At 48.2% G+C, this 71,833-nt stretch overlaps 1 protein-coding gene, 1 long non-coding RNA gene and 1 pseudogene across 9 annotated transcripts; 2 read left to right on the forward strand and 1 right to left on the reverse strand.

Moving 5' to 3' along the window:
* Positions 1–2,869: 2,869 nt before the first annotated feature.
* On the forward strand, positions 2,870–43,966 carry TWIST2 (twist family bHLH transcription factor 2). The gene is made up of 2 exons (XM_080933502.1): positions 2,870–3,514; positions 43,309–43,966. Exon 1 carries the CDS (start codon positions 2,997–2,999, stop codon positions 3,477–3,479), a length of 483 nt encoding a protein of 160 aa, XP_080789628.1. The 5' UTR covers positions 2,870–2,996; the 3' UTR covers positions 3,480–3,514; positions 43,309–43,966.
* LOC308433413 lies at positions 17,381–31,345 on the reverse strand. Of its 7 annotated transcripts, none has more exons than XR_013975440.1 (7): positions 31,178–31,345; positions 30,511–30,670; positions 29,703–29,851; positions 28,655–29,395; positions 25,305–25,507; positions 20,588–22,834; positions 17,381–20,105 (listed from the first exon to the last, which is right to left on the reverse strand). It is a non-coding gene; the product is annotated as an uncharacterized lncRNA (long non-coding RNA). The 7 variants fall into 7 exon arrangements; XR_013975442.1 differs by having other exon boundaries at positions 20,588–22,422; positions 22,609–22,834; positions 25,305–29,395; XR_013975443.1 differs by having other exon boundaries at positions 20,588–20,730; positions 21,586–22,834; positions 25,305–29,395.
* A 15,299-nt stretch (positions 43,967–59,265) lies between the features above and the next one.
* LOC308433254 (cellular tumor antigen p53-like) lies at positions 59,266–59,995 on the forward strand (annotated as a pseudogene). The gene is made up of 2 exons: positions 59,266–59,278; positions 59,342–59,995. The product of its transcript is annotated as a cellular tumor antigen p53-like (transcript).
* Positions 59,996–71,833: the final 11,838 nt, after the last annotated feature.

Consider the following 71,833-nt stretch of genomic DNA (forward strand, 5'->3'; position numbering starts at 1 on the left):
CATGATTTTCCACATCGATAATGAATAAATATACCAAGAGCTGCATGTGTGCCCATGGACCGTTATTGCGTGATATTTCACACGCGTCTGGGTGAGCCTGGGTGGTCTGGTGGATACCCACACACAAACACATTTTGTTCCTGTGTTATTAATACTTTGGTTTTATTAGCCTTATTAATGACTTGGTTTTTTAAAAGAAAAAAAAAAGTCAGGCGATATCAATAACCAGAGTATTATTTCCCAAACTGGCTCATTTTTCATCTGAAGAGAGAAGGCTGCTTGTCACCTTCCCACTGTCCCATTCCTGGCAAGGGAGAGATTCTGGTGTGTGTCTGTGCTTTTTTTTTTTTTTTTTTTTTTTTAAGTTTGAACTAAGGCAATGCCTGAGAGAGAAAGGTGTTCCAAATTCCACCAGCAAAAGTTGTTCTCAGGCCCCTCACACTCCTGATTTGTTAAAAATGTTTAAAATAGAAAGAGCAACACTGAAGACAGGCAAAGACCTAAGTGAGCTGCTGGCTGGGAATTTAGCATTGGCCCGCCACTCCGACCTCAGGTGAAATTTTCACCACTGGCTCCTAGATTGCTGGCTCTCGACCTGTGGGTCTTGTCCCCTTTGGGGGTCCACATATCCTATATATCCTGTATACCAGATACTTTTATATTATCATTCATAACAGTAGCAAAACTACAGTTATGAAGTAGCAACGAAATAATTGTACGGTTGGGGTGAGGGTGGGGTCACCACAACATAAGGAACTGTATTAAAGGGTCGAAGCATTAGGAAGGCTGAGAACCACTGTCCTGTGTAAAGGAAAGCCACCATCCTAAGTGGAAGCTACATGTTCCATGCAATGTTCCCCACCCCCATCCTCAGGCTGAATTGAGCCCCAGCAGCTTGAGAGCTACCAGGCTTCTTGGCTGGGCTGTTTTCCTTTCCTTCTCAACTATGACCTCTGCCTGGTGGAGGAAGGGAGGAGGGGAGAAGAGAAGACAGCGAGAAAGAGAAACACAGACTCAAGAAGGAGGAAGGGGGCTGGGCTGGGTACCAGAAGGCTTCTGTTGGAAAAACATCCTTTGGTTATAGAGAGAGGACAGTATCACCTGATTTATTTATTTAAGCCGGACTTTAAAGGAGGTCCAGGTCAGGAGACTCCTCACCCTAGTGATACAGGGTGATAAAAATGACCCAGCATGCCTGCACCCTATGCCTTCCACCCGGAAGTCCCAGGAAAGGCCATCCCAGGCAGGCAGGAAGCTGAGATCTGGGTGCTTTCTTTTGCTCCTTAGAGTAAGTTTGCATTTTTAAAAGATGAAGGAAAGCTACTTTGGGGCACTGGATAAAACGTGGCCTTCCAAGAAGGCAAGTCAGCCTGGTGCTGAACACTGACTGAAGGAGACCTTTGACTAACCTTCTGAAGACTGGGCATGTTTAAGAAGCTACATGCAGTACTGTGACAATCCTCTGCGAGTGGGCCTGCTCTCCACAGAGCATTGTGGTGGGAGTTGGATATCCCCAGGCCTTTGGCTAGGGGGTAAGAAGTGGCATACACAGACCTTGCAGCTCCCTAGACAGTGGTCTCAACCCCCGGGGCCCCACCTCGTGGCCCCTCCCCACTGCCCCCAGGAGCGGCTGAAGCTGAGCAGTCTCTGGCCTCAGGTTCAACTTCAATAAGACCTAGTCAGCCCTTGATCACAGGGCTTCTCTGACAGCCTCGCTCAAGCCTGGCCTAGTTGAGCCCGGGTCACCTGGGAATAGGTTCAAAGGCAAGGAAGCTGTAAACCACCTCCAGGCCCCAGCTAGAGCAGCCTGGCGAACAAAGAGATCCCAAGCACTTCAAACGAGCTGGCGCTTGGCTCTCTGAGTCCAGATGGCAAAGGGCCGGGGGTCCGTGATGTCTGTTCGCTAAGGCCTGGCTCAATGGTCTGCAATCTTGAGCCCTCCTGCCCTGCCCATCAATGCCCAGGGCAGGGGACTTCAGGCAGGTTCAGGCTCTCCCTAGTTTCAGTGTTCTGGGCCCACCACCCGCCTGCAAAGGAAGCGGAGTACAGAGGCTGAGACTGAATTCCTAGCCAGAATCCAGCACGCAGGGCAAGGTCAGGTAGGCAAGCATGGCAGACACATGGGCGCTCCCGCAGAGGCTCGCTGTGGTACCTAAGCTATAAAACATTTAGGGGGCAGGTTCTGAAAAAATGTCCACGTTGAAGTACCCCCAGAAAATTGGGATTGAAAAGGATCCCCAACTCGCAATCTGGCCAAAGCGGGTGCGGCGTCTCTATGATTTGAGGCGAGGTCCTGGGGGAGTCGGGGGGGGGGCTCTCTGCCAACAGGCGAGTGTCTGCCCTGCCCCGGGTCGTGGCACTCTGCCTGCACAGCTCCACTCACTGCGGGCAGGATCGCGTTGCAGACGCCGAGGTCTCAGTGCGCACCCCAAGAGGCTCTCAGCTGCGTCCTTGGTCCGCGGAGCACATCTGGGCTTGGACTGGCCTCCTCCAACCCTCGCAGAGACCCTGAACCCTGGCAGGGCCAAATCTGCTCCAGGAGAGTCAGACAAAGCCAGGCACCGTTGAGCCTAGGGGTCAGCACCGCTGATTAGCAGCCCGCGCCTGGGGTAGGGAGCGCAGGCTGCGCGCGCGGACCTGGCCTCCGAGATGCCGGCCACAGTCAGGGCCGAAAAAAGAGGAGACAAAACTGAAAGTGCCGCCCCCCCGGGGGGGCGGGGGCGGCCGGCGAAGGCCCCAGAACTTGTCCTGCCCCTGGCCACGGTGGCCAATCAGCGCGCCGCCCTCGCTCCTGACAGCTATTTAGCAACCCAGCCGGGATAGAGTTTCCAAAAAAGTTAGAATAACTTCCTCTCCCGGAGACCTCGGTTTTGCACAAGCCGGCCTCGAAATCAGAGCCTTTGCGAGCGACCCGGGAGCCTGTGCTCCGCGGCCGCGGGTTTGGCCAGTGGCGTGCGCTTGGCGCCCCCCAGCCCCACGCGCGCCGGGCGGGCGCCATGGAGGAGGGCTCCAGCTCGCCGGTGTCCCCCGTGGACAGTCTGGGCACCAGCGAGGAAGAGCTGGAGCGGCAGCCCAAGCGCTTCGGCCGGAAGCGGCGCTACAGCAAGAAATCGAGCGAAGATGGCAGCCCGACCCCGGGCAAGCGCGGCAAGAAGGGGAGCCCGAGCGCGCAGTCCTTCGAGGAGCTGCAGAGCCAGCGCATCCTGGCCAACGTGCGCGAGCGCCAGCGCACCCAGTCGCTCAATGAGGCCTTCGCCGCGCTGCGCAAGATCATCCCCACGCTCCCCTCTGACAAGCTCAGCAAGATCCAGACGCTCAAGCTGGCCGCCAGGTACATAGACTTCCTCTACCAGGTTCTGCAGAGCGACGAGATGGACAATAAGATGACCAGCTGCAGCTACGTGGCTCACGAGCGTCTCAGCTACGCCTTCTCCGTGTGGCGCATGGAGGGCGCGTGGTCCATGTCCGCCTCCCACTAGCGCCGCGCCACCCACCTCCGGAGCCGCACGCCAGGGTAGGTGCTGTGCGTGATGGGCATCCACGACGCACGGGTGGGTGGGCGGACGGGCCAGGGCTTCTCTTCTTGTGGAGGTCCCTCAGACAACCGCACAGGGATGGGATAAAGTTCCTCAGCCTGCAGGGAATGGCGGGACATGGGAAAAGTCTCTTATCCCAGGGGCACGCCCGAGGCCTTTTGGGTATCAGTTCTGAACCCACCCGCCAGTGGCTCCCCAGCAGGGTCCAAATACACATATTGGACAAATGGTCACACTTTCTATTCTTGGTGGATGGGTGTCTGTGGGTGACCCTGTGGGGAGCGGTTGTCAAAACATCTTAGGCCAGCGGAGGCCAGGAGATGCGATGCCCGCCGCGTTGTGGCCAACCTGTTGCTTCGCGCTCATTCTGTGGAGCCGCGGAGCCCACGCGTGGTGCAGACAATCGGCTCTTTCTGGCTGCAGTTCCAACCCGCGCCTTGGATGCTAGGGCGTTTGAACCCGCTCAGTAGGTACAATGATGCCGCCCGGTAGCACTGCAGAAAAGTTTTTGTTCAGTGCTGGGGCTTCAGGTTCACAGCTGTGAGGAGTAGATCGCTGGGCAGCAGGAGTGCAGTAGACCCTGTCGCCCAAAAGTATGGAACCTCCAAGCGCCCAGGCCTGGGTGGATGTAGCGGCTTGGAGTATCCCGCTGCCAGTAAGCAGGTGGATCGTATTTAGAGTTGTGTGCCTAGTGTACCACTATCCTTGAACTTGGAAAGACACAGAGGCAAGCAAGGCCAGGAAGGGCTCCAGGCGGGGTGACAAGTCTGAGTGTGGGGTGGGTGTTAATGAAGAATCAGTGTGAGCAGCCTTGCCTGGGAAGGAGGCACCTCGGCACAGCTGAGCACTGGATGGGTGTTTGTCTCTAGCAGAGCATTTAGGATGTCCTGCACCCGCTGCTTAGCAGACACCTTCCAGATCCCCAGGCAGTCCCGCCGGGCAGTATCCTCTAGGCGAGGCTGCAGCCTCTGCTCTGAGGCCTTGCTTCAATCTTCGAGGAGAGTGTGGTGTAGAAAATTCTTCCCACGTAATTTCCCTTAGTTTTCTAGGCATCGTGTAAGTATCTTTTTTAAAGAAAGTCTCTACTTTACATAGAATTTAGATTAATCAAGATCAGCATGACTATCCGTTGTCCCAAACATCGGTTTACGATTTTAGTATTTATAATACAATATCTTGAAGGTTGCTGCCGTGGCTACGAAATGTTGGTCTCATACAGAGGGTTTGTTTTCTTTCTTCCTTCCCTTTCTTTTCCCTCTTCTTCCTTTCCTTCCTTTTAAAATCTTTTATTTCTGCCGTCGAAAACTGTTTTGACGAAACCACCCCGGGATAACGACTATTTTATAGTTTTAAAGAAGAGCTTTTAACAGAGTCACTTGTGGGAATCTCCCCCTGTGTTTGTCAAAAACAGATGGGAATTGTCTCAATCACGTATTTCTCTAGGAAAGAAAGTTTGGGTTGGCAAAGCCCTTGAAGCTACAGAGGGATAATACATTAATTCTGTTTTTTTGCTGCCTAAATGATGAGTGTCCATTAGTTAAGTTCCACTCATCCCTCACACCATCCTGGTTTACAACACGTCTGAGGGGGCCGAGGCAGATGAAATGCACCATCTTTTTTTATACATGCATGTAGAGTTTGTTTAAGGAAAATGTCAACAGAGCTATGGTTAAGATGGTCCTTCTGAAAATTACTGAAAGCCAACACCAGGAGATTCCCTCTCTGATGCAAGAGTTTAGCAGGGGCATTTAAAACTCATTTACAGATAATTGCTCTCTTCAACGGCGTCGAGTCAATCACAGTTTGCAATCAAATATGTTTTAAAATCCAAAATGCAATATCTGTAATAAACAAATGAAAAAATGTTAAGAGCTTATTTGGACAAAAAGGCATTAAACTATCAGATAACACATTGGGTTGGAAAGCAAAATGCAGGCCTGTTTACTTTCAAATAATCAAGTACAATGGCTAGTGCGGTTAACTGGTGTCTGGCCGCACAGGGGACTCTTTCCCAAAGAATGTGCCCACGTTTGATGCACTTGCTGATGCCCAACCTGCCTTGGTCTGATTTATTGGGGTTGCGTTAACAAACACCTTCATGTTCTTATTCTTAACCGAGCCCTCTCAAGGAGCATAAATACACTTGTAATTACGTTAATCTCCTAGAAATGCTGCTAATTGTAATTGGTTATTTCTCTGTAACATTCCCAAGGAATATTAATTATAGACCTGGAGGGAGAGGAACCTAGACATTTCAGTGAACTGTGTATACTTTTAATATCTATTGTGACATATTTTTACTAATGACACAAAGCTTAAATCATCCTTGACTGTGGAGAGAAACAGGGCCTGGCCCATGAAGTCCAGCTTAGATTAAAGTTTATCCTGTCCTTCCTTGGCCGGGTGTTCAAAAACTCAATTAAACTAGGTATCAGGGGTTTTCCCAGTCAGCAGAATTCAAATATCCTTGAGAAATTGCAGCATGTTTGTAAGACGTGGGAACCCTCTGAGCAGGGTGGCTGTCACCTGGTCCAGAACAGAGAAAGGCAACCATTTCTCATCCATTATTGACTCTGCCGTCTTGGTCATGGTTGAAGGCGGCACCGTTTCCCATTGTGCTGACTCTGCACGGCTTTTCAGCAGGTTTTCATCTCCACCGACTGTACTTTTCTTTCCTTCTGAGCACTTTTGGTTCCTTTGGACAGAGTATGTGTCTCCTTCACCTTCCGCTCCCCTGGCATCGTGCTTCATGGAGGTGTTTCCTGCATCGGGGTGTTAGCTAGTCTCAAAATAAAACTCGCCTGGGGAGGAAGGGAAATGCACAATCCCGGTGGAGCTTTTGTTTGCTGACTAGACTAGAATGAAAAGCTGAGGTACGTGAGGTACAAAGGAGACGGTCTTACAGAACTCCCTACAGTAGGAGTTACGGATGGAGCCATCCTCCTAAAGATCAGCAGTGTTGTCTTGCCTCCTGTCTGGCTGGTGAGACTGGAGGGGCTTTCTGAGGTCATTTGAAATGTCCTTTACTGAGGTCGTCCGAAAGTGCCTCTCTTTCAAGCAGGTTGTAAGCCTGGAAGCAATGAGTTTCCACCGGCCTCACTCACCCTGACCTGACCAGAAGGCACAGATGTGGGGCTAATTTTGCCTGGCAAAGAAACCGTGAGGTCCACTCTTTGTGCACGGGGTACTGTAACTCATAACTGGAGTTTAACTACGGACTTAAAAATATTTTAATAAGCCAAGTTTAAAGGCAGTTCTGGGGCAGTTTTCAGGTTAGTTTGTGCATCCCTCCAGTCTCCTTGGTGTCTTTTAGAGCCTTGTGAATGGGGCAGGAATGTCTGTGTATGTTTTTCGTCTTTTCTTGGGAAGGCAGAAGTGTGCTACAGAGAGCAAAGTGACTGCAAAACTCTCTACCAGCAGTGAGTTCACGGAGGAGGCTGTAAAACTCAAAGAGGTGGGTAAGTTACTGTAGCCACGAAGCGGTGCCTCAATTGCAGAAGGAGCAGGATCTAAGACTCACAGATGGCTGTTTTCCAAAGCTCAGATGAAACTTAAACAGTCAGAAACTGTTTCAAATGGTATTGTTCCTGGTCACCTGAGACTACACATGTAAAACTAAAACACACGGAACACACACACACACACACACACACACACACACACACACACACCACATGCATATGCAGGAATAAAACGCTAATACTTGAAGATAGTCTAGGGGTTAAAAAAATTTTAGAGTCCGGGAAGATGCCATCCTTAGGAAAAATGAGTAAAAATGCAGAACCTCCTTGAAAAATTAAAATTATCTCAATGTTAAAAACTTTGAAGTATTTATTAGCATGTAATCATCTTCCTTACATTGGAAAATGTTCTACGAAGACACTTTCTTTCAAGCATACCATATACTTTGATCTTATCCGTTCCCATCCCCTCCCCTTTTCAGTAAAAAAATAAATAAACATATTCTATAAGAATTAGTCTGTATTTAAATGGGGGGACTTCAGAAGGACCGTTTCATCTGCATAATAAACTAAAAAAACAATCTATGTAACACTCTACATTTTCCCTCATTTGCATTGTTGGATTCTGTTTAGAATGTGAGGTCTCCATATAGACAGAATTAATTAGCAGTTGCTGAACAGAGGTGCCTCAGAAAGTCGGGAGTGAGCATTAATTCCAACGGGAGTTGACCTCCAGACTAATAGAGAAAAAAACTTTGCAAATGGATTTGCAGACATTCTTGTCTGGAAGGGGCATACGTCTGCTCTTGAGGATGTCAGTACTATATTGGCTTTTCTCAGTTCTAAAGGATGATTTAGAGGAATATAAATATTGAAGTTTCAGAGTTTATGTGTGTGTGAGAGAGAGACAGAGATATGGGACCAGATCTCAAATCATGAACTTTGTCTTCAGAATACATTCTGTGACTCGGTTCTGCAGCAAGCCTTCCTGTGTGATTTAGTTTTGTTAAACTACGCCTTAATTGAGTGTTTATTTGGGAGGAGAATGTGATGCTAAGGCTGTAATTTTCATGCTGATGTAAACTGAGGCACAGTGGAATTTTTTTCCTCCCCCAGTCAGTGATTACCAACGGTTGTCACATCAAAGGGATCCTTGAATCTGAAGCTGGAGAGGCTGACATGTGACTTTACCTCAACATGAAGGAAATCTTCAGCGCTCCTTGAACACAGTTATTTTGAACAGCTTTGAGTAACTTGGAATGTTTTGTTATTGTCCCTCACTCTTGCTCAGAATCTTGTCAAGGTCCTGTGATTATGAATGAGACAGGGCTGCGATCCCTGGCTACTCTGTCTAAGGAGCTTCTCAGGGCCCAGCTTCAGCTCCACCATTGCTTCCCTTTATCATGTTACCCAGCAGAGATGGGGGCAACCCAGCCTCGGTCTATTTAGAACTGTGACTTCATTTCTGGGGTCTCAGTAAAAGTGTCTTTGACCTGATTAAGCCTCAAATTCTGTGGCTCAGTTTTCTGCCACTTTGATGAAGGACGGGGTTGAACTCTGAGCATTTCGTAGGCACAGGCAGTGGCTCTGAATTCTCCTTTCTAGCTCACTTTCTGCCTGAAGAGTGTGTTCATTGACGGCACATTTGGTGGTGGGGGTGGGGAGGGTGCTCTGGAGTTTATCTGCGTTTCTGCTTATCTGGGGTGTGACTGGGAGAGGGTGGATTTGAAGGAAACCTTGACTTTTAGTAACCCTTTGTGACCAAACAGCCCCTGGTTGAGTTTGGGGGTGTGACTGAAAGCAGGGGTTCAGGAGGGTCAGTGAGAGCAGCTCTAGTCAGCTGCTAGAGAGAGGGCGGGGCTCCATCCCTCTGATGACCTCCTGGCTCAGAAAAAAAGGCAGGCTCACACTTAAAGTGTGAACCATTTCCCATTGCTGCACAGACAAGTGCCGCCCAGCCTTCCTGCCTTTTAAATTAATTTTATTCTTATTTTCTGTGTGTAGGAAACTTGCTAACATGTATGTCACAGTACTGTGTGTGCTCCTGATGCCTATGGAGTCCAAAAGAGGGCATCAGAACCCCTGGAACTAGAGTTACAAATGGTTGTGAACCACCATGTGTGTGCAAGAAATCAAACCCAGGTCCTCTGGATAAGCAGCCAGTGCTCTTAATCCCAGAGTCATCTTTCCAGCACCCCAAACACAGCCTCTCTGGGACCCCTGTTCAGAAGGTCCCTGAGAGTCTTCATTGCTTGAACAGCAGGAAAGAGCTGCCTTGTAAAATAAACAGACTCAGACTCCTTAGAAATAGTCTGCAGCTGACGCTGATGCTTGGCTGCCTTGTGGGCTTCTTTGTGTGATCCCCACGCAAAAATGCCAGAAGCCACTATTTTCTTTCCATCTTATCTAGAGACAGACGGACGGACGTTCCCATTGTCCCTCTCAGGCATGTAGGCTGACTAAATCAGAAAGATCAGGACTCAACAACTGGTTGCCTCCCCAGGAGTGTAAGAGTCAACGGTCTTTCTCAGACTTTCACCCCAAGGGTTGAGAGGGGAGGGTGCCCCTATGGCAGGCCTGGCAAACTCTACTATGACTGCCTCAGTTTCCAGAAACTTGCACAAACTTTAAATATTATTCTTAAAGGGATCGCTTGCCTTGATAAATAAAAACGGCGTTACCGTTTCTGTGAACAATGCCCAATGTCTGCAAAGTGGGAGGGAAAGGAGGGGGAAGGTATGGTTTCCTGTTTGGTTGCTTTGGTTTTGGTTTGAACTTGAGCATCGGGCATGCCTCTATTGCTATGCTTCAGTTGATATGTGAATGGATTCTTCATTGGGGGTTGATTGCTTTTCCTGAAATCAATTAGTTCTGAATCACAAACTTGGACATACACTGACTTCTAACTATTGCAATCCATTAGCCCAGCCCCAGTCGCCAGGAGTCTCTTCTTCAAGTGCATCTGCTTATGTTGCTCCACGTATCTAGGAACGATCGGCTCAGACTCTTCCTGCTGTGACCATTCCTACCTCTGGAAATTCTTCCTTCCTCCTTGGACCCGGTGCACCTGTTGACTTATTCATTAGCTATGGTGTCATCTTTGTAAAAAATGATTTCCACAAGTCCTAGTGAGGTTTCCCATACAAAGACAATAGAAGGAGATCCCGAAGGTTGGCCTTGTGTTCACTGGGGTGACAAGGCCATGTTTAAGGGGTAAACACACCTTCATTTCAGAGCCCTATGAGTTCTGTGTTCTGTGAACTGCTCACCCAGACCCACATGTGTATTTAGAGACCCCCCTCCTCAGTTGGCTGCTGCTTTTGTTGTTGCTTCTGCTGTTGTTGTTGTTATTATTATTATCATCATTATTATTACTACTGTGACTATTAACACTAGTAGTCAAATAAAACAGCTCCAATCAGATATCAGGGTCTGTTTCCTAAAAGCCTAGAAATATCCTATTTTGTGGATTGGTCTCTTCCAAACAGCTTATATCCCCAAACTGCAACAAGAGACTAGCCGTGGCCCTTCCTGAGGATGTGGCAGAGCAGGTGACTCCTTTGGTGGAGCTGAGAGAGTTATGGGGTTGCTGACTTCTGTGTGCACAACCAAGGACCTGTCTGTGCCATGTAAGGATCTGCACTATGGTGGTAGCATGGGCTTTGGGGTGTTTCTCCAGACGACAAATTACTGAAGATATCAGGGCTCCCCTCTGAACCGTCTTCTGAGGGTGGAACATGTTCTCTAAAGAGCTGGTGGAACCTGGTCCTTTTGGTGACTCCTCGGCTTGTCTCACGTACTCTCTCTGGGCACTGTACTTAAAAAGTGAGCAGTTCTGCGTCATTTCGATACGGGACAATTTCACTTCATTACGTGCCTCTAGTGCATGTGTCCTGGACGTTCCTGTGCCACTATTGACGGACAAAGTAGGAGAGAAAATTGAAATAGATGCAGGAAAAGTGCTCGGAGTTTACTGAGGACACAGAAGGGACTTGCGACTTGCGATTCATAACCGTAGCAAGCTTCAGTTATGAAACAGCAATGACATAATATTATGGTGGGGGCTCAGCACAGCTCAAGGAATGGCATTAAAGGGTCTCAGCATTCGGAAGGTTGAGAACCAGGTGAGATCCAGAAGAGTTCTGTGAGAACAAGCCTGGCGCACCCGCCTTCACAGATACAAAGCCTCATCACAAGCCCAGGCTGGCCCAGGACAAACCACTCTGCAAGGCTGGGGACCTCGGGGACCTTGGCATCCTGTCAGCTCTCAGGCTTCAACACTGTTCTGGGAAGGGAATCAGAAAATCTGCAGCAGTGGTCCTGCTTCTGACCACATCAGGACCAGGGGAGAGGCCTTGGATGCCAGGGAAAGCAGAGGGCCTCAGGGCAGGCGTTGAGACTTTGAGAAGAAGGCTCCACTGGCCCAGGACAGGGCATCAGTGGCACTTTCCAGACAGTGAAGGCAGCATTAGAAAGGACCCCATGGGTTGTGTGCAAAGAGCTATCCCACTATCCTGGCGTCTCTATGGCCCCACAGCCTTGAGCAGAAACCAGTCCCTCCTTGGGTGTGAACTCAGGACCACTCGACCTCAACGGGAGGAAGTGAAGTCGAGACTCAGTTCACTGTTCTTTCCCGGACTTAGTAACTAACTGTAAGTACAGTTCCATTGTCGCCGTTGCTCCAAAAGCCACTGTGCCACCGAGACTCAGAAAATGGACTCAACCCTCTCTTCGAAGGGAGGCCAGACCACCCAGCGGTGCAGTCCTCCTTGTGAGTGGCAGGACTTTGGTTGATGATAGAACGTGCCACCCTGAGGCTTTTCTGTAGCCGGCTCCTGGTCTGGTGGCCCGTGCCGAGCATCTCTCTACAATTGTTAACGCCAATTATGCTGATCACTTTTTCTGCCCAGAGAGAGGGAAAGGGCAAGTAAAAGACAAAGCAAAGCTCCCTGCATGTCTGTCCCCGGGTGCCACTTGCGTTCCTCCTGCCTGATGCTTTCCCCCGAGCGCAGCAGTCAGTGCTGGCTCCTGGGGACAACTAAATGCTTGTGGCTGCCTGTGAGCAGGACTCCACACAATGGATTTTGCAATGAATTTAAGTCACTGTTTCCAGAATAAATCATGTGTGAGTCTTTTTCCCCTCAGAAACTTCTGACGTGGTATTTTTCTAATTTGGGAAAGTTTAATTAGACAGAAACCAACGGCTTTCTTTGGTTGCCTTTGTAGGAAGCAGGCTGGTTCTCCAGGGGCCTTCAACAAAAGCCAGTTCTTTGTGTCTATCAGATCTGAATGAGACACCCCAAGTCAGGCACGGGGTAAGGGACACTCTCCTGCTTCCAGCTCTTAAGTTCTGAGGTGGTGGTGGGGTGCTCTCTGGGCCTCAGTTTCCCCATTTGTATAATGGTGAGTTTCTGATATCCCTCCAGTTACAAAATCTCTTCAGTGCTGCTCTGGCCCAGCAACTCCGTCACAGATATATAACCCAAAGCCACGAAAGTATGTGTGGGCACAGAAACCTGTGTATGGACAGAGACGTTCACGGCAGCTGGAGGGAGGGTTCCAACGGCTCAGGAAGAGGCAGGTAACATGAGTTCCACCTACATACATGAAGACCACAGCTACACACTGCCAGGGCTAATCCTGAAAACCTGTGAAGCTCAAGCAGTGCTTGAAAAGGGGACACGGCTTATGTGACTGTTTATACAAAATGTCTATATAGGCGGAACGCTGACTGGAGGCCGCCAGAGACTGGAGACAGTGAAGCGAAGGGACCTGCTTACAGGTGTGGGATTTCTGTATGGAGGGAAAAAAATGTTCTGGAATGTTCTAGTGCTACTGTTTCCACAACTGGAATGCATTTGATCCTACAGTTAAGGAATACTTTTTTTTAAAAAGTTTCCAATCGCAGACCTTGTCTTCTGTGTATTTCCCTATGTCCCCGACTCCTGCTTCAGAATGATGGTAGCACATGCTCTTCTGTTGCCTCTGACTGAAGTCTGCTCAGTTCTCACGGCTCTCAAAGCTTGGCTGAGTTCTTGAGCTCCAAGGGATGGGATAGAGAAGAGTAAGTGTGTGGGCTGCCCACTGACAAGGGTGAGGAACATTTTGCACATTGGCAATGGGGCATGGAGAACTCTCGTTGCCCACCTCGGTGAGGGGCAGTCTCCCCTGGAGTAGTCTGTCTACCTGCAGAGAAAGCCATCTCAAGCTAGGGTCTAGACCCAGAGATCTCCAAGCACTGGTACCAACAGCAAGGTTATAAGATCCTTGCTTGTCTTCTTTGTAGATGCTAACCCCAGGAGGGACACTGGGAAGGTGGCATCATGTCATTCGAGGCCATTAGGTTGTCTTGCTTTCACACCTCTTTTCCCCTTTTCTTCCAGATGCGTTAACTCTGCTGTGTTCCACAAGTGTCCTTGAGACATTATCACAGCCACCTAGGGACTGGTAGAGGACTCCATTTTGTAGACAGGGTTCTTTTTTAAAAAATATTACATTTAGAATTTATCTATCTACCTGTCTGTCTCATCTGTCTTTCTGTCTGTTGGTTTGTTGTGAGAGTGTGTCACAGCCTATGTGTGGAGGTCAGAAAACAACTTGTAAGCCTTCGCTCTCTCCTCTCATCATGTGGGCTCTGGGGACAGAACTCAGGTTCTAGCTCCTTGTGGAAAGTGCCTTTACCCACTGGGCCATCCATCTCACAGAGCCTCAGTCCTGTTTCTTTACAAAAGCCATTGCTTTGGTGGCACCGTGTGTGCACTCTGGTACTGAGATGTCTGTGGAAACTCAGTCACTTGCTGGCCCTAGTGTCAGCTGGATTTTGAGAATTCCTGCCCATCCTCAGGAAGCTGCCAGCAGACAAAAGCCACTTATCTTGGTACTATCCCTCATTCCTCTCTGCTCCACCCCAAGAAAGGGGAACAGAGAGAGGCCTCAGCAGTGTAGGTGGAAACAGAAGGACCAGCCTGAGGTTATGCTGCTGGCTTGACAAGGGAACGAAATCGTTCTACAGTATGAACACCGTGTGGTCTTGTAGCCCCTTTGCTCCCACTCAGAGTGGCTCCCCTGCATCTGTGGAGCTCTCAACTGCTGACAGATGCGAGTTTGCTCACCACACACTGCTCACGGACACAGGCCGCACACGTGTTCTCTTAGGAACGATGCTGGTTCCTCCCTTTATAAAATCAGGAGTGACTCTCCCATACCAGTCCCTGCTGACAGGCTTCTGTGTACTGTCCCTTTTCTCCTGTGACTTCCAAGTGGCTTTCAGAGATGCCCTGCAGGTGACATGGGCCAGGTCAGTACATTTGGGTTTGTAGTGATCCCTCCTGCTGTGTCCCTGCCACTGCCCCCAAAGAAGAGGGCCAGATGGGGAAGCATGCACTTCTCCCTCAGCTACCTATTCCCAGAGAACTGAGAGCAAAGTCAGTCTTATGGGTGAGTTCCCAAGAGGAACATGGATTTTGTTCCTTTGGGGTCCCATGTTATGTCCAGTAGGGATAGTTATCTGTCACATCATAGACAAACACAACCAGGACGTTGAAGCCATTGTCCCCCAAGACCCCCACAGTGATTATTCATGGCCTCTCTGGCTTCCAGTTTCTCTAGCTGTTCATTCTAAGTGCCACAGGACAGGTCCCACAGAGTGACTTTCACCCAATAAAGCTTAGCCTTCTATAATAGGCCAGAAACTATGCCAATCAGAGGTTTGAAACAAACGGGGAAGAAAGTCCTATCCGGCTATTCATATCCACTAAGACCTTCAAACAGCTGTGAGGAAAAGCTTCCGGAAAGACAGAGCCATTTCCATCTCCGTCCAACAACATCCCCTCTGGCCTACTTTACTGGACAAATCACACAATAATCATTATCTACAATCAAATCGGTCCATAATCATAGTAGATGGTGATATAGGCACTAGAACATGTTAGCAAAACTACACATTCGCCACAGAAAAGAAAAACCAAAGACAGTGTGAGATTTCAATGATAGGACAAGAAATTCTAAATTGTGGCAGATGTCATGGTTCATTAAGACGAAGACATGGAATCTTCAGAATTGAGGAAGGTGGAGAGTGAGCCTTGTCTCCAGCCTGGAAGAAAATTCAAGCAGTTTGCCCAAGAAGAGTCAGTCTGAGTTTCTAAAGTTGGAAATATCCCTTTTCAGAGCACTTTCTAGATTATCCGAGCTACTGATTTTCACAGGGCTCTGTGGTGCTGGGGATGGTGTCAGGAGTGCTAGGTGGGTGCTCTGCCCCTGAGCTTCATCCCAGCTGAAATACCCCTTGGACCAGCAAAGCTGGCTCTAGAGATCCTTCTAAATCAGTGATTGTAACTTCTTCTCAACCTGTGGGTGCCACTCCCTCGAGGTTCCCAGATGAGACTTCCTGCATATCGGATATTTACAGCTCATAAACAGCCCCGAGACTGCAGCTAAGAGGTAGCCATGAAAATGATAGCTCAATAGCGTTTAACCATAAATTAGACACAGTGTGAAGATAACAATAATCAATTTCTAAAACAGAATGGTTGCAACCACCCAGTACAAAGTCATGCAGCACCCCCTACTCCCATATTGTCATTTCACTGTACTACACAAAGGAGAAAACCCCTCAGAGTGCAATTCACTGAAGTAGCCTGGGTCAGGGACAAGCATGTTTTCTAAATAGCCCACAGAAGCCTTGAATCGCCTTTGCTCTCTGGGAACATGGATGGACACAGAGTAGACTCTAAAAGACAAGGATGCCCACCCACATCCTAGGATGGGGTGTGCTTGCTAGGCTGCCTTCGGCTTCCCTTGACCACAGGTTCTGAGGCTATATCTTGGGCTCCATCTGCCAGGGCTACCTGCCCTGAGGTCGCTGGCCGGTTGGTTGGTTGCTCTGCTTTAGGGCAGAGATCCCCACATTTCTTGTCTTCCCGCTGGCAGACCCACTGCAAGACTCTGTGGTCTCTGCTCCTCTGGGGTGTCGTTTGGGAGGACAGTAATCACCGGTGGAAGCAAGCAGAAAACAAACATAGAAGCAAAAACATCTAAATACACTCACTGACTCCTCCCCTGGGCCATGCTGAGAAGAGCCAGTTAAAGCCACCACAGTTCTAGGAGCAGGAAGGAAGCCACTCGCCTGAAGGTTTTTGTATTAGCTTCTGTAGGATAAAAAGTTACACACACAGTGATGCTGTGCAGGTTACATGCTTAGGACCTGGGAGGTTGGGGACTCCTAAGTCCCCTGCACATCCTGAGACCTGCTCTCTGCAGTCCCTTCATAGAATGTGCCACTAGCTGAACCTCCCAGGGGCTGGAGAGCAACCAGGCTCTGAATCTTGTGTCTCCGTTTGGAGTCCTTAGCCGTAATCTATTTTCTGTTATTCTTGTTTTCTTTCACACATTTGACGCATACTTCTGGCAAATCCTAGGACCACACTTGCCAGATGACCAAATCTTTTTCAGAGTAATGACTGACATTTTTGTGAGTTTCCATCAGTTAGGCAGGCGGGAAGTGGCCAGAGGTGAGGGGAAAGCTCTACCCCTCCCAGGTTTCCTCTGTAGTGCTCACCAGCATAAACATGTCACACTCTCACAGGCCTTGGCACCTTAATTCATGATTCAAAACTATGGATTCCTTTTGTAGGGATCTCAAGGAAGCAAGAAGTTAATGGCTGGGGTCAGTCCCCTGCAGGGCCTCCTTCGTGAATCAGAGCCCTGGGAGCAGGGTGACTCAGAGCCTAGCTTGTGTCTCCTGGCTCTGTGAATAAACAAAGCAGGAAAGTCTGACTGATCCCTAGGGTGCAGGGTGGGAGGTGACTCCCAGCTTTAAGGACACCCCACCCAGCCCAAGAGTCAGGTCGGCCTGAGGAAGGGAAGATCAGGGGGAGAAGGCTGGACCTCACTGAAACAAAAGCTGAACAATGTAGAAATAGACCAGTGGGTACTCAGGGAGCTGCTGTCCTGGTGGGTTGAGGTCTCGTGGAGGCGGGGCTTAGAGTACTCTAAGGATAAACTAGCACAGACAACTGCTCTAGGATTGCCCATGACTGGGTTACTTAAACACACAAACCCCCACCATCTCCCCACTCCACCCCTTACATATCTTCCCAGGCTTTGTACCTTGACCCTGGGTAATACTGATCGTCCATCCCCTTTCCTGAGCACCCAATACGAGAGTACCATGGAAGTGGAATCCTCTCTTCCTGTCTTCTCCCTCTACAGGATCCTGAATATGGGATTTGGGGCGGGGTTGGCCTTTGGTTCCTGGATCAGAGGTTTCTGGATTCTCTGCAGATGCTAGGTTCAGAGGATCTGGCTGGAAGGTGGATGAGAGTTCTTTCTCTTCTGTTGTTCCTGGGGACACAGACATTGTTGCCCTGAAAGACAGGTGGCAGAGGGTGTGCAGTAGGGTCAGATGGTTCCTACCATTCCATCACATTTATCCTCAAAAAGGCCCAGGAAAAATGGGGCTTCCTCCCTTTCACAGGTAGAGAAACTGAGGTCCCCAGAAACTAGATAGCAATGGGCACAGGCTAGGAAGTGAACCCAGGTAGTTTGCTCTTAGGAGATTGCCTAAAAATTCCATTTCCCCTCATGAAATATGTCCCAGTTCCTAGTGAAATATGTTTCTGCAAATGTGAGGCTGCCACCCATCCCAGCTGCTTTGTGCACTCCCTAAGGGTGACAGCCCACCTGTGTCATAGACAGGCACTTGGTATCTTCTATGCTCTGGTTAACTGCTCTCAGGTGGCCCAGTGTGTTCACTGGTAGGATTTAGAGCGTGTGTGTCGGAACTGGTGTCAGCGACCTGGAAAATCTACCCCCAAGACTGCAGATTGGGCCTCTACACTCAGTGAGGGTCAAGGAAGAGCTGAGTACCCAGTGTATGCTGTTTGGGGGCTTGTCTTCCTACTGTGGCATGAGAAATCAGCTCTCTCTTCTTCCGGAAGACTCAATGATACCTTCGGTGGCAAACCCCCTTCCATGTATATAAGAATAAGTAACCAGTCACGTGTGTCCTTGACTGGAACCACTTCCCGCTGCTGTCCAGTGTTGAATCTGTTTCTCACTGTGTTGACAAACTGCCTGACAGAAGCTGCTTCAGGAAGGGTTTCTTTTGACCGCCGAGGGCTGCAGACCATCATGGAGGGGAAGGCATGGCAGTGGGAGCAGGAGGCAGCTGGCCACACAGTATCCATAGTTAGGAAGCACAGAGATGAATGTTGACATCCAGCTCCCCTTCTTCCTATCCAGTCTGGGACTCCCTCCCCATCCAAAGAATACTGCCACCCACTCTTAGGAGATGTCCTCAATGCTCAGTTAAAACTTCCTGGAGAAATCCTCCCAAACAAAGAGGTACATCTCCTAGGTGATTCTAAATCCGATCAAATCAACAAGAAAGATGTCAAATGTGATCAAAATGCCCCTGCCAGTTATGGACCATTTGCAGTTCCCCTATCTCGTGGTGCTCAGTGAGGACTGGTGGTCTTCTTCCTGACCCTCCCAGCTCTTACTCACATGGTCTACCTGTCCACAAGTTGATCTGACTCAGTATTACTGGGGTAACAGAAACTGTCCAACTGAGCATTTGGTGTTACCTTCCAAGTGTTGAACCCTTTACCCTGATTCCCACCAGCAGTTCGATCAACCTGAGCAGCTTTGCCCCATCTTGCTTCTGCTCTGAGCATGCCTTCTTCATACTGTGCCCAGTGCCCATGAGAACAGAGTGTCAGGGATCCAGATGTTGGTCCCTAAAACATGGCATTCCCATGGCCTGTGACTTTGCTCTGCTGTACTTAACTAGAACACCCCTCTGGCCCTCTTTAGCAGCTGCTTCCAGTGTCCACCCTTGGGGGAGCTCTGATCATCCTTGTTCGCACCTACTATAACCACCTAAGTTCCCTGGCTCCAGAACGCCCCCTAGTGATGGTCCTTAGCTATGAGATCCCATGTGTCTCCATTAGAGTCATTTGTGAGCCCACATCTGGCTGCCTTTCCCAGACTGCAGAAGGTCTGGCACCAAGTGATACCTGAACAGGAGAGCACCTGAGACATCACTCCATGCACAGATGGGTGGCTAAGTCCCACACATGGCCAGATGTGTGTGTGTGTGTGCTTCCTGCACCTAGTTCTTGGTGCCTTGGGGGAATGGCTCTGGGACGCCATCAACTATAACAGTCTAAGACAGAGATCAGGCAGGAATTGATATTCAAGGCCCCAAGCGTCTACCTGCTCTCCCAAGAGTTGCTGTCCTACAGTGATACACACTGGGCTTCATCCACAGTCAGGCAGTATTTGAAAAGGAAAGCCCCCGAGTCCAGAAGCAGGATGGGGAGTTGCTGCAGGGCAACAGGTTCTGCCTACTACACTTAGGGTTCTAAGACGACTACAGTCACACCAGACACTGGTCCCCTCAAAGCTAAATCCCAAGTGACATTTTCTGGGGCTTGAAGGAAAAGAGTGGGCATCCAGGCAACTCCAGGGGATGGCATCTGTGACAAGCTACATTCTCAGCACAGCCTTTGCTGATGCCATGCCCTAGGACAGTCTATGATAAAGTGAGTTTCAATATGCAAAAGGCAGGTCTCAAAGGGGTCAGTGGACACTGAGTGTCCAGGCCACAAACAAGGAGAGAATCCATCATTTTGTGTCCCCTAGGGTGGTGGCAAGGCTGGTGTTACCATAGTGTTTGGGGACATATATAGGACGAAGTAGAGGGAGTTTGGTGGCTTAGCCTGGCGGTGAAAGAAATGACCAAGCAAACCCATAAGATGCTCCAACCATGGCTGATCTTCAGAGATGAGCAAATGTCAACCACCGTGAGATCCCACCTCACCTCCCAGGAGGAAGCTTCTAGCAAAGGCAAACAGAATCAAACAATAGCAAGCATTTGAGAGATGGCTTGGTCGTGGAGGAGTCTCTTCAGTTACACAGAAATGGAGCATCCTGCCAAGCCAGTCTCTGTAGACAGACACCTGCTGGCAGGTGGGATGGACGGGTGGGTACAGCATCTAGGGGAAGGTCATCCAACTATGGCAGGAATGGCTCTGAAGCTTTCAGTCACAGATGCCCAGACATAAGGCAACGCAGTCTCTGACACGTTCTTCCTTGGTGTTTTCTGCTGTTATAAGATAACAGGACAGATTAACTTGGGCATTTCAATATCCAACAATGTGGAAGTTAGGAGGAATGACACGCATGACATTCAGATGACCACAACCAGTGTAGAGTGTGCCGCTGACATGGTTCTGAGACGGCATATAGTAGTGAACCTGTCCCCAGGCTGTTGCTGGGGACAGCAACATGAAATGAACATCACAGGTCTCAGCTTCCCTGGGGGAGCTGGGAGCCATGCCTTTCCAGGCCTCTGTCTCTGACATCAGGCTTAAGCACCATTTCAGTTAGCACATGCCTTAAGGTTCGCCCAGGTCCTGGCTATGCGGGGATTTCATTTATTAAGACTACGTTGCATTTCATGTTGTACAGCATCATATACAGTCACTAGTCTGTGAATGGACACTGCCTGCTTCCCACTTTACAAATCTCTCAGAGTCATCAGGGCCCAGAGCCTGAGGCTCCATCAGTAAGACCAGCCATTCTAACCTGTCTCCAGTGTGTACTCAGGCCATGAAGATTTCTGTAGATGGAGCCAGAATTGGTCACCTGTCCAGCTCACTGTCCAATCATTGGAAGTGGGGCATTTGCTGAGACCCCTTGTCTGCTCCCCAGGTATGTCTGACTTCTTCCTTCACAGTAGATAGATGTCAGATTTCAGTGCATAGCACACACAGCCCCTGGTTGGTGCAAAGACTCAGCCTTCTCTCTTAAAAATTAGTAGCTCTGCTTCAGGTTAGAAAGTGCTAGAAGACATGGCATGCACAGGGCCACTGTCCTGTCCTGACCCACCTAACCTAGCCAGATCTTACCTAGAACCCCGTTTCCCTGGGCTAAAGTTCAGAGGTCTAAAGAAATGACCTTCACTTGGGCTAATCTTGTCGCTCAAGGGCACAAAGTTGACCCTGATAACCCTGAACACCCACAACTGACCCAGGAACTCTGATTGGAGACTCTTGTAAGGATGTTAGAGAGGACGTGAAGATGGTTAAGGCCTGTTGCTGAGACCCTGACCATGAGAAATGGCAGAGACACTTCTGTGTTTATGATTATAAAACACAAAGTTTGCCACCTTACAGTGTTTAGGTGTGTGGTTCAGCGACACTGACTACACTCATGCTGGTTTTGAGGTGTGTGCTTCTTGGCACTGACCTCGCTTGCACTGTTTGCTAGGTGAGTAATTCCAATCGCACACTATTAGAGCCATCAGAACCATCAGAACCACCCGCCTCTGCATCCTCATCTCCAAGGTTGAACTTAATGCTCATTAAGTGCTAACTCCCCGTCTCCTGCCCTGGCTCTTGGTACCATTCTAGTTCCTGCCTCTGGGGACCTCATATGACAGGAATCCCATAGTATTTCTTGTTAGTGATGCCTCACAGTCCACCCAGGTTATGGCTGTGCCAATATTTCACTTTTTAAGGCTGAATGATATTTCATGTTCTACAGCATCATGTGTATTCACTGGTCTCTGAACGAACACTTGCCAGCGTCCCGCTGTTGATTTTATCGCGAACACTGCGGCTGTAAGCACAGCATACTCTCCTGTCATGCTTCTTGATGTCCACAAAACTTGCTGTATCACACAATGTTCCAGGTAGGTGAGGTGGCTGGGTCCCCATAGCACGGGACTCCACGACTTATTCTCCAGAGGTGAGTGTCCCCTCACAGCTACTTGCAGGGTTTCACTTCTCTCTGCCACACCGGTCCCCTCCCTGTGACCAGCTGTCCTCACATAGACTCTGTTCATGACTTCCCAGAGAAGCTTAAACAAAGTCCACAGGGAAGGCACTGAAGGACAGAGAACCACAGCCTGTCATCCTGAGTGGATTTACAGTGTTCTTGCCGCTAGACGGCTCCAGGAACAGTGAAGAAGCTATGAAGGCAGCTGTTGGCATCCCCTCCTTTAAAATGGTCTGATCTAACAGGGCAAACAAGGAAGGGAGACAGGACAGCTGGTGTCTGTCACTCTCCTGGACAACAGAAGACTCAGTTCTATTTTTCTTCACTGGGTTGAAACATCGTAGCCAGAAGTCCCTCAAGGTGCCCTGAGAACTGAGGTGGGAGACTCAGCAAAAGAAAAGGTTACCTCAGGACCCCTCTGACTGCACTGCCCGCTGGGACATAAGAGTTCCAGCCACTCCTCCGCTAGATAAAGGTAGACTCAGCCAAGAGGTGAAAGAGGAAATTTGGAAGACACTGTGATGCTGACCAACATTTCCACAGAGGGTCCCTGTGACTGTGTGCTCCATGTGGCTGGAAACTGTGGGATCTCACACCATCTGTAAGGGCTGGGCTTCCAGCGGCTGCAACACTGCAAATTCCTGGTGACACAGGAGCCAAAGGCACTTTGTGAACTGCTACTCCTTCACCAGGGAACACCGTGAGTCAGGCCATGCAAATTCCCATGATGTCAGCCATTCTGCTTAGCTTCTGAGACTCCTAGGTCCCTGTGCCTTTCTCCCTCTGTCCCCAAGTAGCAAAACATAAATAAACAGATGGAAAGTTACCTCACAGATCCCTGGCAAAGCCCTCTGGCCTTGCACAGCCCTGGCTGGGTGAAAGTTTACTTTAGAAGATTCTGATGCAATAGCAAAAGACAAGACAAAGGAAGTGGCTGGCCATGGGCTCTAGCACTGTCTGTTGAGGCTTGGAGGGAAATGGAGGCAGGAAGGGCCCAGGCTCCAGGTCACACTCAAGTCTCGAGCTCCATAACTGGCTACAGTGACAGAGGTTCTGGGAAGAAAGAAACCTAGTGGTTATCTATGCCCCTTATACACTAATATTGTCTGTTACTGCCAAGAAGCTCACTACTAGGAGACACATGCAGACAGACAGACAGACAGACAGACAGACAGATGATGCATAAAGCCTGAGCAGATGGTGAACTGGAGTTACATGCATGGTGGAGACATCCATCTGGGAGAGCCTGTGTCTAGCTGAGTCCTGATCTCTTTATCAGGACTGGGTTTCAGCAGCAGTTGCAGAGATAAAGACCTTCCCTGTGACATGACAACATGAAAGAAACTACATCAGGAGAAAGAAAGGCGTGTGAGCCCACAAAAGCCTTCGCTTGGGCTCCTCACAAGGCCATCGAGGGACCCGACAGAAGCAAAAGAGATCAACTTTTTCAGAAGCTTAAATTCTAGTTCCTTTGCAAGAAAAATAAATGTACTAATTTTTCTAAAGAATATATCATTGGGGAAATAGGAGGGTTTCTGTATAGGACATAAAAGTAGTTTAATTGATGTATTTACAATGTAACACACCGGCAATCTGTGCTAAAGAGCGTTCATGAACTCATGTTCTTTTGTTCATTCATGTCAATCAGCAGTCCATAGTCAGGAAAGAGTAACTGGTGGGCTCAGCGGGTCCTGAAGCTCTGTGCAGCCACTAAGCTTCTAGAGCAATCTCTCTGCTACTTGAAACCTCATGCCTTCCAACAGGAGCCTCTTCCTGTCCCTGCAAGCAGCTCTGTTTGAGTCAGCAGGGGTGTCTGGCAAGACTGTTTTTGTCTTTTAAAGCAATTCCACCGGGGGATGGTAAGGGAGAAAGAGAATCAACAAAGCACACTTCACTCAAAAATGCCACAGTGGTTTCTAAGACCTTGCATGCTAATCTCAAAAAAAGAATAAGATAGAGTAGTTCACAAAAACTAAAACCTGACGGGAGTCCTGAAGACAAATAGAAGATGAATAGTAGACGATAAATAAATATTTGTAGATGATACAGTTGTCTGTCAGGAGCCCTGCTCCCCACCTTGTCACCAGTACAAGTGTTCTTCAGAATCAGGAAGCCATGATGGAGTTCAGCTCTTACCGAGGACAGAGTTCAACACTCTCTTATGCACATCAGCAATATCCAAGTGCTCTCTCTTGCCAGCCAAAGAGATGCCAGCCACAGAAATGAAGCCTAGGGCTGGCTACGGAGATGGCTCAGCCAGTAAATAGTGCTTGAAAGCGGGACAGCCTGAGTTCAGACTCTCAGAACTCACTTTAAAATAGAAGAAATTAAGCATGGTGGTGGTGGTGGAGGCGGTGGTGGTGGTGTGGGTGGTGGTGGTGGTGTGCGCGCACACGCGTGCATGCCAGTAGTGGGGACCGGAGACAGGTAGATCTCTCAGGATTGCTAGCCAATTTTGTGAGCCCTAGGCCAGTAAAAGGCCCTCTCTCAAAAGAAAGGTGGGTGGTACCCGAGGAAAGACACCTGAGATTATCCTATTTTACACACACACACACACACACACACACACACACACACACACACACACGCACACAAGCACGAGCACAAGTGTGCACACACAAAATGATATAACACAGAAGAAAACTTAGATGCTATCTTGTATCTGCTGGTGGGGGGTGGGGCAGGTCTCTATGGAGAAGTCTCAGTTGGGGAGCACAGTGGAACATGGCTTTGAGGGATCAGTTCTGCTCACAACGGGAATGTGTGGAAAGGCGTCGCAGAGCATGTCATTTCTTTACTGAACCACATAGGCAGCCATTTCAAAGCTGCAAGACTGTGTGCAGGTAGCTCTAAGACTCAGACAACAGAGGTAGCAAGATTTATGCAGAGAAACAAGGAGGGGTCTTCTGCTGATGATGTTGTTTCTGGGGTGTGGTTTAAAGTATCTGGGTGCATGCTGGGAAGCACATGGAATGGATGGCGAGAGCCATGGAGTCCTCACTAGAAAACTAATACTTGTTACAGGCAGGCTTAGGGTGAAGGAGACAGTACAATATGGTGGGCTGGCACTCAGCAGAGTGGTAAGGGCAGCCAGTGGAGGTAGGTAGTAAGCTCTGTGTCGGTGCTCTCCCCCCCCCCCCAGACATTTTCTCGTGCTTGCCTTGGCTCTTGAGCATGAGTTTGCTCTGTCAGGGCTCAGTTAACCATGTACAATTAGCCACACACCGTGCCCCTCTTACAAACCCTCCAGCCTCAGTTCAACAGCAGCCAGCAGAATGGCCCCTCAGAGCATCCTGAAAAGCATAAGCAGGCAGCCTCCCACCCACCCATCCAGGGAGATCCCAGGACTTCTTAAGGCCACGGGAATCCATGGACCTACTTGGTGTGCAGAGGTCTAGTGATTGTCAGAGCCCCGCTGGGAGGAATCTGGGTTGGCTGCTTCTGACTCCGCTCCACTAGGGGATGCCACACAAGGAGCACGCTCCTCCAAAGACAATAGTGATTACACAGAGTTAAGTCTTACCGTGTCTGGTAGCTCCCTGTGACTTCTGGGACAAATTTAGTGGAGATAGAAGGATGCAGGCCTCAGAGCGGGAGTCTGTGCACCTCTTTTCCTAGCAGGCCACCTTCTGGAGCTGACTGTCTTTGAATGTTCAAGTGTTAATGTTGCAGACAGCAGAAAGGATGGGTGTGTTGAATGTAGGAGCAGTGACCTCACTCTAGGGGCTAAAACACCCAAGTCATAAAATGTGAAGTCATAATGCAACAAGAGTTTCCTGTGGCCAAGCTGTACTGCATGCATTGCTTAGAGGAGATTCTCCAGACACAGAAAGGCCAGAATATGAGCGGCCCATCCAGAGACAATATAGCATGCCTGGCTCTCTCCACTCACTGGGGTCTGATCTTGCCTTACCTGGTTTGAGCTTCTTAAAGACTTGGGGTTGGCCATGTCTTGGTGAATTTAGTTATTGAAGAATCTGAAAATATGTTCTCCACAAGTGAGGCATAGTCTCAGCCCATTCTCCCAAGAATGAGTATCCTCAACTCTCAGAATCCCTTTACTATACATGTGTGCCCTCCCTGCCAGACCTGCTCCTCCAGTACCTTAGATGTCTTTGCCTCCCTCTGAGCTGTGGCCCTTAATCTACACCAATATGCTATCTGAAAACCATACCCATGAAGGCCAGGAGCCCAGTTAGTGCTGGCTTACATAGCTCTGGGGGGCTGCCCTGTCAGTCAGTACTCACAGAGAGAGGGCTCCCTGGAGAATTATGTTCTGGTGTAAATGGGGTATGAAAGGGGAATGAATGGAGATGGTTTATGAAGAGCTAGCTACAGCAGGGTAGATAGAGTCTGGGATGAACAGTGACCACTAGGTGATCTGATTCAAAGCTGGCAAAAGTAGCTTCTCTTAGGGGGCTGCGAGCCGTGTGTGCAGAGAGAAGGCCTCAGGTGCAACCCTAGGCCACTGACATGTTGAACCACTACTCATACGGAGTATCATCGTCAGTGAGTGACATGTTGAACCACTACTCATATGGAGTATCATGGTCAGTGATTGTGGGTCACGGGCCAGACTCACTTAGGGTTCATCTCTCACCAGCTGCACTCGAGGGAGCTTGCCCTCTGACGACAACAGAGGTGGCTCCCTTTACCTGCACTCATCACTGTCCCAGCCACCTTCCCCTCCTTCCCTTGCTCACTCATGACCTCAGCCTGCCTGGGCTGGGAAATGGTGTCCCAGAGAAGAGAGTTCTTGGAGGTGCTTACAAGGGCTAGTAGTTTCCAGGAACATTGCTGTCTTGAGAGAATAATGTGGTTGGAAAGGTTTGGGGTCTCTGCCCTGCCTCAGACCAGGCAAGCTACCTTGCTGTGAGGTCTTTGACTTCGCCTTTCAGCTCAGCTCAGCCAGTAGGCTGAGTGGCCTTCAGTCCACTGACCTGCACAAGTGCATGTGCATCCTGAACTAGCATGCCTAGAGAAATGTGGCCTTCAGATGCCATGCAGGGATTCCCCAGATCCAAGGAGGAGAAGGGTCTCCCTCTGAGGGTCTGGGCTTCACAATCGTGCCAACCTTTGTTCCCCAGCTTCCCCACCCACACACTATATCCTACTATACCTCTTGTTGAGGGTCATACAGAGAGCCGGGTGCAGGGACTTTTCTGGGACCTGTCTCACTCCAAGCCCAAGTCATTATCTTGGATGAACTTAGCTGTGTGGTATGGCCTGGCCGTCACGGAATTCCACCCTCTGTATAGCTCAGGGGTGAGGAAGAGGGGGTCCACCTGTGCTGACTTGCCTTCTGAGAACCTTCAAGGCCATCAAATAGAAAGGAGGCAGGAAAAGACATCATCCTGCTTTTCTACTTTCATGCTGTAGCCTCAGCAGAAACAAAAACCCAGTGTCCCTTGCTGTGCCAGGCTGCCCTGCTTTGCAGAACAGACAGTCCTTGGGAAGCATGTAGAAACTGCAGCTCTCATCCTGCCCTCCTTAGCAGCTCCCACAGTCAGCCTCGTGACTGAGTGTCCTTTCTGCACCCTGCCTCCCAACCACGAGCTGATGGTCTGTAAAAGCGCTCAGACTTCCAAGCTGCACTCCAGCAGGAGCAAAGAGTGCTACAATCTCCAGACTGATTTTACTCTGTGATGAGGGAGTTGCGGGGGTCTGTTTGGAGTACTGGGAGGTAAGAACTCAATTTTGAAACTCCTCCAAGGACAACGGTTTTCAAAAACAAAATATAACCATGGTTTCTGAGTAGTTGTGCCAGAAAGCTGGGGCACCCAGGATCAGGTTTCCTAAGCCAGGTGGGTTCCTCCAGGATGGACTGCTAGGGCAAAGCCATCAGACAGACAGTAAATACCAGGACTTCACATCTCCCAACACTGGTCCTCCTAGTTAGGAATGAGAAGGATATAGACTGTCCTTCTGTGATTCTTTTCCTTTGTTTGGCTTTTCAGCTAATTCTAGACTCTTGAGCAAGGGCTTGAAGTACCTGAGTTTCTACCCTCTGTGATTTATTTACTTATTAAGCTAGGCTGTGAGGCTACATCTGCAAACCAGGACCTCATGCATGCTAGACAAGTGCCCCACTACTGAGTTGTACTCCACTGTCTACTTCGCTCACAGGAGCAGTTCTGGGAGCACCTAAGAGAGACTCTGGTGTTTACTGACTCCTGTTTTATTGTCCGGATTGGGTGTATCTCTGACCCTTTCCTCCTCTGGAAATGGCCTGTAAGTAATATATAAGAGTACAAAGGGATATAGGGGGACACTTAGGGGAATTCATATAGAGTCTGCACATATAAGAAAATTCATGCACAGGAGGATCTATACACATAGCTGTCTATACACATGAAGATAATGTGTATACACATAGGAATCCATGCTCAATAAACTATGTACAAATGAGAATCTATGCACACAATAGGAGTTGCCAAAAGACAAAGACCTGTGCACACAATGGGAGCTGTGCACACGCGGAAGTCTGTGCAAATGGGGATTCATGCACATAAATGCACACACAGTAGGAGTCATGCACACATAGGATTTCATACCCACAGTGGGAACGTTGCACACACAGAGATCCATGCATACAGGGTATCCACATGTGAGGTGGATGCTGAGCTCTTGGTCAGGGCAGCAGAGCCCCAGGGTCACAAACCAGCTTTTTTTTTTTTTTTTTTTTTTTTTTTTTTTTCCATTTGACTCACTGCTAAAATTCTCTACTGATCTAAAATCCACTCCTGCTTGCTTCTGCAGCTGTGGGTCCCCAAGGAGCCTGGCTGGCTTACTTGACATTAAACAGGAAAAACCAGGAGAGAAAAGACAGAATGGGAAGGGATTGTAGATAGAGATGCCCAGATCTATACGCACCGTGAGACAGAGACAGCTTTCAGTGCTCCTCTCTTTGTCCCCCTAATTCCAGCAAAGGCAGAAGCTGTGGGATTTTGAAGATGATGTATCAGGGAAAACTTTTAACACCAGAGACAATGACTTTTCTAAAAGCCTGAGGGAGCTGGATAAGAGGTATTCCGTTGGCACCAGAGAGGGTCCTGGGAAAGGAAACAGATGCTAAGCCTTGTGAGGAGTTAGGCCAAGGGGGTTGTTGTTTCTGCCCTCCCCTCTGTGAGATGCACATAACTGGCTGGTCTTCCCTTTTGCATCAGCTGGACTTCAGTGATTGATGGCTGATAAGGCTGGCAGCTCTGGTTTCAGTCTGTCTCACGCAGCATTAGCTGCCTTCAACCTCCTCATTACCCTGCTTATCTGAAACCCTCCCTGCCCCCACCCACTTACCTCCTCTCAGGAGTCTTAGGGTGAAGCCAGGCAGCCTAGCCCCTCCCTAGAAGGAAGGTACTATGGATACTCACAGTGCTTGTGAGGTGATGCAGGGGTCTCACCTTCATCAAATAGCCACCTTTTCTCTACTCCACGCTGGGTTCCTGGTACTCAGGGCCACCTCAGGCCTCCTTGTTACCTGCTGCTTGAGTGAGATCCTGTGATTTCCCAGACAGAGGGTGGAAGGCTCCACCCAGCCCAGGGGCTCCCCTGCACATTACCTGGCATTCATACTGACCTTCAAAGCTGTCTTCTTTAACTGCCCTGCCTAGGATGCTGAGGGTTAAATCCAAAACAAGATTCTAAGCCTTAAATGACTCATGAGCCAACTTCAAAGTTAAGGTTCCATTGCGCAGGCTCCGGGGTAAGTTTGAGGGTAGGGAATGGACAGTTCCTTCTGTTTGGGTGCTGGCATATGTGGTTGAGGTTAAGATGCTAGAAATGTCCCATGGGGGAAAAAATAAAAGTCCCTCCCCCCAGGGCTAGCATTGCTAAACAGGGTGGCTTTCAGCCAACAGCTCACTCCTCCCTGAGGAAGATCCCTGTGTCAGAGATGCTCACACCAGCACATTTCCCCCCTCACCCATCATTTCGCAGGTCCATGTTGCTCCCTGGAACATCATGGGGGAAGGCAGAGCAAACCTTGCCTGTGGAGGTCGTCAATGGGCTTGAGGGCACATTGTCCCCGAGAGCCACATCTCCTTAGTCTTTGTTCCAGGAAGTCCACAGATCCTGTTCAAATCATGCAGATGGTCAGAGGCTAAGCCATCACAGCCAGGCTGTGCCCTTTGTCTCCAGGCTTCCCCGGCCTGGCCTCTAGAGCAATACCCGATTCCTCCCCCACATCACTGGGCTATGGCAGAGCTCTACAGACTCAAGGGCCCAGCCTCTCTGGTAACAGCCACTTCCAGGGGCAGACATGGTGCCTCTCCAAAACCCGGACAATTGTTAGCTGACTTGGCCTGTTTCGTGTAGTGAGTGGAGAAGACTGAAGATCTGGCCTCTGCAGTGTTCTAGCCTGGGTCTCAGTTGATCAGTACCTGCTACTGAGACACTTCTCACTTTCCGAGTGCTTCGAGAGGGCTGATCTGTGATCTTAAAACGGTACTTGGACTTTCAGCCTAGAAGTTAAATCACTAAGGGTTTTCCCAGAAAGACAGACGTTCAGTGACCTTCGTCGTAAACTAACAGAATGGTCCCCATGTTTTAGTGCCTGTGAAGTCCTTCTGGTGACTGTTGCAAACGGAGAGTGAAGCAGGACTGCACTAACCACAGAGGTGCCTGTGGCTTAGCTCTTCCCATGGCCAACTGTGTCTTCAACCCACCAATGACCCTAGACCCCAGGCAGACTATTTAAGGAGAAATGTTTTCTTTGCAATGCATTAAAATACCATCTCTGTTGATAGTCCACGGCGCGCAGGGGAAATCTAACTCTCAGATGCTGTGAGGGTACACGCGATGAGGCTGTATGGCTGTCCTCTGCGTGTCAGGGACCTGAGGTGGCTGTGAAGCTCCACACCTCCATCCTAACATGATGAGCTTTGGGCCTGTCTGTGAGCCAGAGAGATGGAAAGATTGGCAGTGGAACAAAGGGTGGGGGGTGGGAGGTGGGAAAAGCTGAGTGTCCAGCTGTGGTGCTCAGATGCCAGTAAAGGACAGTAGTCATACAGGAACCCCGTCGTTGTTTCTAAAGCTTCACCCCACTGTCAGGAGAGCAGAGAGAAGGCTGGCAGCACACTGCCTTTGCCCTGAAAATCTTGGGCTGGAAAATATGTCAGGAGGTCTCAGAGCATGCTTAAATACCACCCCTTATCCCTGAGGCCGGGTGGGGCCATGTGACTGGTTCCAGCTAAAGCATGGAAGAATTGGCATGCATCACTCTGATGTCTCTTGCTGCCCTTAGTCCCTGAAAACGATACACGGCACAACCATTCGATGGTGAGTCCAGCCGGAGTCCCACCCTGACTGTGTAGAGCAGAACAATGCCAAACGCAACAAGCCAGAACCGAGTGCCAGCGTTCGGGAGCTTGTATGTTGTTGCTGCAAGGCCTAACTCACCCAGATGGAATCGCACTGCTGCGAGAAAGAGCAATCCCATAATGCATTGTTGTCTTTCATGGTCTCCTGAAAAATCTTGTTGGTGTGATGCGTATTCTCCAGGAGAGCTGAATAAAGTCAAAGTTTAAAACCCATGCCCCAGGAGCTCAGCCACAGAAGGCATGTCTTCCTACAGTTCCCACAAATTATAAAACTCTTCCAGGGATCGCCCAGGACTTTATGTGAGCACTGAATATAGCTCTCTGAGATCAGATTTCCTTAAAGTCACACAGATTAGAAGGTTGAAGAGTGTTCCTTCCCTTACCCTTTCCATAAGCATTAGTCCAAGTTTTTATCTGTGGTCCAGATTTACTGGCTTATTTTGAGATTCCTGCCTCGGGTGAGGGTTTTGTTGATTTTTTTTTCTCCTCTTGGTTTACTTTCATCCTTTTTATTTGATTGCAGGGCCTCGTTTTGTTTAAAGTGAACTCAACCTGAATTCTTTAGAGCCTCGCAGGACATCTGCATCACATCTAGTTACTGACCAAGCTTGATTAAAGAGACGTGGGGTGGGAAGGTGGGTTTTTGGATCAAGGCCTTAAGTAGATGGCTGAAGTCGCTTATAAAATTGACATTAAAACCATTTTTGCATATTCATGGGCTCTGTCTTGGCAAAAGAATTGACTCTGGGATGTTAAGATGGAGTTCAAGTCTTAATTTAAAGCTTTTAATGGGCAGTTGGAACAGGGTTGGTCCCCGCAGAAAGCATCAGGTCTAGTTCTGCCGGAAAGTTTGCAGTGAGCATTTGGAGACTGAAGTAGGCACCTCCACTCTGCTGGTTTCCAAGATCTTGTTTGGTATCTCAGGCCCTGAGCTCTGCGATAATTTGAAATAAAAGTCACCTCTGCCTTTCAAACTTAGGGATATTGTCACTCTCAATAGGAAAACACAATGCAAGACCATGTTCATGGGTGTAAGAGTCCTGCAGTTGACTTCCCAGGGCAAGTCCTCAGGAGACCTAGAACTGGAGGTGTCCTTAGACATGCAGTGGCTGCTCATGGTCTTTAAAATTCCAGTGCCCTCCTTGGGTATATCCACACACCCCACTCTCCAAGCCGCAGCATAAAAGTCCCTGGTGTGTTTTTTGACAGACAACTTCTCCTATCAGTCCCTGTTTTCTGGGCCTAGAGCAGAATGCTACACTTGTTTTGTGTGGCCAGTGTTGTTGAGGAATGACCTTCACAGAAGATTCTGCTTGTGCCCACACATCTGCGGTCTCTAGTGTTGCAGAACCTGGAAGGAACAGGTACCTAGAACCCCAGAGAAGCCCAGACATGTGGCCTGGGGCATCTCCTCCTTAATGGGCTGGTGGCCTCATTTGTTAATAACTGCCCTGAAATTTGTGTTAGTTACAGAATCCTTAACCTGCAGTGAGCACGTGTCTCCTCACATTCTGGGAAGGTCACAACAACCCGTTTATAAATGAGACAAGGATTGCAGAGGGAGACGCGCCAATCTGTCCCTGAGCTGCCTGGTATGTAAGAGTGAAGAGGTGCCTGCTGGAACTGAGCCCAATCCCTTGTTGTTAGCAGGTCCGTGCTTCATGGTTCTGGCCCTGACTTCCAGTGTTCTCGAGTCTAGGACCATCCCGCATCCCACAGTTCATAATCGGTTCCCAGCAAGGCTTTCTTCTGTAGAAATAGGACCAGAGATGTGCACATATGTCTTATCACTCACTCATGATGCCTCTTACAAAAAAAAAAAATTCATTGTTTAAGAAAACACAGAATAATTGCTTTCCTATTCAAAAAAAACACATTTGGAAAGCAAAATAAATGCATAAACGTTTCAATGGCTTACCATTTATGAATGTGGGATTTAATTCAGGAATGGGACGTTTTAAAATGTAACAATTATGACCATATTTCTGGATCTCTCTACTTCACTCAAGTGGCCTCAGGTGACAGGGCATCTGGCCAGAAGTGACCACAGATCCCTTTGCCAGCTCTCCTGACTCGTGGTCCCTGAGCACCATGGCTGTGTGAGGACTGAAGCACCTGCTTAGTGAGAGTGTTTTACCAATGGAGCCTGGCAGATAAAAACGACCAAGGTGCCACCCCCCAGTGTCTGAGTACTGTGTCTGCTGCACCCAGCATATAGAGGCTGTTCCTAGGTCACCTTACCATCTCTGCTCCTCCCACTGCCTCTCGAGGTCCAGGTTTCCGTTTTCCATTATCTTGTATTGATGGCTCAGTCCTCTGGATAGCCGGGGCTGCTACCCGCCTGCTCTCCTTTCTGGATTCCTGCTACTGTAGGTGTACACTTGACCTCTTACAAGACTGCTCATTTCTGCACCCCTGGTGCAGCTTGCTCTGTGAGTTCTATCATAGGCAGGAAGCAAAGAGTTGCAGGATTGGACAACAGGGACCAATATTCAAATTCTTGCACAGTAAGTTACCCAGTTTTCACAAGGATGGTTGTATTGCACTCTCAGCCTCTCCCTCTTCCTTTCCCTCTTCTCCCTCCTTCCTTCCCTCCTTCCCTTCCCCCTGAGGACCTTCTTTGGAAGGACGTGCTTTGGAAGCTTAGGCAACTCCTGGGTCTGTGTGAGCTAAGCAGTGTAGCCTCTGTGACTCCCCCACTTACCCAGTTGAGTCTGTGTCCCCAGTTTTCTGGACCGTTGAGGGATCCCCCTCCCCATCATTCCGGTCACATCTCTCCCTACCAGATTTAGCTCTACAATGCATATCCAATATGCCTGTGCCCATGACACTCACCACTGTCTCCAAATTGTCATATGTAGTCCTGTATGTCTCTGACCCCTCCGCAAAGTGACACTGGCCCACCCCAGATCCTCATGTTTACCTGCTTGGCTAGGCCCCGTTTCTCTGTCGAGGCCTTTCTTGTAGTGCTGAGGGTTCTCAAGAGCAGCGCTACACTGGAATTCTTTGTGCTTGTAAAGTACATACTGACTCCACAGCATACTTACATTGAGTGTGTCATTAAAACACCTATGGCATGTTTGCTGCAACGAATTGTTGTACTACCTGTCCCCAAAATGAGCAGCGAGCTGGTTCAGGACAATCCCATCTCTGCACGCCCCATCCCCAGTGTGCCCTCCCGCAGCCGTCCTTCAGGTTCTGTTGAGCTGGTGCTGGTGTTGGGGGCGTGCAGGTGTTCCTTAACATCATCTGAATGCATCTGCTGAGTTAACACCCAGAGTGTGTGCTTGCATGCCAGGAGCCGTGCACGTGAAATATTTCCGGCCAGGACTCGAGTTCTGGTTACCCATCTTAGCCCACCTGTGTGCCGTGCACTCTCTGTCTCTGAGCCGACAATGTCTGACTAGATGGTCCCTGGAGGAGCCTCTGTCGCCGCCAGGCTGGGACGGAGCGGTTTCCCATCCTCCTTTTGCTCCCCTGGGTTTTATCTGGGAGCTGATTCAGCGGCATCCGAGGAAGTCGTGAGTCACTTTGAGGAGTAGTTCCTGGACCCGGAAACTGCAGGGTTTGGAACGGGCTGAGCTCCTCTGGCGAGCTGGCTCACTGTGGCTCTCAGGCTAGGGAAAGCCCTTTGCAGCCCTTTGATGGCTCATGAGGAAGACAAGTCAGGCTTTACTGAGCAGGGGGCTGCCAGTAAAACAGGAAGGCTTGGCCAGTGAGACATTGAGTCTGGCCTTGCTGTGATAGCTCCCATGAGATAAACAAAGGGACAGAGTTAGCTCCTGGGATGACCCTGCTGTGACCCTGGGATAGAGGCAAACCTGACCCTTCTATGGTTATTTTGGGGCCACCAGTTGGGGAATCATTTCAAAAAGTCAGCCTGGAGTCCCTGAAGAAGACAGCCAAGCCTAATGGGGAAGGGGGATGGTGAGAGGAACAGGGCTTTCCCCTTTGTTACACACGGCAAGCCCAGGACAGATGTATGCACTGAACTAGAGAGAGGACAGATGTCAGGAAGGTCTATGTGACCCTCTCTGCCTAACTTCACTCTGATCCTTCCTGCAAATGACTTACCTGTGAGGGTCCAAAAGTGCCAAGACTGTGCCACCTCAAGATAGCCAGTGAACACAGGTCTCAGCAGCACAGATGCACTGGGGTGACCCTTCCCAGTGAACACAGGTCTCAGAAGCACAGATGCACTGGGGTGACCCTTCCCAGTGAACACAGGCCTCAGCAGCACAGATGCACTGGGGTGACCCTTCCCAGTGAACACAGGCCTCAGAAGCACAGATGCACTGGGGTCATTCTTCCCAGTGAACACAGGCCTCAGAAGCACAGATGCACTGGGGTGATCCTTCCCAGTGAACACACCAGCTGCAGCAGAATCAGAAGCTAAAATGCCCTAAAATGAAGCATACAGCCATGACTTACCCCATCTCAAGCCTGGGGGTGGGGGATTGAAGAGCATCAGATGCAAACTGGGATTAAGAGAGGAAATGAAAAGACATCCAGGGTCATCACAGAGCAGTAGAGAAACATTTTGTCCTAGAGGGTTAAAGGACCCCTCTGCCACGAGGGTGACTCCCAGTCTCAGCTCTGGCTGGCTTTGTAGAACCCTATGGTTAGTGCTACAGCCTTTTCATTGTCTGAGGAGATACACAGCCAAGCTCTGGCCCAGCTCTCTAGAGTCAAGGTCCAGAAGCCCACAAAGGAGACCACACAGTTGCTGCTTCAGGTAGGTGAATGCTACAATAGCCCTTTGAAGAGTAGGAACCTCCTGTGAGGGGCCCGGGCACAGCCACCCAGAGGAAACTATAAAAACAAATGAGTCCCAGAAGGCCCATTGCTTGGCAGTTTTCATTTGCCTCAGAGAAAGAACAGCCTGTCTCTATCCCTCCTCCAGAGCCCACTGACATCCTTCATCCCACAGAAGTGCCCTCCCAACCCCCCCATCTTCAAACTCTCCGAAAAGTCTTTTAGCTACTGTTTCATTTCAGAAGGCTCAGTCTGGTGGTAGGCCAGGGGTTTGAGGCCAGGCCTGTGGCTCTGAACTTTGCCCATCTGACCTCCCCACCACCCGAGCCATCCAGAAGCTGCTCAGAGGAATGAGTAGGCAGACATGTTGTCTTGGAGAGAAGGAAGCCTAACTGTTGCACACCCTACCCTTGTCCCATAAGTCTACACTGGCCATGCGCACCTCACTCCTAGCTCCTAGCACCTAGCACCTAGCACCTAGCACCCAATTCCTAGTATCCAGCAACCAGCAAGGGAGCTGAATCATTACTCCTAACTTGCCAGCACCTGAGGAATTCAGGTTAACCTGGCTTGTAGTTCTTGTGAGGTAGTGTCCCTGTCTTCAGATATTCCCTATCTCTGACATGCCCTGCCCTGCCTTACTCTGAGCTGATTTGGCCGCAGGTTCTGGAATGGAAGAAGATTTTGCCGTTGGAAGCAAACCATGTTGTTTCTTCCCTGTCTGTGAACATGCATTTGTCAAAAAGACAGCCTGCTGGAGGAGGCATCAACAGGGGTGTATGTGTGTGTGTGTGGAGGGGGTTGGGGCTGGCAGCAGGCCTGAGGCTGCCCAGAGTTGGTTTTCCCTCAGAGGCCCTGTGCTCTCCTTGAAGCTCTTCCCTGGTAGACTTTGGTGGCTTGATTGAGATGACGTGGTGTTTGTCCCCAACATCGTGGTGCCTGCCTTTTTAGGTGAGTGATCACTGAGGGTGGCCAGCAGTGTCTACTGCATGGCCCACAAGAGACTGTCCTGGGACATCCATGGCCTAGATGTCTGTGATCTTTGAAACAAGCTGTTCCAGTCTCAGAGTGGTGGCCATGGTAAAGCCAAGCCCAAACAAGGAGCAGCAAAATGTCCACGGTCTTGTGTCTGCCATTATGCTAAGCTTCTGCGTGATGGGGATGGTCTCAGCCTCAGTTTCCTTCTGTACAGCGCTGAGCTGCTACTGAATGTGAACATCTCCAACTGTGCATGCTCAGAAGCAGCCTAGAAGAGCCGGGAACTTTGATTTGTGCAGGTGTAGTTCTGGGGTCCTAAGTGACAACTGAGAGGCTCCCCGGTCACACTCTGCTCTGTGGCCACTGTGCCTGCTTCTGCGTTGTAGAGTCCAGACTCAGGCAGCTCACTGTGAGCATGATCCAGCATCCTGGGCACCACCAGCCCAGGGCTCCTTCTGCCTCTCTGCCAAGGCGAGGAAAACACTCTGACTGAAATCTTTGGGAAATACACATGGCAGCATCACCTGCTGGTCTTAGGGCCTTAAAGGTTCCCTGGGGTGGTGGGAAGCAAGGCTGGCCTGAGGGTGGGGTCAGTAATGTCTTCTCTCTGCCTAGTGATGTCAGTGTGGTCTTCACCAACTGTTCTTCTGTACCAGGTGAAAGCTGAGTTTTTTTGAAGCTCAGCTGTGTCCCTACAATACAGAGTATGAAGACCAGAAGGCAGAATTGGTGCCCACTGTTTCCCAGCAGGAGCTGTCATTGGCATAGCAAAGTTGGTCTTTCTACCATTACTCATCCCTCTACCTAAGCTGTCCTCAGCCCACCCTGGTCCAGGCCTGCCATGCCACTGCTTGTCAGGCATGGTGGAAGCCCCTGTTCTAAGCCATGGGGGCTACTAGGTTCTCTCTGGTCTCTTCACGGTGTCCCTCTTTCAATAGCTACTAAGTGTACGTCATGTGCTGTTGACAAGTGTCTTACTTACTGTCCTATTGCTGTGATGAAACACCATGCCCAGGGCAACTTTTATAAGAAAATATTTAACTGGGGCCTTGATTACAGTTTTGTGGTGTTAGTACATGGTCATCATGGTGAGAAGCAGACTGGCGTGACACTGGAACAGTAGCTGACAGCTTCACATCCTGATCCATGGGCAGTATTCAGAGAGGAGGGAAGAGTGGGTCATTGGCTTTTGAAACCTCAAAGCCCATCCCAGCGACACTTTCTCCAACATGGCCACACCTCCTAATTCTTCCCAAATAGTTCCAACAACTAGAGACTGAAAGGCAAAGATATGGCCCTATGGGACCATTCTTATTCAAATCACCACAGCTGGCATAGTACCCCAGGCAAGAAAGGAGATAGCTTCCTCCCCTCCAGAACTTCCACCATCCGGCTAGTCTGAGCACTGACCGAAAATGTCTCCATGACCTTTAGAGTACACACAGAAGGTCCATGGCCCTGAAAGTGTCTTATAATTAGTCTTGTTTAGTGTTTGCCCAGAGAATGTGAGCCACAACCCCAAGGCCTCCCCACTCTTGAGTATTTAGCCCAAGGTCTGGCTACAGATATACCCTCCTGAACTAGGTTTACTTCTTCACATGGATTGCATGAGCCTTTGGTAAGTGGGTAACTTTAGGTGGCAGTTAGTCATGGGTCCATTCTTCTGTCATGAGTTTTCGTTGATGAGTTTGGTAGATAGAGCAGTGCAGTCATTAAGAGTTGTGGTCTTCTGGGAGTTGTGACTCATACTTGTAACCTCAACACTTGGGATGCAAGATGCTTGCAAATTTGAGGCCAACCTGGGCCATGTTAAAATGAGGGTGGGGCAGCTCACAGCTAGACCACTCAGCCTGAGCACCGGCTCATGGCATTTCCCCACTGCAACTTTGAGCGAGATGCAGAAGACATAGGTTGTCAGGGCCTAGGGATATACCAGCCTAGGAGGCAGCCCCAGAGCCTGTCAGCACCCCAGATCAGCCCAAACTAGCATTTCCCTGTCTTTCCAACACTCCATTTGGCAGTGCGGGTAATGTACTTTCTCCTCTCATTCTATGAATGAAGACATTGGACACCCAAGCAGGTTCCCGTGGGCCCCATAGCTGGGAGTTCCGCCTGGAGAGCTTCCTTAGTGCCTACCTTATCCCATTAAGGCTCCAAACATTCTATAACTGTCAGGTAAAAGACACAGATGGGAGACCACTGTGAGTCTGACTGGCTTTGTTTCTTTTTGTGTCTAAATTCCTATAGGGTTTTTTTTAATTATCATTATTCTTCAGAATCTAGAAATTTCTTTGTGGCCTGGTTCAGTTTTTCTTCCAGGCCCAAGTGTCCCCTTTAGTTTGAAGACTTTCCTCTTTGTTGACAGGAAGGATATTCCTGGACTCTCTCTCTCTCTCTCTCTCTCTCTCTCTCTCTCTCTCTCTCTCTCTCTCACTCACTCACTCACTCACTCACTCTCTTTCCTCAGTGGCTAATACCCATCTCAGGGCAGGGAGGCTTCCAAGCAGTGTCTGACCTTGGGGTTTGCTCTTCAATGTCTACCTCTCCAATCATCACCCATGTCCACCCTAATCTTTCTCTGGCTTCTGAGTCTTGTTTCATGGTTTCCAACCTGCTCTTTGTCTCTCAAAGTAAGACACCTCCTTCCCTGGGGACACTTAGTGGGTGATAACACACATTCCTCATGGAAGTCTCTGTCCTGTGCTCCTCAAGTTCTATCTTCTTTGATCATTGCTTGCTCAGAGTTCAGAGACTCCTAACTGATGTTACTTCCCTCTCTCCAGCCACCCATTGCTGGTTGGTGAGCACAACACAGAAGTTGTGTCTAGACTCATCCAGGATGGGAAGGGCCCCAGGCAGAAGATAGGGCTCTTTAGAACCCCAATTGCTCCCCAAATTGGATGAGCAATGGGACCCCTGTGATCTGATCACATTCCTAGCTTCTAGTCCAGCTGTACTCCTGCTCAGACTCCCACCTCCCCAACCTCTGTGGAACCAGAATCTCAGGAGTTAAGAGGGTCTTGGCATTAGGGCTAGCAGGGTGTCAGTATAGGAAATAGAAAGTAGAAAGGCAGAAGCAGACTGGCAGGGGATGACCCATTTGTGCAAACTGACAGACCACATGTAGCCAAAGTTTATCCTTTTCTCATTCTTGGGGCAAAGAGGTCAAGTAAGGCAGGGGCAAAGCCTGGACTTCTTTGATAGCCATACCCATGGTTCTGGGTCAATTCCCCTTCCACCTTTAGAATATAACATGAGAAACCCAGCTGTGTGTATTTGTGTGTGTGCATGTATGTATGTATGTATGTATGTATGTATGTATGTATGTATGTATATATGTATGTATGTATGTGCATGTGGGTGGACACACATGCAAATACGTGTACTTTGTGCTCCTTTTGACAGTTGAGCTAAGTCTCCTCTACAGCAGCATCTGGCCTGCACTTTCCTTGAGACAGTTTTCAGCATCTCCACTGTGGTCTATCCTTGGGACAGTTTTCAGTATCTCCACTGTGGTCTATCCTTAAGAAGGTTTCTAGTACCTCCATCATGGTCTAGTTTATACATTTTTTCTTCTCACAGATTCTTTTTCTCTACATTTTCTGCAATTAGCACCGTTCTTTGCACATGCCAGATACTCAGCGCATGCTTGGAGGTGGATGAATGTGCACACAGGTGGAAGGAAAGGAAGGAGGGAAGAAAGAGTGGGAGAGAGAAAGAGGGAGAATGAATGGAAAGACAGACGTGGGACAGACAGACTCCCTGCAGCCCGTCTCTTTGCCTCACTTGCTGGAGACTCACTAGTGTGGCATGAGGTCCTTTGGCCAGCATGACGGCCTTTGTAACTAGAGGTCTGGTTCAGGAACCGCTGGACACTGCTCTCAGTCCAGCTGCAGCAGCTCTGCAGCCTGCTCAGGCCAGGCAGAGCCAGAGTGAGCCACAGGAGGCCCATGCATGGGGCTCAGGTAGCCCTTCAGTGAGGAGGCCATCTTGAGCCCAGATGTTTTACATTTGCCCATGTCTACAGACATTTGAGGGTCAAGGTGACATCAAGGGGTTAGGCTAGGAGGCTCTCAGTCAAGAAGACTAATGAACCTGCCACTTGCTTCTGCCTGAGCCCCAGGCCCCTCCGGCAGATGAAGCCAACCCCCAAAACCTACCCTATTGGGACAGCCCCTGCCATTCTTGGCTTTTCATGGACCATCCTGTGCTTCCCGTGGAGGGCTGGCTCAGCTCAGATATCAAAAGCTGTTGTAATTATTTCCTCCCACTGAGGAAGGCTTCCATTTAGCGTTCTCCCCCCCCCCCCTTTATTAATTATCTAATTATAACCACATTCACCAATAGGGCAGCCTTTGACTTTCTGCCCAAGACCACTTAAAAAGGCTTAAATATTTGGAGTGCTCTGAACTTGAAAAAATGAAGGGAGAGAGAGAGATCAAGCAAGCAATCTCTCTCTCTCTCTCTCTCTCTCTCTCTCTCTCTCTCTCTCTCCCTCTCTCTCTCTCTCTCTCTCTCACTCACACATACACACACTCACACTTACACACACATACACTCACACACACACACTCACACACACACTCACACACACACCTCTGTGTGTGGTGTCTGTGTGTATATGTGTGTGTCTCTGTGTCTGTCTGTGTGCCTGTGTCTGCATGTGTGTCTCTCTGTGTGTGAATACTTAATTTTAATGAAAATATTAAACTTTCTAGATTGTTGTCATGATTCCAGAAGGGGGAAGCAATCTGGAGCTTTAAGAAGCCCCTCAGAGAGCTCAGGTCTTGGGAACAGTATTGCTGAATGTCTGAGGCTTTTGCACACTGGCCAGTGCAGGTGTAGCAATATGGCGTGCTATCCTGAACAGCAGTGCAGCTTCTGCTGTGGTCCTGGTGTACACATAGACCCAGCTGTTCCCACCCTTAGTGGCTTCATTACCCACATGGATGAGACTTACAGCATGCTGCTGACTGCTGACATCAGCTTGTGCCAACTAGTATGTCCTCCTCATTCATGGAACTATGAAGCTGTAAGCAATCTTGAATTAATGGCCACCGTCTCCTATGCTGGCTCTCCACCCACCTTCCCACCATCTCCCCGCACACGTTCAGTGAGCTCAAGGTGGGCAGAGAGGAATGATGGAGACTCGCCAAGGACCTGGACTTTCCCTCCTGTCTACACACCATCCCCTGCAGAAAGTGTGGGTCAAAATCCGCTCTCACTAAGGGGAAGGTGGGCTGCTGCTGAGCCAAGCACCAGTGAGCTCCAGGCATGTGTGTACACGTATGCCCATATCTGTACGTGTCAGTGGATTGCCCCGCAGGTCATGAGTTTGTGGCATGTGAATACAGTGTCTCCCATGAACATGACATCTGACCCTCTGCCCACATCTGAATGCTACAAGTGGTGGCCCCAGTAGAAACAGTGCTAAGTGACCCCCAGAAGGTTCCTACACCAGGTCACCGTGAGAACCGAGTTTGTAGCTGGCATTGGCATCAAGTCCTACTGACCCAGTTTTCATTACCTCACATGGCTTAAAAATCAGTTTTATGACATTGTAGTGATGGAAAGTTGTGGATCTCACTGACAGATGAGGAGCAAGAAACAGCACAGTGTATGCTGCACACCTCATTGTATACATGGGACACACACACTTCTTACGCACTAAGTATCTAAGTATCACACACACACACACACACATATATATATACACACACCACATGTACACTATATACTATACATACATATCACATACCACACACATATACACACCATATATATATATGCACACATCATACAACATACATACATATACATATATACACCACAGATATACTATACACACCCATCACATAACACACACACACACACATACACATATATACATATACACACCACACATACACTGTGTACACATATCACATACCTATCCAGGCATTGAGGCTATGGTATTCTAAGTGTGAGTTTATACTTTGGGGGAAGTTGGTTGTGATACTCATAGGATTTTTCTGCACTTTTTAATGTGACTTCTTGGTACTCTATCATTATTTTCCAAGGCGTAGGTGTGGATTCCCAAGAATTCACAAATAGAAATCTGTCAGCCTTTGACGGTTCTCCCCAGAGCTGTTGGTTCTCTTGAATACTCATTCTATCCCTCCTAGTTCAGGTCAGCCACCATCAACAGCAGCCTCTCAACAGCTCCACCCTGGAAGTCCAAGTGGGCATCTCTCCCAGGAGCCAGTTTGTGGGCCTGAGAAAAAGATGGTGCTGTGCTATGTGAACAGCAGCCTTCCAGGGCCTGGGAACTCTGAGGTCCATCCCCACCCAGCTGCTGGGGGAAGGAATTGGGAGTGGCACAAGTAAGACAGCCAGCTCTCTATTCATACCTGCCGCCTGAGGTTCCCTCAGATAAAGGCCACACTTTCCCAAATGCCAAATGCTGCAGCATCTTACCCTCCTTTCTTTCTCTTCCAGACCCACCTGCACATCTCAGGCGTAAGCGGAACTGGATGCGTCCATGGCTGTGACTTTCGGCACCCGGACAACCTCGTGGCTCCTCATGACCCCAGTGCCCAAGTGTTCAGAGGGGACAACAGTGGCAGGGGACAGTGACCCAGGTTCACATCCTTCTCAGAGATACCCGTGGGATGGGCACCGGCCTTCCTGTCAGTGACTTCTGTGTCCTTGCCTGCTCACCATGGGATTTTCCTCCTGGGTTTTAGTTTGGGGGGAATCTTTCTGGAAAGTTCTAGATTCAGGAATGCATTTGTAAGGATATATATTGGATTGTATTTCCCTCTAAGTGCCTTTTTTTAAATGTATATTTTAAAATAAAACATAAATGCATTCTTGTAGAACCTGTTTAAACTGGACCAAGGCTCTCAGAACAAGAACCCAAGATCCCTCACACCCCAGACCTCCCGTTACTGTTTCGAGGAAGCCTGGAATTCTTGCCCGCTCGCTCCTGTTCTTTACTTCTCCATGATCTGCTCAGCTAGCCATTTTTTATATTCCCTGTTCAGTGTATATGTTGCTTATTTGTTTATTTATTGAGATATTTTACCAGCTAAGTGACTGCCACACGCTGTGTATAACACTCCACACCCAGGAACAATAAAGAGGCCTGCGCAGCCCCGTGTTTCCCCTCTGTTCTCATCTCTGCGCCTGGAAGTCGAGTGGGTTGCAGAAATGAAATGTCTCACTACTAAAGGGGATGAGAAAGGATGAGAGACATGCATTTGGTTCTCTGCACATTGATAGTTGCAGGAATTCCTGGAAGCCAGCAGTGCCGATCTGTGTTAACACCGGTGGCAGCAAACCTGGGCCTAGGAACCAAAGCTGATCTGAATCACTGTGACAAGTGAGCAAGCAGGAAAACAAAAGTGGGAAAACGACTTGAAAGACGAAATGCTCACTTGAGCTCACAGTTACAGATGCCTGAGTCTGTGGCTGTCCGCCATGGTGGGGAGTGTGTGGTAAAAAACTGCTCCTCTCACAGGGGCAGGCAAACAGAGAGAGGGCTCAGGGACCCACTGCTAGGGAGGTCTGGTTAAGCAAAGGCTCCAAACTGTCTCTTCTGAGCAAGGCCTCACGCCCTGGGGTTTATGGCTTACAGAGTCTCTCCTCCTGAGACAACAAACTTGCAGGAATATACAGCTTTGGCCTACTCCAGCCCTTTCTACCTCCTCTCTGTTGCCAGAGGAGGCCTAGAGAAGTGGCCAACATGAGGGTAGCTATTGGACTTTGGAGATAAAGGAGTTGGCGATGACCCAGGGGCTGGTGGGGGGACACGGAGTCAATAGTGCTCTGTGTGATGTTCAGATTTTGGTGGGGGTGGGGGGGCTACACACAGAGCTTGGGTGACTGTCCTACAGGAAAGGGTACAAGAGGTTTTAAATCTTGACGCCATCTAGTACGTAGTAAGTCTAGTGACATTTCCAGATAGTAACTATAGAGCAAAAGATTGGCCACCACCCATGCAGCAAGACACAGAGGCAAAACTGCTGTAGTGTGGCCCAAGAGGTCTCTGATAACTACAGGGAAGCCAACAGAGAACAGAGGCCGGAGAGATGTAGCCAGGAGGCAGCATGGCCCAAGGCAAGGAGCAGGTCACATGCCACAGGTATTTGTAGAGGACCACTCATGAGGTATGTGGGTGCATGGAATAGACATCTATAGGGAGTAGTAATAGGGGGTTGTGGGGATAGGCTGGCAGTACATGTGTGTGCATGTGTATACATGTGTGTGTACTTATGTATGTGTGTACATGTGTGTGTGTGCACATGTGAGGGTGTGCATGTTTGTGTGGATGTTTGTGTGTGGAAGCCAGAGGTTTGGCAGTTGATGTCTTCTGTTATTCTTTACCTTATTTGCTTATTTATTTTTAATTACTTTTATGTATTTTGTGTATGTGTGTGGGGTGGTAAGTTGTACCAATGCACACATGTGGAGGTCTGCAGGAGTTGGTTCTTTCTTTCCACCAAGTGGTATTAAACTCAGTTTGTACGGCTGAAGACGAATACTTCTCCCACTGAGCCATCCGACTGGCCCACCACCTTAGTTTTTGAGGACCCCATCGATTCAGCTAAGCTGGCTTGCTGCGAAGATCTGCTTGCCTCTGCCTCCACAGCACTTGGGTTAGACTTGCAACGCCACATCAGGATTCTTTAGGTCAGTGCTAAGGATTCAGACTGTGGTAGTCACTTTCCTGACTGGGCAAGCTGCTGTCGTGATTCTTGAGGAGCACAGCTCTGATGAAAGGGGTAAGAAGGGAGTTGTGGTAAGCCTTGGGACTGTTGCTGGGGATGAGCCATTTCTTTGGCATGGGGTGGGGGCATAGCTGCTGTCAGGGTGCCCCTTCTCAATAGCAGCTGGGAGCAACACATGCAGCCACAAGGGACAGGGAGGGGGGAGCAGGACACCCAGCGCTTCTCAGTGCTTGCCCCACCGCTGATGCTGGATCAAAGTTTTCCTGAATCCACGGCCCTACACGTCTTTGAGTTGGGTTCTCTATCAGCTTACAACACAGAACATTTTAACAAATGTGTATTCAGTACTTCCATCAAGAACAGAAGTTCAGTAAGTGCTAAAAATGGCCAGGCTTACAGATCACGAGGAGGAAGAAAGCACAGAAGACTTTCTTGACCCGTTGACATCTTGAGAGGCCAGGGCCAGATGGGAACCTTGACAACGCCGGAGGAAAAGGAAAGTGCAGCCGGAATAGTATTCTTAGAGCACGATGGCTATAGCCCTGGGGTCATGCATCCACCCTAGGCTCTGAGAAGACCTCCATGTATCCCTGGAAAGAATGTCCAGAGATGGCTTTGTGGTTTCATGAGATCCACAACACCAGGAAACAGCAATACATATCTACACAGAGGAATTGTGAAAACCAAGCCCAACCCACAGAGCTGTCCCTGACATGAATAACGGACAGGGAGGAACTAAATTTTAAATGAACCTCTGGACAATTTGTTGCTAGTGCTTGGGGCTACATGGATGTCCAGAGGGGAGAAGAAATCCTGACAAGATTATCACCCAGCTCTGAGCTGCATGGTCCCTGCAGATTTTGTGCAGCTGTGTTCGACAGATGAATGAGTGAGAAGGACGTCACTTCATATTGACATACTGAAAGTAAGGCTGAAGACACCAGGGCTGTGCCAGCCTATGAAGTGACGTGGTACATGACTCTAGACAGGACATGCCTGTGAGAGCAACTTGTGCTGGTGTAAGTCACTTGTGTTTTGTGTATCTCTCTCTCTCTCTCTCTCTCTCTCTCTCTCTCTCTCTCTCTTTCTCTCTCTCTCTCTCTCTCTCTCTCTCTCTCTCTCTGTGTGTGTGTGTGTGTGTGTGTGTGTGTGTGTGTGTGTTCAAATTAGATGGAAGTGCCCCACCTTCCCACTGTGGTGGGGTAAAAGATTCACACAGCCCAGAAGGGTTTTTGCCCAATTGTCTTGCTTTATATACTATCCACAAAAACACTCCTTCCCTTCTTGGCCTTACATCTTTGAAACTTACTGCTCTCTTAGTTTTGTTCAGATTTTTAAAACACTGTTTTGATGCCAAGATTAACAAATGTGACTCTTTATCATATTGGATCAGACCCAGCAATTCACAGATTAAACAAAGGCAGACAAGGCTAAGCAGTTGGAAGGAGCTGAAAATTTCTATTAGTTGGATGGTCCCACTGACCTCTGGACTCATCTCCTCCCACTGTCCATTTTGAAGAATTCTAAAGGTGAGGGAGAATTAGAAGACCTTTCTCTGTCTCCAAGTCCTCCTTCTCCATGTGGACGGTATCTTCCTGCCCATTGGTCTGTGAAAACAGCCCCGGATCCACATAACCACCCCTGTCCCTCCCACTCTGCTGATTGGAGGGAGGTGAACTCTGGATAACCACTTAGCTGCCAAGAGCCCAGGCATGGGTGGCCTCTATCAAAAGGATGAGCTGGGCCAAGCATGGTTCTCTAGGGGTTTGGGGAACAGAGGCTGCTCTTGTTGGCTACAAGAGCTGAAGCCAAAAGGATATGACTCTGGAGTCAGCAGCAGGGGTGGGGGAAGTGGTGGCATGAGAACCCTAAGCAAGCTGGGAGATAAAAGAGTAGAGTCCATGAGGAAGAAGAGGAAGTCAGCTGGTAGAGGAACCATGTACGAAAGGGAGGAGACCTGATCGCCCAGAGAAGGTAAGGAGAGTGCACTGCTCTGGGATGGCATTTTACAGTACATGATGGTGTTAGTCCATGTTCTACAGCTATAGCAAAATACTTGTAACAAGATCATTTATAAAGAAGAAAGTTCATTTGCTTCATGGTTCTGGCAGCTGGGGAGTCCAAGTCCATGGTCCGGGTGCTCACCTAGCTTCTGGAGTGGGTAGACAGAGATGGTGCATGGTGAGGCAGAATGGATATTCTCTCTCTCTCTCTCTCTCTCTCTCTCTCTCTCTCTCTCTCTCTCCTCCCTCCCTCCCTCTCTCTCTGGAAGTCAATAATGCCTTCACAGAGGCATGCCTTAATCTGACCCTAATTACCCATTGACACTATTAATGTGTGAATTTAGGGGTTACATTTTTAACATACAAACTTTTTTGTGCACCTTCAGCAATGGAAAACCTCTTGTCATCCTTCGCTTCAATGACTACCAAGGAACTGGCTGAGGGCAAGTGTGACCCGATCACCTGGTATTGCTCATATTCTGCTTAGGGCTTCCTGGCTATTTGACACTCATCCTTTCTGGACACATCCAGGAGTGCTAGTACAAGGGAGTTAACACATCTAGAGTAACTCTGATAAACACTGCTCCTCCAGGTCCCAGAGTGAGACAACTCTGAGCCTGTCTCCATGGCATCTGAGGGTCCTTAGCACAGCTGTATCCCTGTTTACATGGATATCCAGCCCAATGGGGTGGTCTTCTGCTTTCTCCTTCTTTTCTACACTCCATTCTAATCTCATTTTTACAAAATACTCTGTGTAAAGCGCCCTGAACAAAATTCTCAGCTCTGTCCTGCGGGAGAAGAAAAGCAAAGGATCTGAATCCTCTACTTCTAGGAAATCAGGGGACAAAAATCATCAAAACCAACTCCTGCTCAAATCAAAATGCAAAAAATTTAAGTCCTAAAGTATAAAGAAAAATGGATTCCAGATAAAAAATAAGATACACAAATCATTAGTACCTCCAAGATGCCAGATGGTGCAGATTTCAGAGTCTGCAGGCAAGGAGCTGAGACCTCCCAAGAAAAAGAAGCTACTTAGAGACTCTCTCCAGTTCTCTGAAACCTTCTTGTCCCCAGATGTGCCACCACATATCCCACCTACACCCAGAGCACTTTCAAGAACAGTCTTGGTGTTAAGCAGAACATAGAGGAAAAGTCACCTTGAGAAACTGGAAGCACTAACAAGATTCGCGTTTTTACCCTAAGTTTATATGACATGGGTGATTGAAACCAGACAAAAATGGAACCATAAAAGGTATTCAGATGTGCCATTGGAAGACAAGAAAATAAAAATACAACTTTGCATAAAGAGAAATAGCACACAAACATCCTAACACAGCAATAATTACACTAAATGTAAATTACCTAAAGACACTAATAGGAATCTCTATCTTGGGTTTAAACACACACACACACACACACACACACACACACACATACACACACAGGAATCAGCTACTCAACTACAATAAATACATATACACAGAACAACAAAATTGTAATAGACCTAATGGCCCCAGCATCTAGTTCAGTAAGTAAAGTCACCTGTTGAACAAGCATGATGTTCTGACTACAATCCGCAGATCTCACATGAGAACCAACTTCAGAAAGTTGTCCTCTGACATGTGCTATGGCATGAGCAACACCCCTCATACATCACATACACACACTATAAAAGTAAAATAACAGAGTAGAAAGGAGTAGACAAATCTAATTATAGTTGAAGACTTCAGCCACTCTCCCAGTAATTCATAGAACAATCCAACAAATGAACACTAAAAAATATAGACTCCAATGTTATCTAATGTACATAGAAGCAGGACAAACACAAACAGGCAAATAGAGATTGTTTTAAGTGCTAATAAAGACACAAATCAAAGCTGATTGTATTTTGGGCCATAGATAAATTCAGCAAATTCCAAAGCATTAAAAAATAATAGAAACTGTGCTATCCGACCACAGCATAGTAAAGCCAGAAACTAGTAATTTGTAATAAAAAAAATACAAAAAAAAACCTACAAATTTAAACACTAAGTCAGAGAGAAAATCTGAAGGAAAATTTTAAAGTCATTTAATTGAAAAATAAAAAAAGAAAACATAAAAATTTGTAGGACATAGGTACACAGAGTATTAAGAAAAAAATGATAACTGTAAATGCATACATCGTAATGTCTCAAATAAATTTTTTAAGTTCTACCTAAAGAATGTAGGAGAGGAAATAAGTCAAAAGAAAAGGTAATCAATAAAAATTAGAATAGAAATTCTTGATGTTGAATATATTAAACAATAAAAAACATCAGGGACACAAATAGGTGAGACCAATAATGTTGACAAATTTAGTGATACCCACAAAGAAATGGGGAAGACAAAAACCAATACCATTTATGAAATGGGAATTTATTACAGATCCTAAACACCTCAAAAGGGCAGTAAAGGCATGCTGTAGACAACTTTACATAAACCTGTAATATTGGATTCACCAGACTAATTCTAAACACAAAGTAAAATCAACAACCTTCCACAATTCACTCAGTATGAACTAGATTGTTTGAAGAACCCATAATATTAAGAAAGCTAAATTCATAATGTAATACTCAAAATTCTACCAAACATTTGACTAAGTGCAAATAACAAATCTACGGTCTCAACTAGAAAATAAATAGTAGGAAACCATTCAATCTATGAAGCTAACATTATCCTGACACCAATATAAAAAATAGACAGTTGAAAAAAAATAAAACACTGGAGAGAGAAGGGATGGCTCAGTGGTTAAGGGCAAACATCACCTATACAGAGGACCTGAGTTTGGTCCCCAGTGCCAATGTCTGGGTAGCTCACAGCTGCCTATAATTTTATCTCCAAAGCAGTTTAAGTTTTTTATTTGAGACATTTTAATATATGCAATGTTACTGTTACCATTTTTTCTTAGCACTGCTGTGCTCTCTCTCTTTCTCTCTCCTCTCTCTCTCTCTCTCTCTCTCTCTCTCTCTCTCTCTCTCTCTCATTGATACACTGATCAACTAAGAGATACAGCAGGAGTGCAAGCCTGGTTCAAGGTTTTTTTAAAATTGGATTCAACTCCTTGTCTGGTGCATTAACAGAGCAAAATTCATGGCTTCCGAGGTCCTGGATCTTAAGGGAGAACCTAATACTATTATTCTACTAATGGACATATTGATAAACTATCCTCGAGTTTTTATCTTTATGCCCACAGATGGCATGCCTCAAATCCTCACTAGAGAAATGTTTTACTGTAGATGACAATTAATACAGAGACCCACAATTAATACAGGGACATGAGACAGCTATATAACACCCTCATCCTCACAAGGCTCAGGAGTCATGAAGAAAGAGGAGACAGAGAAATTGTAAGAGCCTGAGATAGTAGACATCTGCAATAAAACATCATTTACTGGATTCAACAGAGCCATCCCACACATGAACCAACAGCTGTATTCAACAGGACCATCACACACATGAGCCCACAGCTGGATTCAACAGGGCCATCACACACATGAGCCCACAGCTGGATTCAACAGGACCATCACACACATGAGCCCACAGCTGGATTCAACAGGGCCATCACACACATGGACTCACAGCTGGATACAACAGAGCCATCACATACATGAACTAACAGCTGGATTAAACAGGACCATCACACACTTGAACTCACAGCTGGATTCAACAGGGCAATCACACACATAAGCCCACAGCTGGATTCAACAGGACCATCACACACATGAGCCCACAGCTGGATTCAACAGAGCCATCACACACATGAGCCCACAGCTGGATTCAACAGGGCCATCACACACATGAGCCCACAGCTGGATACAACAGAGCCATCACATACATGAACTAACAGCTGGATTAAGCAGCACCATCACACACTTGAACTCACAGCTGGATTCAACAGGGCAATCACACACATGAACTTACACACAGCTGGATACAACAGGGCCATCACATACATGAGCTCACACACATCTGGATTCAACAGGGCCATCACACACACAAACCCACAGCAGCTGTGACTACATACATCAAATTAGCTGAAATCCAACCACACACAAGGGTGGAACTCATGAAGTTCTGTCCCTTGATCAGGAGCTATTGACAACTGATGTTCACCAGGGAAGAAAAAAATCAGGTTTCATGAATGGTCCTACACTCATGCACAAGTTTGCAGCACTAAGTAGATTTGATGGGTTTTGAAAAAAAAAAAAAAAAGCACATGAAGTTGTGAGGTTAAGATAGTAAGGTGATAAGGGGAGAAATTTAGGGGTGGAGGTGGAGTGAATGTGATGAAAACACATCATACCCATATATGGGACTCTCAAATAATTTTTTTAAAAATGAGAAGAAATTATTCGAATAAATATCTATAGTTCATTAATGTCAAAAGAATAAAAACGAAATGACAAATGGCCTGTCACCTAATGTGCAAACCATTTGACAGTATTCAACACCCATGATGGTGAGAACCAAAATTCTCAGAAAAAAAAAATGGTTATAGTGGATTCTTAGTTTGGTAAAAAGGTATCTATGAAGTCCCCATATCCGTATTATATTTACTGCAGAACAAATTGAGGCAGGGAGAACTGGGGTGTCACTCTTACTGCAAATGAACATGCTGGTGGAAGGTTCAGCCACAGCAATAAGTCAAGAAAAGAAAATGAATAAAATGAATACACCCTGGAAAGAAAGAAATGAGACTGCCTTTGTTGGAAGATGACACGCCCCTCTACATCCAAATCCCAAAATGTCTGGTTTTGTAAAATGCTAAGACACTCACTAAGGTCTGAAACTGCCCACTTATAAGACAAACAGGCACAAACTAAGTGCATTTGTGTGCATTAGCAATGAACACAAGGATACTGTGCTGATTGATTAACATTGTGTCAACCTGACCCAAGCAAGGGACATTTGGGAAGAAGAAACTGCAATTAAGAAAATACTGGCTGGTGAGAAAGCCTATGAGGCATTTTCTTGATTGATGATTGATGTAGGAGAGCCCAGTGCGTTAAGGTCCTTGCCCACTCTGGAGCAGGAAGTCCTGAACTGTATATGAAACCAAAGTAAGCAAGCCATGGGGAGCAAGCCAGTAAGAAGCACTCCTTCATGACTTCTGCTTCAGCTCCTGCCTCCAGGTTCCTGCCTTGAGTTCCTGCCCTGAGTTCCTTCAATGATAGACTGTGGTGTGGATGAGATAAACTTTTAAAAATTTTTTATTGAGATACAATAGGAAACAAACAAAAACTATGGCAGACACTTCAAAAGAGTGATTCTATTGAAATAAAACACCACCAGTAACTGGAGAATGAAAACCAAGTGACTCTTCACACTTATCAGAGTGGCTGCACACAGCAGCATCTGGTCTCTGGGAAAGTGTCCTTGAGGTTGGTCACTTACACATTCCTGGTATGAACTTAAAATGAGGCAGCTACTCAGGAAAGTAGTTTGGATAGTTTAAAAATTTTTTAAATACCCCAATACCCTGTGACCCAGCAACTTTGCTCCTGGGCTCAGATCCTAGAAACTCCTGTTCACAAATATCTTCAGTAATGTCCCTTATTAAAGACAAATTGTGACAGAAGCTGAGCTACATTCACAGAACCAAATCTACCTCCACTGTTGAGAGAAGCCACTGAACACAGCTGGGATGATTCTCCAGAAAATTACAGTGTGTGGAACAGTGAATTCCAAAAGATTGCATCTGGACAGTCCTGTTTATAGAGCAGATAAACTGTAGGCCCGGGGAACAGAGTGGCCATTTCAGGGGTCAAGGAAAGAAGGAGGAAGAGATCCCTAAAGGGTAATGTCAGAAGTCTGGGGGTGAGAGACCTGGGAATCTGAGCTGTCACACAGGGATGGTTGGATGCTCTTCTTTGACTGCAGAAAGGTCCCATTTGCCGTCCTTACTTAATACAAGATGTTGCCATTATTTGACACTGGGTAGAAATAGCATGGAAACTCTGGGCATTACTTTTTTACAACTGCCCATGAGCCTTTAATTACTTTAAAAATTTAATTAAAACAGGTGACGCTGTGTGAGGATACAATTTATGAAGAGAATGTTGTCAGCTGTGTGAAAGTCTCTGCATTGACATGATGTAGAAGAGACAGTGGAGGTACTGGAGGGTTGCTCAGTGGTTAGGCACACTGGCTAGTCCTGCAGAGACCTGGGTTCAGTGTCCAGAACTTACATGAAATCTTACAACGGCCTGTAGCTCCAGTTCCAGATGGGTCTGATGTCCTCTTCTGGCATCTATGGGCACTCCATACACATAGTGCATATGCATAAATGCTATGAACACCTATGCATATAAGCTAAAACTAAATAAAAGGGAGTGACTCTCAGAGGGAAGATGGGGTCTCAAAGGCAGCTTCAGTGTTGGGTAGCCTGGGTTTGTGACTGCCTTACAATTTAAAGAGCTTCTGAAATCTTCCAACCCCTCTTTTCACACAGTTGCTGTGCTTGCTGGCAAAACTTCTCCACCACCGCCCTTTGTGAGACCCAAGAGAATAAGGGGACATAGTCCGCGTGTGCTTTTCTGTCAAATACCATCCCATGGGGACCTGGCCACATGTGTGTGTTCCCTGCTGGGTCTCTGGTCTACAACACGCTGCTTGGCAGATAGGCCCATGTCGGTCCCCGGCTGAGTTTCTAGCCCTGTGTGGCCTGGTGCTTTTCATTGGCTGCCCCTGCTCAGAGCGAAGTTCTCTGCATTTGTACTTCTCTCAGCTGTCAAGATCCGGCCACCGAGTCTCTTCCTGGTCTAAAGATTTATTCCCTTTGGCTCAGCGGCAGGCTGGTTCTTATCTATATGCAAAGTATTCACAGGAATAGAGGCTGAAGCCAGCCTGTGAGAATGTCACACTCGTGACATCACCCACACAGAGCTGTAGTTCTGATGATCAGGAACAAACTCTACCTGTGCCACTTGCTCCCTGTCTGCCCAAGACCAAGTTCTACTGGGAATAATGCCCACACTTGCCACTCAGTCCCTGGCTCCTAACGGAAGCCCAGGCTGGGGTTTCTTTGTGGATTCCCAGGTCAGATCCGTAGCCACAGTGTCATCACATGGCAGGAAGGGCTCCAAGCTACTTCTCACTTGGAGAGAAAATGCACATTTGAATGTTCTCTCATTTTTTTGGCACACTCTGCTTCTGTGTTGGATAAGAGTTACTTGTGCCTTGTCAACCTTCCCCAGCATGTGACCAAAGCAACGACCTCTGCTCTCCTTCTTACCACCCAAGCTTTCAAGAAAAGGTTTGGTCAGCCAAAATGGCCCTGCGTGGTTGGAGCCAGATCAATGCTATGACTTCCGACCTAGGTAGTGGCAGATCCCTGGCCATGGACATGTGATCTGGGACAGCTGGATTACAATTCAGTGGGAGCCTCCTTGCGTGTGTGAGGCACTGGGTTCAAGCCCCAAAGGGGTCTGTTGGTCTGCAGGAGGGGAACTGTGCAAGAAGCCATGTCAGATGTCCCTGTAAGCTCCTCTGGGGAACACACAATTGGAACCTGGAGCCTGTATGTGCATGCAGAGATGGGGGAGGGGAAGGCAGACAGACAGACAGAGACAGAGACAGACAGACACATAAACAGAGAAAGAGACAAAGGGCACACAGAGGCAGACCTGCACATATTACATACACACATAGAGAGGCAGACAGAGAGAGAGAGACAAACAGAAGGACACACAGAGACAGACAGACAGACACACAAAAACAGAGAGGACACACAAAGACAGATACACACACACACACACACACACACACAGAGAGAGAGAGAGAGAGAGAGAGAGAGAGAGCCTAGTAAGAACTCTGACCATTATCTTGCTGACCTAAAGCCAAAGCTGCCTTGATCAGAGCCTTTCCCACTGTGAGGACCTGAGACGCTTTGTTAGGGCTGGGAGGGTTCTTTCCAGCATGAGTCACTGTCCGCCTCTCTTCCTTAATTAGTGCTCAGGGACTTGCTGTTGTAACTCTAGTGAAGTCCACAGAAATTAATCAAAGAATATCTTAGACCTGAAATAGAGCGAGAACGGCCACCAGGTCAGACCAGCAGGCACTGGGACCTGCATGGCCCAGCACTCCCCTAGAAAGGGAGCTTCAGCTGCCCGTGTGCTCAGCACTCCCTGCCCTGGTACTTCCCTCCTCAGGGCTCGCTTTCTGGACGGCTTTCTACTTGTTTTTCCAACTATGGCAATTTCTCAATCTACTACATACCACAATCCTCAATAAAAACGGTTCTCATGGAACCCTGGTCCCGAGGGCTTGGCCACGTACTGCTTCTTGGATGTGGTCCCTGTGAGTCTACACACTCTGGGATGCAAAGCACAGGAGGGCTTCTGTCCACATTTACATAGACCCCACCCTTGCTGGCCTCCAGAAGATCAGCCAGTCTCACAGGTGCCAAAACCGGTGGCTGGCCTGGGAGGTTCACAGCAAGAAGGTTCCGTGGTTCCAGCTAGTCCCATTGCACTTAAGAGGCTGAACATGTAGTAGATCCACATCCAGAACTTGCTAGAGAACAGACGCACAATTGTAGACCCACAGACTAGGAAGCTGTCTCAGCACCTCCAGCAACCATCCCAGTAGGCCACCCATAACTTATAGCACCCAGGCAAGAAGGCCCCACTCCACACCCAGCCCACAGCTCAGGGTCTAGCCTGATCACCCACAGTGCCCAGACCAGGATGTCTAGAAGCACCTCTCCCACTAAACTGAAGCCCTCCCGGACAGTGCCACTCTATCCATTTCTTAGCCTCAGCAGATCACAGACCTAGGGGAGTCAGAGCACAGACACATGGGCATGTGGACTGGCTTATCCTGCAGAGACACTGTCATGACCATGCTGCCCTTTCTCTATAAGGCAGACTCCAGGGGAGCAGAGGGGAGGAGTGTGAAATGCCGACAAGAAAGGAAGGTGCTCCCATAGAGCCACAGGGGATGACCAGAAGTATAGAGTCCAGACAAAAAGACCTGCCCCCTCACGGGGTCTCTAAGATAAGTCCGCATGGCCTTAGGATCTGCCATGAACTGACACTATCTTCAGTTGAGTGTCGAGCTTTCTGGAAGTCGTAGAAGGGCTTTCTGCAGTGCAAGTCTGCTGCCTATGTGCACGCGCCATCCACAGGGTTAGGCTGGGTCCGTGGGGAAAATGACAGGCTTTAGAGGATGCATTGAACAAGGTTCCTAGATGGAAATGACAGCCAATGGCCTATGGGGTCGCTCTGGGCAAACAGGTGAGCCGCTTGGGGTGCTGAGTTTACTACCAGGACTTTTGCAAAGGAATAAACAAGCCCTAATTTAGGAGAAGGAGACCAGGTCCTAATACTAGGGTTATTTATTGCATAAACATGGTAATCTATGAGACAAGGGAGAGATGTTTATGTCCTAGAAACACTCTGGTGACAGGCAGAACAAGAGACAGAAAAGAGACACACTCAACTGAGCCCCTGCCCTCATCCTTGCAGATGTCTATGGATAGGAAGCCTAGATGCCTGAGACTCACAGCCACACCTACCGTGCCTTCAGCTGCCTTCTCTACCCTTTGCCTGCTGCTATTTATTAATTTAAAAGCTTGTGATCTGACATCCCTTTCTGATTTTTTTCTCACATGTGTGTTTGGCGCATGAATACATGTTGTGGGTATGTGTGTGTGTGTGTGTGTGTGTGTGTGTGTGTAGGCAAGAGGAGAATGTCAGGTGTCTCCCTTTATTAGTCTACACTCTATTCCATTGAGAAGATCCCTCTGAACTCAGACCTCCTGTTTTGTTTGTTTTTTTTTTTTTTTTTTTTTTTTCACCTAGGCTGGCAGCCAGCAAGCCCCGGTGATCTTTCTGTCCCTCCTGTTACCCCAGCACTTTAATGGCTATATACTTGTAAAGTCATTTCCTGACAAGATCCAGTCACAGATAGGATAGGATGGGATGGGATGGGATGGGATGGGATGGGATGGGATGGGATGGGATGGGATGGGATGGGTTTCCTCACCTTTGTCCAAGTTCAGAGCTTATCTTCCACAGAGACATGTTTTCCACCCAGGTATATGGGCAGTGTCTGGATATAGCTTGTCTCCAGTGAGTGAAGCCAGGGGTACTGCTGATCTGTCTGCAATGCTGGGGTGCACGTCTCCAATCTTTAAGGGCATTGGCCTGGTTGCCCAAATTGTTATCTCTAAGCCTAGCTCACTGCTCCAGGCTGACCTACGTTGAGAACAGAGAGCTGTTCCGGAACCTTGCTGGAGGGACACGAGCAGACGTGGCTGGACAAAGGGCAATGAGCAGGAAAGCTAAGCTCTGTCTCTGCCCTATTCACTCTTACTGCTCTGAAGAGACACTATGACCAAAGCAACTCTGAGAAAGAATTTAATTGGGGCTTGCTTATAGTTTAGTCCCGTATCGTCACGGTGGGAGCACAGTGGTCTGCAGCAGTATCGACGCTGGAGCAGGAGCTGAGAGTTTTACATCCTGACCCACAGGAAGCAGGCAGAGAGCCCCTGGGCCTGGCATGGGCTTTGGAAACCTCAGCGCCAACCCCCTCGATGCGCTTTCTCCAAGGCCGCACCTACTCCAGCACGGCCACGCATTTTAATCCTTCTCAAACAGTTCACCAACCAGATAAAGCATTTAAATATATGACCCTATGGTGGGCATCCCCTTTCCAATCACTACACAGACATCCCATAAAAATCTAAATCCAAACAGGCGTTGGAGTGCAATTGACGAATGTTTAGGAAATAGGAACCAGGAAGAGGGCAGCTCTCGCACGGGTAGTAAATGAACACACATCAAAAATGTCAACCAAGGAGAACCAGAGCCAGAGCTGCCAGCCACTCTGACCACAGCACGGGAGACATGCCTCAGCCGAGAACACACTGACGAGATGCCCTTTCATGCCACATTAAAGTCACATTCCTGGGAAACAAACAGAACAAGGAGTGGACAAAGCTTGTGGTGACATGGTTTAGGTTGGAAGATTTTAAAGTTATACACCAAGATGAAGCTTTGGTCACAGCCATGAGTAGAGGGATTTCCGGGGCTTTGAGTGCTTTCCTTAGCAAAACAAAGAATTAAAAGAAGAAGAAGAAGAAAAAGAAGAAGGAGGAGGGGAAAGAAAGAAATAAAATGAGCCAACAAATTCCATCCTCTATGACCTTAGACAGTCTAAGGAATCAGATGAAAAAATATAACCAAGTACAGAGGCCTTTAAACATAAAGAAGACTCAGCCAGTTACTGCAGCCAAGAGCTCATCCAAAGGAAATAAATTAGGGAATTCGGGACTAATCTTGAATGGGGCCTCTGACCCACAGCCCTGGTGACACAGGGGCCTGGTCGCATCTGGGGTGAGGGGCACTCGCTCCTGCATTGCGGGCAGGTCTGCAGCACTCTGACTTCACTGTCTGGGGACAAATCTCCAGACACCATTCACACCCCTGCAGAAACCAGGTCCTCTGCTGAATTAAGCTCAGCATAAAGATAAAGAAGCCCATACCATGTGTTGCTCATCAGAACAACCTGACCTAGTTGAGAAAAGGACTTTAGAAGTCACCTTGTTTATTCGTTGGTTTGTTTTTGAGGCATAGTCTTTTATAGTCCAGGCTGGCCTGGAATTTGCAATCCTCCTGCCTCGGTCTTCAGAAAATTGGAATTATAGGTGCATACCACCACATTCTGCTCGTGCTGAAACAACGTTTGAGATACACGTCATGGAGTCAGAAGGTTCGGGAAAGACTTCAGGGATTAGGGAATTGGCAGGATAGACAAGAGCTTTTGCTGAGTAAGCATGGAGATCTGAGGTCATGAGACGCTGTCCCCACCATGAGCGTTGCTCCGATGGTGATGGCCTGGCTCCTCCCCATCATCTTATCTGGGTGGAAGGAAATTTGTATGCTGAGTATCTGGCAGACTTTCCAGCACAGTGTGGTGGTGCCCTATGAACCACCTGAGGTCAGCTCTGACTATACCACCATCCACTACAAGTACATGTGTAATAGCTCTTACATGGTGGGCATGAACCGCCAACCCAGCCTTACCATCATCACACTGGAAGACTCCAGTGGGAACCTTCTGGGACGGGACAGCTTTGAGGTTCGTGTTTGTGCTGCCCTGGGAGAGAATTTCTGAAAAAAGGAAGAACGTTACCCTGAGCTGCCCCCAGGAAGTGCCAAGAAAGCACTGCCTACCAGCACAGGCTCCTCTCCCCAGCAAAAGCAAAAACCACTTGATGGAGAATATTTTAGCCTTAAGATCCATGGGCGTGAGTGCTTCGAGATATTCTGAGCGCTAAATGAGGCTTTGAAATTAAAGGATGTCTGTGCTGCAGAGGAGTCAGGGGACAGCAGGGCTCACTCCAGCTACCTGAAGACCAAGAGGGGCCAGTTTACTTCCTGTCATAAAAATCCAAAGATCAAGAAAGTGGGGCCTGACTCACAGTGACAGCCTCTGCATCCTGTCCCCGTCACCAACCTCTCCCTCCCCTTTCTTGCCATTTTATAACTTTAGGACTTGTTATGAGAGCTGATGAAGCAATGCTGGTCCCTTCCACTGCCGTTTTTACCTTGTAGCTAGGGCTCAGCCCCCTCTATGAGTACTGGTTCCTGGCCCTGGTTGAGAAGTAGGTTGGTAGTTGCAAGGTCTCTGCTGACCCAGTGAAATGTTGTCCAGTCAGTTGTTAGACCCTGGCACCTAAAATGAAATTTCACCCTACCCCACACCCTGTAAGATTCTATCTTGGGTGCACATAGGATCTATATCCTCCAAGATCCACTTTCCTTCCACTCTGCAAAGCCTGTCTGCATTTATCCATCCCCCACCCTGTCTCCCTCCTTTTTTTTTTACCCCTTCTTATATATCAATTTCTTATTTTACAATAAAATTTTGTTATCAAAAAAGAAAGGAAGGTAGGAAGGAAGAGAGAGAGAGAGAGAGAGAGAGAGAGAGAAGGAAGGAAGGAAGGAAGGAAGGAAGGAAGGAAAGAAGGAAGGAAAAGGAAAAGGGTGTCCATGTTAGAGCCCTTTCTGAGAACCAAAAGCATGGAACATGTAGGAAGAGGCAGAGAGTGAGGAGAAGGAAGACATCATAGAATAGATCTATCCAACCATTAATGCAGACGAAGGGAAAAATCCATGACTCAGCATGCAGTTGGAGTGTAGGAAATCAAGACAGCCAGAGTTCACTGTGCGCTGAGCACTGTGCATTTGTGACTTGTCTTGGTCTAAGAACAATAGTGTCAGACCCACACGAACCAGCTGTGTCACTCGGTTCAGAGATGGCCGAGGCAGGAAATCATAGTGTCTTGGCCAGTATGAATCCCAAAGCCTGAAGAGCCTGGAGTTGTGGCTAAGAAGCAAGGAGTTCGACCAGCTCTGGGAGGAGGCGAACAGAACCCAAGACACTGGGTGTATAGGTTTCCTGGGCCCCTAGCCACCGGAAGTCCTGTACAGAGTGAGGGCAGGCGTCTGACTCCTAGTAGCAGAGTGCTCCAGGATAAACGAGATGTGAAAAGGGTCAGCCATAGCTCATGAGGCTCATGAGGTTTGGGTCCTGAGGGCAGATGGGACGGGTCAATCTTCTAGAAGGCTCTAATGCCTGAGTAACCGTTGACTGAAGAAAGGGTTAAGTTTGTTTTAGGGGTGAACAATTATTCTCCCCCTCCACCGTATATGACAAAAACTACACTGGAAATACAGGCGGAGAAGGAGAATAATGTAACCACTTATCTCTCATTGGGACAAAGACGGCAGAGCCCGAGGTGACACAAGGAAAATCAGTAGCTGGTGGCCTCTGGCTTGTATGAGCCATTAAGGCTACTCTAATGTCACCAGCTGGGGTCCCCTTGAATACTAAGGACAGGAAGAAATGCAAGAAGGAAGAGCCTTGCTCTGAGACGTGGACATGAGACCAGCAGTGTTAGAGGTCAGAGTAAGAGAGAGGTTGGTTCAACAGCAACCTTGGGGAGGTCACGGGGTGGCCTTGTGAGCCCCATGATGGGCTGGGCTTTATGAGCTCTCACACAGGCCTGAATGATGCTGATAAGCACACAGACGGGCTCTATAAAGTCCAATAGCAATAAGATAAAGTAACAGAGGGGAAAGGCAGACAAAGGGGGCTGCTCCACTCACTCACAGACAAATGTGGTAGGATCATGTAAAGATGGAGTTCCCAGGGGGTAAAAATGAACAGGAAGCCAAAAGCTGTGCTAAAAGGCTCCAATGCCTGAGCAACTGTCGATGAAAAAAGAGGTTAAGTTTGTTTTAGGAGGTAAATAATTCCTCCCCCATCATACATGATGTAAACTAAACTGGAAATACTGATTGGTTACCTAGCTCAGGACCCTTTCGGAACCCAGGCAAAGCTGGTGGAGATGCCAGGGCCCTGGCTCCAGCAGGAGACACAACGGGTTAGAGAGGAAGTCCTTCTCTGACCATCAGGAGTGCAAAGCTGTGTGGAAGCCCACATACAGCAGCACACCCCATGAGGATGCCAGATGGTTCATGGAGGACCACACGGGAGGACGTCTTTCTTCCATTCCGTGGTACTCAGCATTGCTTTTTGACAAAACAACTCAGTGATGAGACCATGCCATGCTAGGTTGAGCCTTGCTAAAGGTTTTGCTTTAGCATTCCCTATTTCTTCCTGGCATTTCCTTGGATGGCTGTGGGCTTTCAGCAGTCCTGACTCCATTTTTTAAAGGGTTTGATAACATCAGCTAGCTCTGAATGTCATACAGAACTCAAAGGCTAGGTCCTCAGCTACGGAAGAGAGGTCTGTCTGTGGAACTGACTCACAAAACCATGCAACTGAGAATCCTCACAGCAGCTGTCTGTAGATTAGAGACCCTGGAGTGTTGCATGGCTTGGCCCAAGAACAAAAGTGTCAGACCCACAGGGACCAGCTGTGACACTCTCGGTTCAGAAGTGGCAGAGGCAGGAAATCATAGGGCCCTTGGCCAATTTGAATCCTAAAGCCCCAAGGGCCTGGGGTTGTGACTTCTAAGAAGCAAGAAGTTCCTGCCAGCTCTAGGAAAAGTCCAAGCAACTGCATGAATCGGTTCTTTCTGTGCTCCCAGCCACCGGAAGTCATACAGAGTGACGGAAGGTGACTCTGACAGAGTCTTCTGAGCTTCCTTCTGATTCCAACACATACATGCCACTGGGTCCTCTTCCTAAGCATGGCTGCTTCCAGTCCACTGCTAACACCTGTTGGGGACAGTCACACAGAAACAAAAAAATGAGGGCAGTGCTCATTTCCGGGGCACAGCCATCTGCTGCAGCCTCTGGAGTTATACAGTGTGAGGCACCAGAGCTTCTGGGAGCTCAGGGTTGTTGTCATCTGCGAGTAAGGAAAAGAAGAAGCCCCCATTACACAGCATGATCCCAAGAAGGAAGGGCAAGCACAGGATCTGAAAGTACACAGTGGGCTTGCACACAGAGAAAGATGCTCTAAGGGGTTTTGAGACATAGGCCAGAGGAGCGGCTAGAGGTCCAGAGTCATAAAGATGATGTGCAGACATTTAGTCATTGGGAATGACAGATGGATACCAGAGAACATTTGCGGCAAAAGCCATTGCTGGATTGGCCTATGTGATCTATTGAGGTGGGGGAGGGGTGTCATGTCTGTGCTAGACAAGGCTTCAGAGTGAGGTCAAGAAATCTTAAAGGAGAGAGGTGGGTTCTTACGGTCTAGCTCTGCTGCTTTCTGCCAGGGTATTCTTGGGACCAATTCCCAGCCTCAGAGCATTGCAAGGAGTATATTCACACATCCGTGTTACTGTATCATGATGCTTTTCCAGAATGAACATGGGCTGACCTGACTGGGGTGGACTCTGCCAGGAGCTGCCAGCCAGAAACCCACCAGACTCTTGGCTACAAATTCCATAGAGCCTGGATACCTTCCCTTCCCACCAAAGTCCTTTCAGCTTTTTAGTTTCTAATGCAGTGCTGGAGGGGGCTGCATGCTGACCATTCTAACCTCACTCTTGGCTCTCTCTGGGCTGACATACAAGTTGTTGGTTTTCTTCTGTGCGAAGGTTTCCCTTGTCCTGTGCTTTAATTGATTCAGCCTTGGGTCAGGGATCTCCAGGGAAACAGAATCAATAGATTGAATGCACATTAAAGGGAAATTTAATAATGGCTTATACAAAGAACCCCAATAGTGGCTTTCTCATCAAATACCTGGTAGTTTCTCAGTATTTGAAGCTCAGTGCCTCAGCTGTTCCAGTGTGACTCTAGAAGCCTGGAGGATTCCCTGAGAACAGGTAGTTTTCAGTCTGTTTTGAAGACTGAAGGAGTTGGCTTAGTAATAGCCAGCAAAGAAAGCAGCAACAGCAGCAGAGTAGATGAAATTGCCAGCAAACGTGTAGGCTGAGCAGGAAAACAAAACACTTTCCTTCTCACACATCCTATTCTCTGGGTTGCTACCCAAAAGTGCTGCCCAAACTTAGTCTGGGTCTTCCCACATCAATAAGAGGTGTCAAGACACACTCCCATAGATTGTCCCACAAGCCAACTTAATCTAGATATTTCCCCATTGAGACTCTTCCAAGGTCATTCTCAATTGTGTCAAACTGACAAAACTAGCGACTGCAGCCTCTTCCGCCAAACACTGTAAAGGCTTGCCTGTTGAAGGACAATGGTAGGAAGCTATTAAAGTCTTTGATTCCTATAATTAAACCATTATGTTTACAAATTCAGGAAACTGCATTTATATCACCTTGCTGCAGCAAATGTGACACCCTTGAGTCTGAGCTGAGGTTTTCAGGGGCTGCGTTCTCTGGCCTTGTGTGGTATGAGGCGTGTGCAGTGGCAAGGGTGCATAATGAGTTCAGAACCAAGGCAGCAATAAAGTCCTACATCACACCATGGTAAGCACTGCATTTATTACAAGAATTGGGCTTTGGATTACTTCTTAATCACTGTGCACCAAGGAAAGCATACATTGTTGCCAATTTGTACATTGAGGAATGCATACATTGTTGCCAATTTGTACATTGAGGAATGCATACATTGTTGCCAATTGGCACATTGAAGAAAGCATACATTGTTGCTAATTTGTGAACTGAGGAAAGAGTACATTGTTACCAATTTGTGAATTGAGGTAAGTGTACATTGTTACCAATTATGTATTGAAGAAAGCATACATTGTTACCAATTTTTCATGACAGCATTCTCTATCTGACTCTACTTTAAAAAAGTAGTTAGTGTAAGAGGATAGTTTACATCCCAGAGACTGTAGACTTTGTAACTGTTTTTTTCTTTTACATAAAATTTCATTTTAATAGAAAATTTAAATGTATGAAGTAATGAGTTGTTCCAAATTGAACAGCTGGAGATCTAAGTGTACCTGGAAGTGCTGAGAAAAGGCCAGAGGCCAGCCTAGATCCCATCCTTGAACTCATGGATAGAGGTGCTAAAGGTCAGAATGGAATTCAAAGGAATTGTGGGAATCTCCAAGGTCATTCCTGTTGCTCTCCTTTCTCATGCTCTGTATACACATATAAGCTACACAGTGTCAGTTCCTCCCTGGACATCCTCCTTGCTCCCCAGGCCCTCCTGATAGTACCACAATATGGATGGCAAGCCCATGCACCTGTACCTGGCCTTGAGTCTCAGCCTTGCTCTTTAGCTCTCACGTGGCCAGTGTTTGAAGTAGAACAGGGATGGGGGCAGCAACGGCTACAAAAAAGACAAGTAAGGCAAGGTGACATCCAAGAGATGGCAGCTGGCAGGGAGGGCCAATCTATGGGGGTTGTGGGGTCAGGGCAGAGACAAGGAACCCTCTTTTCTGAGAGCACCATTCTCCATCTCTCATCAGCTGGCTTTGGGCATCCTGAGGTGGTTTTCCACCTCCATAGCCTCCTTATCAAAGTGCTCACAGCACAGAGTGAAACAGACCATCCTGTCAACAAAAGCACTGAACCGAGGAGCCATGAGAGGATTACTAGACATCCTTCTCCCCAACCTGTGAGATCTACATTCAAGCAGGGGGTGATGGTATTTCAGTTGGGGTGCTGTGTTTGGGCATCGGATGAACCTCTCCACCTCCACCACAGCCAAGCACCATTCTTAGTCATGGCACTGCCATCTTCAGTCTTGGCTCTTCCCGCTGTCATAAGAAATGAGTCTTGTCTTCCGTCTCCTTTTTTTCCTTTTCCTTCCTCTACCCTTCCTTCTTTCTCCCTCTCCTGCTCCTCATTCTTTTTCTCCTTACTCCCTTCCCTCCCCCTTCCTTATTCCTTTCCAACTTACAAGTTTTCTACTGCCCTTCAGCATATATTTGGTGATCCTCTCTGGAAGGCCAGGGTGTTTCCCTACAAGTCTGGTGGGCTGTTTTGCAAGTGTCTTGTTAGTTGTTTTTGCAGACCCCTCCTTCCATGGGGTTGTAGTTTTCTGTGCTGTCTTTGTCAGTTTTGAGAATTAAGGTGTAAAAGGCTGTGAGGGTCAGTCTTGTCTTCTTGTGTATTTTAGATTATGGTCTAAACGTTGGGATTTACACCCTGTTAATAAAATAATTTAGCCCAAACTATTTTCTTGTGCACAGTTTTGAATGTTTTCTTTTACATTTTTGTTTTGTCAAGTCTGTTTGGAAATGTATGTTTCTGTCTTAAGATAATCACTCCTTCCACTAAGACTTAAACATGCTCAGCTTATTACTCCCCATCGTTTTGGGGCAACTCTCTAGTCTCCATTCTGTGTGCCCGGGTTTCTCTCTGTTAAAATAAGGCAAGGGAGTCAGGGAGATGCCTCTGTTGCTGATGTCTTGCCATGCAAGCATGAAGACCTCGGTCTTGTCCTCCAAAACTCACATAAAATAGCCTGACATGGCAACACCCACCTGATATTCCAGGACTGGAAAATGGGGACAGTACTGGGGTGGCAGCCAGCCACCCCAACCTACACAATGAGCCCCATGAGGAGACCGTGAATTAAAAGGCAAAGTGGCCAGCACCGGAGGAGCCACACGTGGGGTAGACCTATGACCTCCATGGGTACTCACATATGTGTAGCATGCCACACCAAATGAGCTGAAATGAGTGAAGTTGATTCTCCACTGGCTTAACTGATCTCATTTGGAAGACAGAACTTCAGAATCTACCCCATAACACGTATTTCTCCCTAGAACTTCTGCACACATTATGGCTCTTCATGTTTATGGTTTTTGCTCTCAGCTAAGTGTTTAGCATCTGTATTTCAGGTCTCCTTTCCTTGGGGTGTGGGGTATTTAAGTTGCAGGATTTCCAATTTAACTATTTACATGGTGAGCCTTGGGGTTCCAAGGGGACATGGTTGGGTGGTTTATACATCACCATCACTATGTGAGTCTGCACCCCAATGCTCCCACCTCAGTGGAGGCAAGCCCATAGCCACTCATCTGAATGAAGGACTACCTTCCTATAACCATAGTTAGCATTTGTTAGGTCTGTTTACCTGATGGGTCTCCAAAACTAGAAGAAGTAGTGAACACATTGGACCTTAAACTGTCCACACAGTGACCAGCACGTTCACCCCAATAATAACAACTTCTTGGTTCATCTGGTATCAAGTTACCACATGTGCCGTCTGGCTTACTCTTCAAAGCAGCCCTCAGAAGTTAATACTCCTTCAGTCCCATAATTTTACAGGAGAAAAAAATCATGGGGGATTACAAGCCCCTAGTTAGTAGAAGAGTTGAGCTTATGACTCAAGCACACATCAGTTCTAGCCCTGACCTGTTCCGAAGTTTGTGTAGTGAGTGGAGAGGACGTGAGCTGGTGGGTTACACGGGGATGCTAAGGAGAGATGCGACAGTTCTGGGTCTTTCTCCCAAATGGAATGAAAAGACATAGGACAGTGGCTATCCATCCTTGAAGGAAGAAGAGGAGGAAGACAGGAGCAGGACAGGGAAGCAGTGGAAAGGGAGGCATTGAGGAGAAGGGGCGTTCCCTGGCAGCTTCAGCAGCTAAAGTCAGTGAGCAAGTCCCTCCCACAAGCCTTGGCATAGCCTTTCCGCTGACAGTGACTTTAGGCTTCTATTTACCCATTGTCTGGTCCCTTTATCACAGCAGTCCCAAGGCACTGTGTGGTCTATCCAAGTCGTACCCCTAACCTCCGACTCAGCCACACAGTATGTCCCGATCTCAGGGAGGTTCCTTCCCAGACATCGGTGTGCAAGTCCCATTCCCCCCTGCAAGCTATCTGTCCACCCCCCACCAGGACCTGCTTCTCTCCCTGTCCACCATGCCACCCACAGTTGCTCTGCTCCCTGGTGCCTCTCCCTGCCCCTCACCTGCCAGCCTCAGAGCACACCTGCAGCTCACTGGTCCTCCTTGAGGCTTGTTCCCAGAACATAAACTCCCTCGGGACAGGGATCCGGTCTGCTTCACCGCCCTCAAGGACTGTCCCACGTGCCTGGAAGAAGGTTTGGCTCTTGGCATGTGCACAGTAAATATTGGTGAATGAGAGGGTGAGAAAGTCACAGGCTGGGGGAGAATGCAAAGAAGGGGACGGCAGCAAGGAATCCTAATGGTTAGTGCTGGAGATACAGTTCTGATGGGTCCGACGAGGGTCTCTGGCCTCTGACCTTTGACTTGAGTGCCCCTCTCACCTTGCTGCCTGTGGCCACAAGGAGCCTGCAACCACAGACTGATCCATGGCTCTGGCACTCAGAAGAAAATCCCCCATTCAAAATACCCACTTGTTTTTCGTATGGATGAGTGTCAAATATTAAGTGTAAGAGCAGATGAGAAGACATGTGATGTTTTCTCAGTAAATACCTAGTGAGCCGGAGTGGCCTCTGTGCCCGCTGACCTGCAAGTGTAATGGCCCCGAGGGCTCCTTACACAGAAATAACGCACTGCGAATGCATGCTGCTGCTGGGGACCTGGCTCTCGGGGGCTGCTCTTCTGTCCCATTAATTACTGCAGCGGAGGAAATGAGGTCAGGCCTCCCACCAAGGCGATGGGACTCGAAGGGCCGCTCGACGGTTCCTCAGGAAGGCGTTTTTCTTACCCGCACAGCGTCACCATCTCAAGCCAATAAATCCTCTTAAAGCAAAGGCAAAGGGGGAGGGAGGAACTCTATGGAGAGGGGCTGTGTTTGAGTCCCTACACAAAGGGTCTCCATGCTCAGGAGCAGGAACTGCCCACAACTCAGGCTTCCAGGGTTCTGGCCAAGGGCAGGGTTGCTGGGACCAGATTACGGTAGTATGAGGGCTTCTATGTAACATGAGCAGACAAGGACTCCTGCAGAACAAGACATACACACATACCACACACACATATACATACACATACACACACATACCACACACACACACACCACACACATACCACACACACACACACATACATACACACACACATGCAAACACCACACATACACATACACACACATACACACATACATACACATACATACACACATATATACACATACACACACATACACATACCACATACCACACACACACAAACATACATACACACACACACATACACATACACACACATACATACACACACATACACACACATACATACACACACATACCACACACACATACACATACATACACACACACCACACACACACATACACACACACCACACACACACACATACACACACCACACACACATACATACACACACATATACACACACTCACATACACATACATACACATACACACACACATACATACACATACACACACATACCACACACACCACACACACACATACACATACATACACACACACCACACACACACATACACACACACACCACACACACACATACACACACATACCACACACACCACACACACACATACACATACATACACACACACCACACACACACATACACATACATACACACACACCACACACACACATACACACACACACCACACACACACATACATACATACACATATACACACACATATACACACACACATACCACACACACACCACACATATACATAAACCACACACACACACATACATACACATACACACACATACATACACACACATATACACACACTCACACACACATACATAAATACACACACACACACATACACACATACCAGTGAGTGGGCAGCTGGGTGGTAGCTCCACCCCCCCCCGAAGCTCATAGGGGTGTCTGCCTATAGTCTGCAGCCCCCTACCTCGAGCGGGTCAGATAAATGAGTAGCTTCTACCCTGTGTACCCCAAGGTCTCTGGAGCTCCTACCAACAATGCCCTCTTTTCAGGGACAATAAACTCCCTAGCATCAGGTAATGTGGAGCCCAAGGTCAAGCAAGACTGTCATGAATCCTTGGTGACAGGCATTTTAGCGGTCTCCCTCCCTGTTTAATGACAGCTCTGGCCTGGCTCAGAGGCCACCCAGAACATGTTCCACTGTCAGCTGCTTCCTGCGTTTTCAGAGCTTCAGGGACCAGGGCGAAGATCAGAGAATGACAAGTGTCAGCAAAGATTCTTGTCTCGGGGTTCAGACAGACATCTTGGTTTCATCTGTGGGCTCCCCTTAGTGAGAGGCAGGTGGGAGCCAATGGGACCTGCCACAGAGCCTGCGCATATGCATGGTCCCAGACTGGGGTGAGTTGTTCCTTCTCTGTGACTGAGGTCTTTCCGCTCCAGAGTTTGTTGGTGGCCTCTGGCCCCTGATCATGCTGGAGTGCCACATTCCCACAGCATCCCTTCACCCACTCTGTCCCCTCCATGCCTTCTGCCCTGGCCGATACCAGGTCATGTCTTCCGGCAGGCTGTTGTCCTTGCTCTGTGCTCTACAGGCAGGTTAGTATTTCCTTTACCCAAGGTAAGTGACAGCTGACGATGCTGCCATTTCAATCCAGGGACAATTCTGCACTTGCCAACTCTCCGGCAGCTCACCGCGCCCCTCCCCACACTCGCATAGATGTGAGATCCAGAAGGTGTTTGCTTAAACCCCTGACCTACATTCTCCATCACGCAGTCATCCAACCTGGAAATGGCTGGGCAGCCACATTGCCAACACAAACAGGGCTGCGCTGTGCTGGGCTCTTGGTGACTCTCCGCCCCTCCCACTTTCTCTGCCTGCCTGGGCCACACACCCATCAAGCAGGAGGAGGGCATCTCCACTCCGATACCCTCCCAAGGACTGCAGGTCTGGCTGACTTCTTTACAGTGGCGTCTCTAGAGCCTGGCTCTGCCCTAAACATGCAAGTACCTCTCCCAAGGGCAGGAAACCTCATGTTTCTGCTCCAGCATTCAAAGCAAGCTGGGGCTTTAATAAAGGGGTGTGGCCTTGGCTTAGAGGATGGAAGGATTTCCAAACTGGCCTGGAGATGGACCTGATCCTTCTGATCTTTGGCCACCTCACTGATACCTCAATGAACCAAGGTTCAAGGTTTAATAACATACACAAAATAATGGCTTAGGGCCGAACATTCCATAAAGACTCACTCTTCCAAAATAGACAGGGGGAGGCAGCTAGAGGCTTTGTACCCCTGCCTTGTGGCTTTCAGGGGACCCCAGGCCCTGCAAATCTCTGGTTCCAGTGTAAAAAGGGGTCATTTAGCATTGTTCTGATCAGCCTGACTGGGCCTAGGAAATAAAAAAGCAAATACAAGAACATGAAATCTGATAGAGAAGCTCATGTGTTTGTTATGTAGCGTTGAAGAAGGGCTGGGACTATTTCAGGTAGCTGTATATGGAGGTGATTATATTATACAGAAGCAAGGAGTCAAGGTTATTATACACAGCTGAACAAGGAGGCAGGTTTTGCTAATCTCAAGGGGAGCAGTATCTATAAGAAAGCTGTCCACGGGCTATAAACCTCCTAGCGGGGAGAAAGCTATGGTGGACATTTTCTGTAAACACTATCAGCATCTACACTCCAACCTGAGGAAGGCTTTGCCACTTCCACGGGGCTGAGGCATTAGGGGTCCTTGAGATGGCTGTGTCAACATGTCAACTGCACACATGCACTCAGGACTTCACCATGCAGTCTCTCCCCTTGATAGGGAGCTGTGAGAACAGGTAAGAAAATGGTCATAGTACAGGGGGGTTCCTGCTGGGCTTTTCTCTGCAGATATGGCAATCCCAGGAGAGCAAGAGTTTTGTAACCCTCAGCTCCTTCCCCTAAGCTGTGCACACACTAGGGAACTTCAGGGGCCTGAAGTCTGTTACTGACCAATAGCCACTGTTTCCAGGAGTCCTGGGAGGATGGCTCCATAGTCAGAGCCTTCCTTTTATGTCCCCATCTGGCACCCAACTTTAAGATCTCTTTTACATAGTCCCTAAGAC

The sequence above is a fragment of the Micromys minutus genome, assembly GCF_963924665.1.
Source record: "Micromys minutus genome assembly, chromosome: 19".
Classification (NCBI taxonomy): domain Eukaryota; kingdom Metazoa; phylum Chordata; class Mammalia; order Rodentia; family Muridae; genus Micromys; species Micromys minutus.

Coding starts and splice junctions, on each gene's coding strand:
- TWIST2 (XM_080933502.1), top strand. CDS start 2,997: ATGGAGGAGGGCTCCAGCTCGCCGGTGTCCCCCGTGGACAGTCTGGGC.